Genomic DNA, 72,089 nt, shown 5'->3' with positions numbered 1-72,089 from the left:
TGCGATTGTTGGATTTATTTGTTTTCAAAGAAATGTTTAAAAAAATTAGGGCTGCAACTAACGATTATTTTAATAATCGATTAATCGGCCGATTATTTTTTCGATTAATCGATTAATCGGATAAAAAAAAACAATATGCAAATTTTTCGTTTATTTAAAAGAATTTAATGAACTGGATGTTAAAAAACAACTTAAAATTTACATTAACATTCTTATTTTGTTATGATGTAATAAAAAACAATATTTTCAAAGTACAAGAACCCAAACACAATATTTATGAAACAAAATAACCCCAAACATTCTGAAAAGAGGTGGACTATTACTGTTCAAGAAACTTTGCCCCAGCACTTTGCACTTTGCACCCAGCACTTTGCACCCAGCACTTTGCACCCAGCCCTGGCACTTTGCACCCAGCACTTTGCACCCAGCACTTTGCATCCAGCACTTTGCACCCAGCATTCAGCACTTTGCACCAGCACTTTGCACTTTGCACCCAGCCCTGGCACTTTGCACCCAGCACTTTGCACCCAGCCCTGGCACTTTGCACCCAGCACTGGCACTTTGCACCCAGCACTTTGCACTGTGCCCCTGCACCCAGTCTCTAACTCTGCCCTGCACCCAGCCCTGCCCCCACATTCTGCCCTGCCCCCACACTCACACTCTGCCCTGCACCCACTCTGCCCTGCACCCACACTCACACCCTGCCCTGCATCCCCACCCCCACTCTGCCCTGCACCCAGTCTCCCACTCTGCTCTGCACCCACACTCACACCCTGCATCCCCACCCCCACTCTGCCCTGCACCCAGTCTCCTGCCCTGCACCCCCCACCCCCACTCTGCCCTGCACCCCCACCCCCACTCTGCCCTGCACCCCCACCCCCACTCTGCCCTGCACCCACACTCACGAACCGCTCTGTGCGAATGGAGCCACTCGCACAGAGCGAACCGCTCTGTGCGAATGGAGCCACTCGCACAGAGCGAACCGCTCTGTGCGAATGGAGCCACTCGCACAGAGCGAACCGCTCTGTGCGAATGGAGCCACTCGCACAGAGCGAACCGCTCTGTGCGAGTGGCTCCATTCGCACAGAGCGATTCGCTCTGTGCGATCCGTGCACATAGACATGAAGAATACTTACCTCCGGAACGCGTCACATCCGTCACGTAGCTAAAAGAAGGCGGAGACTGCAGAGCGTGTAGCAGAAGCGGGGAACGCTCGCGGAGGTAAGTAAAAGGAGCCGAGTGCTCCAACAACGAATTGATCACTCGATTAATCGATAACGGAAATCGTTATCGATGATTTCCGTTATCGATTATTATCGATTTTATCGATTCGTTGTTTCAGCTCTAAAAAAAATAAAATAAAGGTACAGCAAAAGGGAAGATACTTCAAGGAAGCCAAAGCAAATAACTGAAGAATGCTGAAAATGCAGTAGTGTAGTTTTTTAAATTTTATATATATATATATATATATATATATATATATAGTGCTGCAACCATGTACAGGAAGAATGTGCATAGGGTAGAGTCACTTGATTGTTTGGTATATATGTGTATAGAGTACCGTGACTTTGTATGGTATAGTATGCATGGGTATAGCATTGTGTAGCATGCGGTGGAAATGGTTTAGAATGCATGGGTATAGGCTATTGTCAACATGTATTGTTTAGCATGCTAGTGTTTATTGGACCTCAATGCAAAATCTGTAGTGAAGCAAGCCCATAAAGTGCAGTCACACTGTAGGCAGGCCAGTAGTCATTCAAACAACCTGCATCAATCTCAGCCACAGGGGTTGTTGCAATTTGAGCATCTTGTGAAAAAATCGGGACAATGGGGAGGCAAGTTCACAAAGGTGATCTGAAATTAAGTATAATTAAAACCAGACAAAATAAAGAAGTGGAATGAAAGTAGAGTAACAGTCGATCTTGGTTTTGTAACCCCCAGGAATGTTGTCTATTTTCTTGCCTGGGGATCTTGTGTAAGGGAGGAGAGACCAAGCAACAAGAGGCTGCAGGCCAACTCCCCTTCATTTTTTCCTTTTGAAAAATGTCGGTAGCTCTGCTGTGAAATAAAACAAAACATGATCTGTGTCAGAAGGCTATGGTAGACACCAAGTCCCCTACTGTGTTTCTTCAGGGGTCATACTCCCTAAAAGGCATATGTACCCCTTCCTTTCCTCACCGACCACAAGGCCTGCAGGAGAGCCAAATCTTCTTGGCCCCTCCACGCAAAGGTTAGGGCCGCTGAAATAACATTGAGAGGGAGCTTTTTCGGGGACCCTGTGGCATTTTTTCAGTGAGACAAAAATCAGTGTTTTTTTTTTTTTAAGTGCTTCATAAGAAATCCCAGCTTCTACAGCCGCATCAAGCTAGTGAGATATAACGCCCTGACTGCAGAGCCTTGTGAAACCTCAGGGTCACTGGTTCAAATCCCGACAGAGTCAGCGCTTCATCCTTCGGAGGTCAATAAAATGAGTACCATATCTATTAGTCAGTTGTCGATTTGGTTAACTCTTGAGAGCATGTTGTAAAAGCACTTGAGTACCGCTACGAGAAAGGGGATATGTAAATACTAGTTATTATCGAGCCTAAAAGATTGGGGCTAGTGTGTACAAAAATGTTTTTAAAGTTCATGGATGGGTCCAAAGTTACTCAGTGCACTTACCAACAGTGCTCAAAATAAAAAGTGGTGTGCTAGCCTCACATTCCCAATTAGTGAACATGTGTACTGGCTAAGACCATAGCAGCCTTTAGGGATTTGTAAACTATGATCACTTTTTGCCTCTGTATCCACTTTATACATGGATCCCTTTAGGACAAATGTCTGCTGTACCAGATAGCTTTTAAACTAAGATAATATACAAAAAAGGTGCACACAACCTAAAATTTTCCCCAGGTTGCTGCTAGAATATAATGACCAATAAGTACACAAAATAATTATTGGGGATTCTGGCCAATAAATGGTCATCCAGTGTGACAGAATCCCCGATATTTATAACTTAGATGGGTGTTTTTTTGGTAGCCTTGCTTTGTTTCGTGAACTTTTAAACAAAGTCAAGGACAGAGATGCAATAGCCAGATCAATCATCATGGACAATTGTTTTGTCTGTAATAGTCCCCTTCAGGATGAGGTTAGATACTGGCTTATTGCTTGGGCTACTATGTGGTTCACACATATAATAAAAGTTATGTTAAGGAAAACCACTCCTACATTTAAATGCTAGACTTTTTTCACAATACACCATGTGACTGAAACCTCTTAAGGGATAGAATTTTTTTCAAGAAATCACAACATAAAACAGAAGTCTCTGGTAACAACACGTCGTCAGACTTCTTCCACCATGAGGGCAGGAATGCAGATACTTGGAGCAGTGCTTCTCATTCTAGCAACAGCACATGGGAAAGTTTTTGAGAGATGTGAACTGGCAAAGGCAATGAAAATGATGGGTCTGGATGGTTTCAAGGGGTACAGCCTTCCAAATTGTAAGTGCCATATAATATAGAAATCCAATTGTTTATTAAATGTATTCTATGTGTCATGCTGTTAAGTGAATCTGTTGTGTCGTAACCACCGTAGAGGTTAAGCAAAGTGGCTATTTTTTATATTTAAGGGAAATCCGCAAAAATCATAATGTCAGAATGTGTTTTTAGACCCTGAATGGCTACTGCAAAATCTAGACACTTAGAGAATGGGCAAGTATCATACATGTGCAACATAATATGAATAGCATGTAAAATTGTCCTCTAGCTTTAATACTAAATACAGCATGTGTAATACAAGCATGATCTTAGTAAAATAAATACACACTACTGTTACCTGCATAATTTAATATATTAAAACATTTCAGTAGTAAGTGTTAACATACCCTGTAGCAGTTCATACATTACACAGACAGGGTTGCGTAAGTGAGTTACTGCCACCCTAGTAGGGAGAATAAAGTGACAGGTGCACCAACACTGTGGACGTATACTTAAAATGAATAAATAAAAAGGTGTTACTGCTAAGCAAATAATTAACCCTCCCCTACCAACATTATTATAGAGAGCTGACCAGGTTGGCTAAGTAGAAACTGCATCCTTGTACAAACATCTTCTTGTCAAAAATGTACTTGCAACTAAACCTGTTGAGTATAACACGGTTCAGACATATAACTTTGGGGGGGGGGGGGTGACAGTAGCACCCTAAATGTGTTAAAACAGTTATGCCTTTGCCAGTGACTGAACTAAATAATCAATGACAGGATAGAAAAAAGGCAGTATTTTATTCCATTACAACGTTTCTCAAGAAGTTATTAAGTTAAAAAATAAATTCAGTCTGTATTGGTTTTCCTGTTCTCCAGCGGAGAGATCCTTTGCAGTCTGTTTTTGCAGAATGTTTTTATACTATTGTGCACACCTTGTGATGCATATTAAAGAAACACTTTAGGTCAGACCTGATTCTTCAGGTCTCTAGAGATGCAGATCCTAAGATAACCACATGCCTCAGACAACACAGGACACCGTCTTAACACAACTAAGTACTTATAACACAGACAACGCTACTTCCAAGCTTTAAAACTGTTCAACATCATTCAAATTCTCACTCCTCGTTTGATTGTAAAATGATATGCAATGAGATGTACACCTAATTTCCACAGGGGTGTGTACAGCCTACTATGAGAGTTCCTTTAACACCAGGAGCACAAATTTCAACAGGGGAAATAACAGCACTGACTACGGCATTCTCCAAATCAACAGCCGTTGGTGGTGTTTGGATGGGAAGACCCCAAGCCCTCACAATGCTTGCAACATTAATTGCAATGGTAAGTTTAATTGTGATCTTGTCTTAATACAGGGCTGTAAACAAACTCTTTACTCTACAACATCTCAGCACACCAACTTCACTATTACTGGGGATGATCCTGACAATCTTCACTAAGATTTATTTCACAAATCCCCCTACATTGCCACACCTGGGAACTCAGTAGATTAGACCCAGAGTCTCCAGGTGAAACACTTCTATGGGTCTCTGGGTCACTTTCTTCATTCTTTGGGGCAGGGGGTGGTGTTTGCCTCTCCCACCCACTTTCAATCTTATCCCCACCCAGTTTCTGTCCTATTCCCAGCATTCACTTCTCCAGAATGAGTAGTAGCCTCGAGGTAGCCTACCCCGGGACGTTCGCAAGATTAGCACAGCTGATCTTACAACAGAAATCCACTGTAGTTGCCCCCTCCTCATATAATGAAGCAACATAAAATGTACAGCCATTTATAGAGGGGAAATAGAGGTTAGTCCAGGAAAATTGAAATATACAAATTTACCTGCAAACTCCCACTACAGTGAACATAATCCATGTGTTATTGTTAATATCTGACTTTCTAAAAAAAAAAAATACACCCTGTACCTTTTTAATGGTGTACTTTGTGTCACAGGCATTTATTGAAGAACAAAGTTATACATAAATGTTTTTCAACATAAAATATTTATTCACTTATACTGTGAATTCATTTTCATAGCTTCAGTTGTCACTGTTCATATACTAGTTCTGTAGTGTAAGGCTTTGTTTATTTTATTGATATCATATCGTGCATAGGATGACAATATGTTTTGGTGAAAAATATTAGGATAATGATCTGCGCTAGAAATTAGCAACATAATAATACAATTCTACAATCATATTTAATATTTTCAGCTCTGCTGAGTGATGACATCTCTGCGTCTGTTCAATGCGCCAAACGCGTTGTAAGTGATCCTAATGGCATGGCTGCATGGTATGTATGCAATTCTATATGCAGAATCTGCATTATCATATCCCAAAGATTCAAAATGTCACTATTAACGGTGTTAAAAAGTATTGTTCCACCTGCTCTTTTAAAGATTACTGATGAATCACACTTCTCAAAAGTCCCTCTTTAGGAGGAACAGTACCTCCTTTGCACCTGAATCCCTTTATCCTTCTATCCTGGTGTATGGAGCCTTCAAACTCACATTGATATGTATATAACATGGAAAATGTGTATATGCATAATACATTGCGTGAGTAAAACACATTATTCTTATTAGGAGTGCTTTATAAGTAGCTGTCAACAGGTCTCAGTTGCTAATAAATCACCCCACTTCTTAAACAAGTGCCCCTCTTGGGGCATCTTTAGGTATAGTTTACTGTGAATGTCTTTCCCAAAAATATTTTTGATACATTCCTATTTTTCAGGGAATTATCATACGGCACAAATTCAGTCACTGAATTGTTACCATACAAAGTGAAAATACGTTTCTTAAATGTTTTCAGTGTCATTTAAACCTTTTGAGGAATGAAGTAAATTACATTATACATTTCTAAGGTTTATTTGCTTCACATATTTGAGAGCTCAATTTAATTAATGTGTCTAAGTGGAACAACAACTTTTACTCAAAAAACACCACACACATAAAACTAAAACATGTGTTTCTGAGCTGGCATCTCCCTCTTATGAAAACAAGTGTTTCTCAATTATTGAAAAGATTGTAGTCGATGAGGAAGTCCAGCCACTTAAGAAAGCTTTCCATATAAAATGTATTTTTTAATCCCGCTCCCGCGAATTTTAATCCCGCTCCCGCCCGCTCCCGCAATGTGAGTGTTCCGCTCCCGCCACATTTGTGGCCAATCCCGCCCGCTCCCGCCACATTTGTGGCCAATCATGCCCGCCTCCTTACCTGATTTCCCGCGCAGTCCCGCGCGGCTGCCCTCGAGTTGTTCCCTCACGGCGTCTCTTCTCTTGCTCCGCCCAGGAACAAGGAGGAGTCACAGGAAGTGACGTCACATCACGTGACTCCGTTTTGTTCCTGGGCGGAGCAAGCTAGGAAACACTGTGAGGGAGCAGCAAGAAGGCAGCCTTGCGGGACTGCGCGGGATTACCGGGACCCGCAGGTACAGTGCCTGACCGCCCGCTCCCGCCCGCAGCCCCAGCAAGACCGCCCGCGCCCGCAAGTTTTTTGGCGGGTCCCGCGGGACCCGCCTCCCAGTGCAGTCCTCTACTGCAGAGTTCTTGGCACTTTTCAGTTCCATGTACTGGATAATGACCTTGTAGGCATATAGACAAAACTGATCATGCCTACATATGTGATGATGTCACATAGAAGTTTAATGGTGGAAACAATAATACTGATATCCCAATGAATGTTGTTTATAATGTATATGGATCGCATTCTCTGCTACTAATGAAGGGTTTTTGCTTCTTATATAGGGTTGCCTGGAGGAACCACTGCAAAGGAAAAGACCTCTCTGGATGGATCCAGGGATGTGGGCTTTAACAACAGATGCCCAGTAATGCAGCATAAAAAACACTTTCTATCATGCTTTCATTGTGTAAACCTTTGCCATGTAATACACTGTAATTCTTTTTGAGACAAGTAAAACAGGTATGGTTAGCAGAAACCTAAATCAGTCAATTTTTCAGGAATATATTGTGTTTACAGGGAAAAGAAAAGATGTCGGTGCGCTAAGCTAGTCTCAGGCTCAAATAATACAAATGTATTATATGAGGCCTACCAAACAGTGTGAGCATGCTGCAAATACAGTGTGTTGGCAGTACAATGTATACAAAAAACAAAATACTGTCTGCGCTTCTCACCCTAATAAAGTTGGCAACAAATATATAAACATAATATAAATGAGAGGTTTTGGTTATATGAATTGGCCAAAGCATAATTAAGCTCTCCCGCCACGTCAAGGCACACTCTCAATAGGGTGAGATCCTACTCTCACCTCCTACATAGTGGGCACACAAAGCAGTTTATATATATATTGTGTTTAGCCTAATTTGAATAGAGTGAATGTCAGCAATAAAAAAATGATTAACAATAATGTGGCATAAAGTATTTGTCACTGTAATTTTGCGCCCAATAAATCTGCTTTTGCTTGTTGGGTGTTATGTATACACAATCATGCACTCTATACAGAAACTCAAGCACACCATGTTTAAAAAGAACACTAAAAGACAAAGACAGAAAATGGCCCACTGGCTTAACATGCTCCACTGACTGGAGCTTTCATATCTGCAAACAAGACAATACTGCCAGCTCCTACACCCAGCTAGAACCACATTTCTACCACATTCTGCAAATTCTGAACCAGGTCAAAGAGCTGCTCCTCATGTCATGACACTTGAGAAGTTAATTCCAAAGCAATATAATATTGCAATCTAGCACAGCAGGCCACCTACTCTGGGTCAAAAGCACAGTCCCTTTTATTCAACAATGTCAAGCTGATTTCTTTGCAGACAATAGCCATCGGCTAATACAGTTTATGGAACATTCACTGGTTTCGCAGGTTGTAGTAATCGGCAATCTTTCACAAAACCTCCCTAAGCAAAACCCTAATTCCATCTGAGCACTGATTAAACTAAAAAATAAACAATATGAACAGTCTCTAACCTGTGATTTAAAGTAGTTAACTAATTCATTGCAGGTGATGGGTTAAAGACTGAGGAGGACCTTGGCTCCTAAATACCAGCCTTCTACCCTTCCGTGTCACATACATGGAGTGAGCAACCTTTGTCTTTCTTTAAGTAATACATTCGGGAGAAATCATCTGAATTTCCATTATCTTTATTGGCTCTGTACTCCTTGGAAAAGTTGAAACGCCGGTTACCCTGGCATCTTTTCCTCCAAATCCATATTAAGGAAGTTGCATCAATATTTACCTTAATATTCATCTTAATCTTTCCACCTGAACAGGTAATACTTTAAGACCCTCTTCTAATTGTGTAACCAAAATACTTCGCTTCTAACCGCTTGAAGCAGTTAGTTGCATGAAATGGAGGCAGGTTTGTTTCCCATATAGTAATATCTTATGATGAAATAAACCCTCGGTAGCAGTTTGTGTTTTGTCCTCACACACTCTCTGTCAAAGGAAAGTTGCCGGTAATCTGTGGTTAACCCTACTGAAGTGAGATATCTGAATCTTCATAACAGAAATGTTCTCTATTTGCTTTCTCTGGATGTCTATCACTTCCTAACACCACATCATAGGACAATACAGGAACTACACTGTGTATCTAGGAGTTCCAATATCTGAGACAATTTCTAATTCCACTGTGATGTATGAGAGAGTGTCTCCCATGTATACATACAATTCCTAGTATTTGTTCAGAATTTTCTGGATGGAACAAAATATTAGATCTATCTTTTATCCCTCACATCAAATCACTCTCTAAATCCCACCATAACCAACTACGCAACATGTCCTTAATGTGTCCATTCCTGACTGCCAGCACCGCAAAACAACTAATCCACTCCATTGTAATCTCCCGTCTAGACTACTGTAACAACCTACTTACTGGCCTCCCTCTCTCCCGACTATCCCCCCCTCCAGTCTGCCCTTAATGCCTCTGCCAGACTAATCTATCTCACCCGACACTCTGCGTCTGCCGCACCTCTCTGCGAGTCCCTCCACTGGCTCCCCATCCATAGCAGAATTAAATTCAAAATACTCACTCTATCCTACAAAGCTCTCACTAACACCGCTCCCCTCTACCTATCCTCCCTCATCAGCAAATATACTCCAGCCTGCCCTCTAAGTTCCAAAATGACCTGCTCCTTGCATCTTCACTCATCACCCCCTCCCATGCCCGCCTACAGGACTTCTTGTATGTCAATTGCTGTATTGTACTTGTTGTTATCTGTAAACTTTTCATCTTGTACAGCGCTGTGGAATCTGTCGGTGCTTTATAAATAAAGTATAATAATAATAGATCTATAGGGGTGTAGAACAGGAAATGAGGAAGACCATGTGTGAATGTTACAATGCATTCTCTTCTTATTCCTGGAATAGTGTTGTAGTAACAAGAAGTTACAGAAGTGCAAGAGAGAATAGGGAAGTGTTACAGCTAAAAAGAGGAAGCGTCACAACTAATCATAATAATAAAAATAATTTAATCAGCACTGAGAAACAGCAATAAACTGTACATTTCCCAGATCTGTCATCCATCAAAGACATACTTGTGACACCTCATGTACTTTCCTTCAGTCAAGATTACATTGCAGTCTTACTGTCACCCCATGCACTTTTCCCAGACTCTTCGTATATTGTTTTTGCAGATTGTGTCTGAACATCTAACACATTTAGCGCTTACAGAGAATTCCCCAGTAAGGATATTCTCACTAATTCCTTAAGGGAAGTTTGCAGTTTAAAATGTAATGCTGCAGCAAAATGGTCCTTCTCCTATATAAAACACAGAGGAAAATAACAAGTGAGTTTTACATTCATTTTTAAGAGGAAAGGGAACAAAATAGTATTTTTTATGTACAGATGATCTGTTTTGTGCCAGGTACTTTTTAAAAACTCAATTGGCATCTAAAAAATAAGTTTTAACAGTAGGTGGTAGACCCAGCTGCTGTCAAATTCTATGTAGGTGGGAGGTTGTGAGAGGTGCCACGAATGCCCTATGCATTTCAAATGACCATCCCTGTCTCATTTCCCTACAGAAATAAATAAGCTGGCCCTGCATAAGGCATAGTTCGAACAGTGAGGTAACTGAAGAAATCTCGCTGATATATGTTATACAGGGCCAGCTTATCCATTCCTGCAGAGAAATAAGACAGTATGGCCCTTTATAATGCATAGTAGAACTGTTCAGAATACTGTGATTTGTACTTACAAGGAGAAGTTATTGGGAATGCTTGAAAACTGGAACATTGTGGGGAACAGTGCCACCTGCCCCAGAGCCTGAAGTGCAGCTAAAAGTACTGTGCATACGACCCATACACCCACATTCATGGTGGTCATCAAGTGTGATCCCTTGTGAAGGTATTTATTTCTAGATTACACTTCATTACATAGATCTTTTTCTATCCCCGATAAATGGGGTTTTGACTCATTAATCTACCTGTGCGAACAAACCTCGGGAATTTCATCTGATAATAACAATACACTTGCAGAATGAAAGGTGATCCCTAGGTATATAATGATACAATGCATCTGTAAGACTAAAAGTATTTTGGTAATGGTAAAACTCATTAGGAAAAATCATTAAACAAATCACAATCATCTTGGGGGTGTCTGTGATGACCAATGCGCTCCCAGGATAAAGTGACTGATTCCATATAAAAACTGGCAGTGTTGTCTGGCTCGGTTCACTTGATGAAGCTAACATTTAGCTAATATTGCATCCTCTCTTTGTTTTTATGCTAGCTCAGAATATTAACAATTGCATGTTATCTTTGCTGTTTCAGCCGGTTTGAACTTTGACCCTCACTCTGTGCTCCCTGCCCGAGGTGCTCCTGCTATTCAGAGTGCCTGGGTGCACCTGCCCGGTCAACTGTAAGTGCTATTATGGGCTAAGGCTCTCCTCCTCGCTTATGTGTATATGTGTGTGTAAGGGCAGTGTACATGTATGTGTGTGTGTGTAAGGGGAGTGTACATGTATATGTATGTGTGCAAGGGCAGTGTACATGTATATGTGTGTGTAAGGGCAGTGTACGTGTATATGTGTGTGTGAGGGCAGTGTATGTGTATATGTGTGTAAGGGCAGTGTACGTGTATATGTATGTGTGTGTGTAAGGGCAGTGTATATGTGTGTGTGTGTAAGGGCAGTGTATGTGTATATGTGTGTGTAAAGGCAGTGAATGTGTATATGTGTGTTTATGGGCAGGTGTGTGTAAGTGCAGTGTATATGTGTGTGTTTATGGGCAGGTGTGTAAAAGTCCTGGAAGAGAGGCTAACATTAGCCTTTTTTATTTAATGGTGGACACTTGGCTGGCTGAGAATCATAGGAATTTCATCATGGAAGTAGTGCATCTGGCTTTATAGGAATTCAATTCAATGTGTTGGTTATTTTTAATATGCATTACTGTACTGACAAAAATGAAGCACGTTTTATGTGGCGATGCAAGCAGGACATTTTAAAGTGCAATTGCTTGTGTTGGTGAGTTCCGCGAGATTTTTTTTAAAAATGTGTCCCTCTTTCACATTTTGAAATGTTTGAGAGGTATGGTGTAGTGCTTTGCTGGGGATTGCTGAGGCATTGTACGTCTGCACATGGTTGTGCTGGGCTCTGTACAGCTACCAAAGCATTGTAGAGAAATGACTATTATTCTTCAAATACGCCTAAGAAGTGTTTCCTGTAAAAGTTGCTATTAGGCTTTGATGTAAATAGGAGACGCCAATGGTGGCTGAGATTTTCCATCACAAACAGGGAATTACACACTTCAAAAGAAAAGCACTAGTAGCTCTGTGTCTAATGATTGGTGTTCCAAAAAACCTGAACCCCCTTGGTTAACATTGCAAAACGTGGATCAAAACCAAATGCTAGAGTAAGTTTGAGCCGACCATTTCCCCGGAGACCATATTGCACTGATTAATTCTACAGAAAAATGGAAGCTAGCGTTTAAGACTCCGTTGTGCTTCTCGTTTGTTTAGAACTCTCTCTCTTGTAGTAAGCGCAGGTGCCTTTTGTGTCGCAGAATGATCCCGCCCTAATTTCGCTATCTCGGTGCGCGTTTAGTCGCTCTGACAAAGGGGGAGTGTGCGTTGTTGGACCGTACCATTATAAACAAACAAATAGGAGGCATCAGTGTGTGGAAAACTGCTTGCAGCCGAGCCCAGTTAACGTCCTGAGGCAGGGAAATCTAAGTAGCGGTTGCTGGTTTGCTTGTAATACCGTTAGGGGTGCGTATTTGCTTTCTGCAGTGAGCGGTGCTGGGCGGGCTGTGAGCTGCTCTTGCCCCTCCCACCTCGCCTCCCGCTACAATATGTTCAAGAGGATGGCTGAATTCGGCCCCGACTCTGGAGGGAGAGTAAAGGTGAGGGCCCCGGGGGACCCCGCGCAATGTCTGTACGGTGAGGGGGTCACTAGTGAGTGACTGGCTACTAATGCACCTCAGTAGTGATTCGGCTTTGTGCATTTACTTTGGATATGGCAGATAAACACTTGTGAACAATAAACCCTCGCGCAACCCCGTGGAAAAGCCACGTCCCTTGCGTTTTGTGTCAGAATCCATGTGCAATATTCTGTGGCGCTCAATACACGCGAGTATGTCCCTGTCTCGGTGTTTTCATTGATAAGGCCAATACTGGGGTGCCTATGGGACCGGGTACAAATTATCCATGATGTCATAACGCGATTATATCTGGAAGCTGCACCATATGTCCTTAAATGCCTATGGTAACCTATCTGCGTTTACCCAAAACTGCTTGTGTGTATAAGAATGTGTCTAGATTCATTTAGTCTAATGAATTAGCATATCGAAATGTGCCACTAAAACACAAACTTATACAGATTAGGCTAACCGTACAGCTGGCAAATGTATAGAGAAAATGTTATTAAGTACAGTTTGCAGGGCCCTCTCTACCTAATGTAGTTTGTCTTAGTGTGTCAATGCTAGTCTATATGAATATATATGAATTGTAAGAAGCGCTGCGTAAGTTGTTGGGACTATATAAATTGGGTAATAATAATAAATTGGTAGTTTGACAAAAAGGAAACCATGCAAGCATCTGATGAATGTAGATGGGACTAATGAGGCAAAATATCATATGCCTACCACAAATTCTAATGTCTACTTATAAAACAAAACAGGAAAGTCATTTTCAATTATTATTCTTTTCTAGGGAGTAACAATCGTGAAACCCATTGTTTATGGAAATGTGGCACGGTATTTTGGGAAGAAGAGGGAAGAAGACGGGCATACTCATCAGTGGACCGTTTATGTGAAGCCGTATCGCAATGAGGTACTTCAGGAGGGGTAGCAAACAGTTTGTTACATTAAACCGTTCGCTAGACCTTTCTTTGCTTATTCTATTAGTGCATTTTCTTGAATATGCTTTTTAATTTTAAATGCTGTATTTCCAGTTAATTTAATTATTTTAAAATAAAGACTATTTACAATGTAGGCTAAAAGAACAAAGTCGTTTCTGCACTTGAAAGATGGAGATAAAAATGTGCATAAATAGAATAAGATCCATTAGACTAATTGAGAAATGTAATTCTTACTTTTTTTTTTCTTTAAAATCACTTAATTTTAGGACATGTCTGCTTATGTGAAAAAGATCCAGTTTAAGTTGCATGAAAGTTATGGAAATCCATTAAGGGGTAAGATTTTGACTTTTAAAATACATTAAATATTAATGTATTTGTATAAATGTTTGTCAGTTTTAACCCCTAAAGGACAATGGGCGGTCCCTAAACCCATTGAAAACAATGCATTTTGAGCCTGTACAGGTATGGGCTTTGTCATTAAGGGGTTAAGTAATCCTTAGACTAAAAATTACTTTCCCATGCAAATTGTTTATTTAGTAAACCTTGAGTTTCAACAGACAGAATGTAACTCACTGAGTTGAAACATTTAATTCGAATCTGCCCTATATAATATGCGTTCAAGTTCGTGAATTAAAGAAAAAAGTTACTTTGCGTTATGCATGCCAATGTTGGCCCTTGGTAATATGCTTTGAAGTTTGGGGGTTAATATATCAAGTCACCTGCAAACCCCTACTTTTTCATTGAGGACATGCAGGGGCCTGTCACTGATGTAAAGAAATCCAAAATACATGTGTAAAACAACCAGAAGTAATACAGTGTGTATATTTATAACAAGGCAGTCATTGGGATGTTTAGACATTATATCTGTGAGCTGTATTAGCATGTTGTTTTGTTGAAATATTATAGAGCGGAAATACTCTAAATATTGCTATCTATCTTTGTATATTTTAGTTGTTACCAAGCCCCCTTATGAAATTACTGAGACAGGTTGGGGTGAATTTGAGATCATCATAAAAATATTTTTTATTGATCCAAATGAGCGACCAGTAAGTATTTTATATTTATCTTAAGAAAATATGAATGCGGTTTTGTCATATGTGGCTTAAAGTGGATGTATCAGCAGAACATAATTTGCAGTATAATTTGTTCTTACATTTATTTTGAATATAGTACTAGGCACAGCTTTAATAAATACAAAAAAAAACCCTATTCCTTTCTTTGAACCTCTGTAGGTTACACTGTACCATTTGCTGAAGCTTTTTCAATCAGATGCAAATGCAATGTTAGGAAAGAAGACGGTGGTGTCAGAGTTCTATGATGAAATGGTAAGAATGCTTGCTGCTCTACCCAGACGGTTAAAAGTTTAAATATCTTAAATTCTGTCTTGTTTTGTGTAATGTATTTATATATACTGTATGTAAGAGGATGGGCTGCTTGCCTTTCTGTTGGGTTCCCATTGTGACTGCGCCAATGGCACTTTTCCCCCAGGTCTGCCTTTAATAATGGTGTGTTGTATGGTTTGGTTATCTTGGCCCAATCTATGAGGCAAACACCCTGACTAATTATACTTTATGTGGTAAACAGTATTCACCCAGCAAGACACTAATAAGCATCTTAAGTCTTACTCAGTGTGGTGATTGTATAGAGAGAGACTCAAGGTACCGCATGACTGGCCTGTGGATAAAGGAGTGAGATGGGTAATCTATATTACCATATACAGAACCGTGTTTTATGCTCAAACCAATTTCTAAGACTTTTTTTCTCCCGTTTGTAGATTTTCCAGGATCCTACAGCTATGATGCAGCAACTCCTTACAACATCTCGTCAGTTAACTCTTGGAGCTTATAAACATGAAACAGAATGTAAGTAATGTATTTACAACTTGGAAGCAGTAATTAGCTGTTTTAAGTGAAGGTTATGAAAGCGTTTTTTTTTTTTTTTTTTTTTTACTTGACTTTCTCCTTTACATTAAAATCCCTCATGATACCCTGTCTGGACTACTGCATTTCCCTAGTAACTGGCAAATATTTCCTTTCACCATGCCAGCCTATGATTAACACATTAACACATTAACATGATTAACAGACTCCTTACCATTAACACCACAACAAGCCTATGCCTTTGCTCTTACCTCTAAATACTCTGCCTATGCTTTACTCTAGGGCTGCAACTAACGATTATTTTAATAATCGATTAGTTGGCCGATTATTTTGTCGATTAATCGATTAATCGGATAAAAAAATACATTATTTTAAATTGAAGAAAAATTGCAATAAAAAACGTGCAATTTACACTTTCATCTCTTTATTGCAATGGCCTCTCTCTATTCACCTTCTTATTTTACCGACATAATAATAAAAGCTACAAGAACCCAAACACAGTGTTTCTCAAACTAGGTTTTAATAATGTTATTAGTAAATATGAATTCATATGTTAACTATTTTTTATATTTAATAAAAACTGAGAAAAAAGCCTTGTTTAAATTTTTTTATTTACCAAACTGCCCCCAGTTATGCACATCTGACCCCCAGCTTGCCACTCTGCCCCCATATATGCCTTATACCTCTTATATGCCAGATTCCACTGTGCCCCCTGATATGCCACTGTGCCCCTGATATGCCTTATACTCCTTATATGCCAGTGATATGCAACTGAGCCCCCTGATATACCTTTTAGCCCCAGATTTTTTATGCCCCCCTGATATGCCTAATATCGATGTCTTATACCCCCTATATGCCACTGAGCCCCCTGATATACTTTTTACCCCAGATATTATGCCCCCCTGATATGCCTAATATCCATATGCCTTATACCCCCTATATGCCCTAAAAATTCATAATACCCCCCATACACCACTATAACTCACCCATACACCACTCTGGCTCCTCCCCCTCCCATACACCACTCTGGCTCCTCCCCCTCCCAAACACCACTCTGGCTCCTCCCCCTCCCATACTCCACTCTGCTTCCTCCCCCGCCCATCTATCACTTTGGCTCCTCCCCTCCCATATACCACTCTGCCTCCTCCCCTCCCATACATCACTTTGGCTCCTCCCCCTCCAATACTCCACTCTGCCTCCTCCCATACACCACTCTGGCTCCTCCCCCTCCCATACTCCACTCTGGCTCCTCCCATACCCACTCTGCCTCCTCCCATACATCACGTTGGCTCCTCCCCCTCCCATACATCACTTTGCCTCCTCCCCCCCCCTCCCATACTCCACTCTGCCTCCTGTGAACCTCCGTTTCTGACAAGACACCAGGGAGCCGGGTAGAGAGGCAGAGTGGCGTATGAGGGGGAGGAGCCAGAGTGGTGTATTGGAGGGTGGCTCCCATACACCGCTCTGCCTCTCTACCCGGCTCAGTTACTGAAGGCACTTTCACTGCAGCTTCATAGAAGCCACAGTGTAAGTGAAGGGCAGTAACAGAGTCTGTCTGTGCGATGCAGACCCTCACCGGATGACAGAGAGGATGATTCTCTGTCAGCCGGTGGGGGTTTGCATCGCACAGACAGACTCCATTACTCACCTTCACTTACACGGAGGCTTCTATGAAGCTGCAGTGAAAGTCCCTGTCAGTAACGGTGCCGGGTAGAGAGGCAGAGTTATGTATGGGAGGGGGGAGGAGGCAGATGGGAGGGGGAGAGAGACAGAAGTGAGAGACCGGCCGACAGTGAGGGGAATCCAGGTCCCCTGCAGCGTAGCGGGGGATCTGGATTCTAGTGTTATAATCCGATCTCTGTTTGAGGTCGGATTATATAAGGAGAGGGGTTTTTCAGAGCATTTGCTCTGAAAAAAAACTTTTTATAATCGATGAAATTCGTTGACAACGATTTTCATTATCGATTTTATCGATTAGTTGTTTCAGCCCTACTTTACTCAAATTGTTTTTGTAATCCCCCCGCATTGCAATAGCCCAAAGAAAACATGTGACAGTATGTTAGGTTCATGTGCTCAGTAACCATGTAAATATTTTCTTCTTTCTTCATATTGGATCCCTTCCAGTCACAGAACTGGAAACAAAAACAAAAGAGAAAGTAGAAGCTGCCAAAAAGAAGACAAGTTTTGAAATTTCTGATCTGAAAGAGAGATTAAAAGCAAGCCGAGAAACCATTAATTGTTTGAAGAATGAAATCAAGAAACTTGAAGAAGACGATCAGTCTAAAGATATTTGACTCAAAGGGGTTTTGTGGAGAATGAGGACTCTCGTACAGGGTTATAAACTAATCTTTTTCAGAATGTGATCACTTTTTTTTTTAGGCTGCTGTTTCTTACTTACATGTAAATACATTTTTATATACATATTGTTTGGTGTAATGTCTATTGTGAATGGTAGCCAGATACTGGGTTTGTTGATAGGTCCCATGTTAAATTACTGTTTATGGATAGCAGTAGGTTTCTCTCCACGCTCCTAATATAGCTGCTTGGTTTTCTGCTTGCCAATTCTCACAGTTTTGGAATGCAAGAGATTATTCATCTAACACTTTATACTACTACTATCCCATTAACGGTTTGGGAAATAGCAATGTTTCATTAGCATACAGAACAGCAAAAGACTATAGGAAGGCAAAAAAGTTGATGCAATAATTGAGGTTACCTACACATCCAGACAGTTTAAAACAAAATGTTCAGAGAAATTGTACAAAGACTGGTCATGGAAGAAAAAAAGTTTAACTCCATGAGGAAGGCTTTGTATACGATATTGCCATTTTGTAAATTGGGCACATGTCCCTGTTACTGCAACCAATCCCCGCATCAGGAGTTTTACTTCTACCTTTTTCTTCTATCAGTATTTTGTCCTATCACCTTGTCAAAGGCTGCGGACCTTTAGAGTAATGAAAAAGCAAACATCTGGCGGTTGGAAGCTGCTCACATGGAGATAAAGAAGCTTTTCTAGAAAAAAATGCCACCTCCGTTTTATGGCAATGCATAAGAATAAAGCAAAAGGAAAAAAATTCCAAGTCTAATTAGTTGTTTCAGTGGTACAACTATGAAGCAGTTTGTGTTATTTATCCCTGGAAAAGAGACCTGGCCGGTTATATAAAATACAAGAGAGAAAATACACACATTCATGTACTTTATTACTTAACATTACCAAGTTTTTTTCATGAATAAAAAAGCTTTTACTTTACATATCTGGAAACAGCATTTATTTATCCAACATGTCCAGTGTGTTGTAATCATGGTTGGATTTCATATCCCAAGGGATCAAGCTGTTGATCCAACAGCATAAGAGATGATTCTCTCAGCTTTTGCAGAAGATTCCTCAGTTCTGTCTTTGAAAACACCTAGAGGTATATAACAAGAAAAAGTCAAGAGGGCCCAAGACATTTGTAAATAGACACCATTAACCCCTCTTGAGGAGTGATAAATTATACATGTAACCCCCTGGTTCCAAAACGAAACTTAATATAATGTCTAAGCGGATAACTGATACCCCCAATTCTTAACTACAAGTGAATCGGTTAACAAAGCTCCTCCCTATGCACACTACCTTATAGAGCTTCTGGTGTTCAGAAGAAACCATATCAGCCAGTCTGAGGCACTCCTTGTACTGGCTGGTATTGTGTAATACTGTGTGCAGGAGAAAGCACATCATTGGCAAACACAGACTCCTCAGTAATAGCATTTGTTGTGCCCTCTCAGGATCATCTTCTGCATCCTAACAAAATATAAACAAAAAATATATACCAGGGAGAATACCGAACACTGAAAACGAAGAGAGGAAGGAAGAAAAAAGGGTATGCTTTTAAACCCCAATATTACTTATAATACCCACAAATAAAACTGGAGTTTTATTCTTTTTTAACATTAACATACGGTTCACATTAACCATTATTAAAGGAGCATTTTAAAATGTATTTTAAAGAAACAAGAAAGGGTTAACATTTCAAAGGAGAAAAAAAAATGCCCGTTGGCAAGATCACTGTACATATATATCACTTACCTCTCTGACATCAACCATCCAGCCTCCATCAACAAACAACAAGACATTGTAAATCTTCTCTTTTACATCAGTTGTTAAAGCATCTAGATGTCCCTTCCAGATACCATAATCCATCTGGTAAATAAAATCCATCAAAACATGACTTTTTAGACAATAGACTTACTTGCAGACAAATATTTTATCACCCGATATTCCATCACCATAGCATACATAGAAACAAGCTTACCTCATATTTCTTTTCCTTATGTTCATGCGCAACTTTCTCTGTGAATGATGCATGCCCAAGCAACGCTGGTTTTTGAGGGGGTGAATTCATATGCTTAAACCACTCATTGAAAGCTTCGTGGGCCTCCTAAAAACAGGTCAAACAAAATCACATTTAATTCATATAACCTAAGCGTCTGGAGGCTTCAAAATTGGTTGGGTAACATTTAAGATCACCCTTAAAAGATAAACACTTAAATCCTGACCTGTGATTTGTCAAATATAGATGTTTAACCAAAAAAGGAAACCCTTTATATTGTTAAGACTGTTTATCATAAAATATAATCATTTAAAGCACTCAATGCTACAAATGGTGGAAGAGCCAGGGACGTGATATGAACCATGTTCCCAGTAGAACATATGAAGGGTTCCTGCTATTAGAAAAGTTAAGATGTATAAAACTTGTTAAGGAATAATATCTATTGCTTCCTATTACCGGTTCTGATAGTTTTAGCAGAGAAATACATTTATTAGCTTTAATATGACAGAGGGTTGGAGATCCTGCTTTTAGGAGAAGCCAGACAAACTCTCAGCCTTAACAGGGTGTTATAGAAATCTGTGATACCTTTGGAGTCTTTAATGCCACAAGTCTAGTCCAATGATGGAGGAAATACATACCAAGAGGATATTTTCCAAACCACAAGAGCTACCAGAGGTGGTGCCAGTAATTTATTTAGGGAGCAATGAAATACCCTTTACTTTCTCAACGATAGTTTTTTTTCTACCGCCACTTGATAACGGCAAATTACCACTCGCACTTGATCTTGGAAAATGACAAGTAAGAAAAACTAAATCTCTATTTTAGTTGCAGGTCTTTGCAAACTCACCAGATAAGCTCGAATGCACAAGTGCTCCCGGATAGCATTGTCATCCTCAGCAGGGAGCACACAGTCCATCCCCTGCTCCTCCCACTGATTATAGATCTCCGCAATGGAATCCTGGGGAATTTTGCCAAATACTTCTTTAGCAGCTTCGTGTTTTTTTGATGCTAAAGGAAAAACACCATGATTAAGCATTATATTTAGAAATGTATAGAAGATTCACAATTGAGTTTCCTTGTAACTTCAGGGCCATAAAGAATAACAATAATAATAATGGCTGGGAAAATAACCAACTGTACCTAGGAAGTTCCTCATTATGGCATTGCTTTGCTTTAGAGCTTCGGCTCTCTGTGCAGGATCAAAGACCAGCCAGTCTATCACGTCAATTTTTTTGCGATCATCCTGTTAGAAGATTATCAAATACATAAGAGCATTGGTGTAAATGTAAAAGCAAAAATTTTTTTATTTAGCGGATGTTTTAAAAGTTTAAACCAGTGTCTAAAATATAGACAATCGAATAGAAAACATTGATTTTTGTCTGATAACGAGGAAATACAAGATGACTAAAACACTAGTGTTTGTTTCACTAGTCAACCCTGGATTGAGAATCATCTGAATTATAGTTGGGTATTACATAGTAGCCCTACAGACAGTAGTCCACCATTCTCCACAGTCCCTCCATGCCTGGTACATACAGAGAACCACCCACCAGCAAAGTTTGTGCTTCATCAAAAAAACAAATATTTTAACATTTTTTTCTTGCTACAGAAACATAGCATGCTTATGTCTCCCATAAACGCTATCCTGAAACAGAAATGATAAACAGGCTCTATCCCACTTCCTACGGCACATTATTACACTCTGTTATAGATCAGAAAAGCTCAAAATCCAGGCCAGTGGGAACAAACTGCAATACACTTTGGGACCACTTGTCCCGAATCTGTCAAAATAAACCCAAAAAGGTAACTTCTGTGGATTCTTAAAACTGGAATTAGTTGTAGAGCTCACTTTGCCCAACACTGAGAAGAAATATACTAGGGGTCCCTAAGGTTTATGGAAAGCTGTAAATATGCTTATAATCAAGGATAACACACAGGCTCAGTTAAATAGTCCAATCTTATCCCTTGACAACCATCAACAAGGACTTACATTGTGAAAACTATTCAAGTTGACTTAGTAAATTAGCAAGCAGGAGAGAGTTGCCGCTAGTTAAAGTGGTTTGTAAACCTCCTTATTGAAACCTTTTTACTTCCAAGTTAAGCCTGCAGAGTACATGTCATTCTACAATTGTAAGAAGTTATCGGTTCTCATTCTAAACTTATACAAGCAAAAGCTTCACTAAAGCAGGAAAACATGGCTTGAATGAAAAAAAGACAGACAAGTTTCCTGGGATTTCCGGATAAATATTTTGTTACATTTCCTTTGTGTAAGAATGTGTTGTCCTCTCTTTTTTATCATATAATTAAATACTCTTATATGTTTTAGGCCAATGAGGTTTATTTAGGTTTCCAGCATCTGTTGCATTCCCTTATGCAGTTTTCCATTTAATGGCATTCCGTATCTTCCCATGCGTTCTTACCTCGCTGGTCCCTGAATCAAGTGCCGGAACGAGATCGTGGTGAGTAAACTCGCCAGCATCTCTCTTACGAGTGTTTTCAACAACTGTCTTTGTTATTGATGCAACATCCAATCCTTAATAATAATTGCAAAAAAAAAAAAAAAAGTTACAGCAAGATATATCAGTCAACCGTTTGAATTGGCAATAAATTTCTCAAAATGTAAAATATGGTTGCCACCATGTCAGCTCTGTGAGTCATGAAACTGAAATAGTATACCGAAGCCAATTATTATTAAGGTTAACAAAATGACAAACAGAGCAATGCATGTCTGGATTCAACCCCCACTGGTATCCCGCTCTGATAAAAAAATAATTCATCAACAAAGGGTAGCGGCACTGTTTTTTTGTCTTTATTTGTTTATCGTGGTGTCTCTTGGTTTACCTGCTTCCTTGGCAAGCTTCAGACAGTGCTGTCGTTGATCTGGCTCTGTAACATTCTCCAGGAATGCCGCATACTGAGCTATAGCCAAATCTTGAGGTAAGTGACTGACATAGAAAGCAATCAGATCAATGTGATTCTCGTTCACAAGCCTCTGAAATCAGAAAAATACACGGTCAGCCGCGAGATCTACAACACGGTGGAGCAAGAACAACAATAATGTCCTCCCTCAACCCCTATATGCATTAGATATCTGTAGGGTATAATTGTTACTTAAATTAAAATCAACTTTTTAAATTTGTGTTTTTTTGTCCTAATTGCAAATGGTAGTATTAAAAAAGTCACAATTCCCCAATATTAAAGTTCTGAAAAGGGTGGTGTTACATCACCCTGTTTATTAGGAGGGTTTTGGCAAAAACTGATGAATAATCATCTCACCTGTATGTAGGTCTTTAAGACTTCCTCACAGACTTCCTCCTAAAAACAGCGTATGATTAAAAATTAAACAAAAGAAAAAAAAAAAAATTACCAAACCATTTTGTCAAGAAAAAAAAAAAGAGAAATGGTTAACACGTGAGAATTGTGTTGATCCACAAGTCATGTTAAAAACACAGATATGTGGATCCCGAAAATGGAAGAGCAATCTCTTCCATCTCTTCTGGTTATTTGATGAGAAATTGTGACTGTCCAGTCATTAAAGATTAAAAACCTACACTGTACCTTAGTTTGGAATCCCAAGGTTCGGAAAAATAAGATCAGATGCGTCATAAAGCGCAGAAGATGACCAAGCAGTGAAGACTTTCCTTTTGAGAGCCAGTCGCCAAACTCTTCCATTAGTCCTGCAGTGAAAACACCTGTGAACATTACTGTCTCACGATGATGCAGCTAAACCATACAGTATATCCCAGGCCAGGCTGCTGCCAGACACACATTGACAGTTTGCTAAATACATTTTATATAATGCCGCCTGCAATGCTTATCACTGGATTTATCACTGGATTCTATGATTTTGGAGTTGCAAAGTTCAAACAGTTATGCACTTTTAATCCCATTCTATATCCCAGTAACCAAGAATGAGTTCAGGTTTGTAACAGTCCAGTGAAATACACTATTTGCATGAACTGACCATCAACATCTGCAAGGATAATGAACTTCTGGATTACATGGTAGTGTTCTTTATTCTCCTCCAACACCCTCTGAAAAGGAACAGTACACATTTAGGTCTTCTATAAAACATCCAGCTAAGATTAGACTTTGTGCAATAAAAGTATACCTTTTTGTCTGTAGCTTGAAGCTCTTCAAAAACAGCTTCCAGAGACCAGCTTCATGTATCAAAACACAAAAAAGTAAAGTGTGTATCAATGAAAAAGATTGTAAGCAAAATGATGGCTACTCGAGTGGCAAACAGCATGACCTTACTTTGCTTCCAAGTATTCCCTGGGTAGCTCGTCTTCCTCGGATGAGGATATAACTGAAGCTCTGATCTCCTGTTGCACCAAACTGTCCACCATCACCCTAAAATATGCCCAAACAGTATCTTCCCAGGAGTCACATACAGGAAGAAGCTAGAAATATAGACAAAAATACTGCATGAAAAGCCTTAAACTATTTAACTACAGCTTAAAGGAGCCTAACTAGGTGGTTGCTGTAAAGAGTAACATAAACAAAGGTTGTGTATAGGGCAAATGTCTTGCAAATCATCAAAGCAATCTATGGAACGCTGACTGCCCAAATTTCACTGATTTTAATAGATTGGAGGGGAAAAAACATTAAAGTTGTACCTGTTTTAGATTTCCACTAAGTGTAGCGTAGATAGCTCTTTCGTATTTATTGAATTGGTCCTGGGAGAAAAAGGAAAAAAATAGATTGTAAAAAAAAAAAAAAAAAAGATAAAAAGGTACATCTGTATATAAATGTGTATTTTAAATACCTTTGTTAACATAAACTGCAAGCCACAAAAGATATAAAATACACGTTACAAAATCCTACAGTGTTAAACTTACATCATCTGCCATACGCCAGCAGCATGCTTTCCAGACACATCGGTATGGATTGCCTTCCACTGGCTGCAACTCTGTCCCTGCAAAATCCATGAACGCGTTTAATCATAATTTAGGTGGAAAATATTAGCTTTGATTGAGAAGCACAGGTTCCTTTGCTGGTACAGCTAAACGAACCAACATGTCATTGATGGACAATCTTACATTGTGAACAAATGGCTATGCAGCTCAAATTAAGGACTGCCAACATTTAATTTTAAGCAAGGGATGTTTTACATAACCCTTTCGTTTGGAGGGGCAATAGTAATGGTAAAATCATGGTTGACCCTGGTAAGAAATAAAAGATTTATTGTAAAGTAAGGGAAATTTGCTAGACTGACCATTGGACTAGCTGTAACAATTGGACTATCCATCAAGCTCATAAAGATCTTTATAACCCAAGCAAGAAAATCTATTTAGTGCTGAAAATCATGTTTCTCAAGGACAATTTTTTTTTCTTTTTTAGTTGGCAGTTATATCCAATAATGGTCAAAACTAGCCATGTCATGAAAATTGAATATCACCCAGCATTTCATTGTGGCAAAATTACTTACTGACAAAATTATTCTGGCTTAAAACAGACTTTATCATTGGTTTTTCTAAACTCAGAAGTTAGCATCTTGTGCTTGGATAAGCACAAGGACTCAGATGACCCTGCATAATGCATAGTTAAATCAGTGAAATGTCTAACTATTGCATCATGCAGGGCCACCTTGGCTCCCCCTTGTAGAAGCAGCCCACCGGAGTTGGCCCTTCCCAGAGCATAGTTGTTGAAAAAATCTCTCTACAACTCATGCTTAAATAAACCTAAGTGTGTTTCCCAATAAGAACAAAACATAATAAGCTACTGCTGACCCAGACTTCTAATCTAGACTCACTAAACACTTGAAAAGAAATTACCTCCATTTATATTCGGATCATGGTACAATTTCCATCCTTCTAGAGTTGCTGCTCTCCAGGCCTGACCACATCGTTTACATAAGCGCTGTGCCTGAGTAACGAGAGCACAAGTATTTATGAGCTTATAGCACAATTTGCTCTTTAAGGATACTTAGATGATCACACCTAATGCAAGTTTATAAACATTAAATATGGGCCTAAAAATGTATTCTCGAGGAATATGATGGTATATTTATATGTCTACCCTTTACACTCACATTTCAAATTCACAAGGCCATTAATGGGATAAAATTACCTCTTCAGTCATGCCAGCTCTGATAAGTGTAAATAAATATTTTAGAAGTCTAATGTCATCTTCCCGATCTAAATCATCTAGTGGTAGCCTCTGCCTTATTGGGGCATCAGGATCCTACCAGAAAGAAAACAAGCATTGAAATCAAGATCACAGAGTAACGGTTCAACGCACATATCATTTTTCAACAAGGGGTATATCAAATTATATGCTTCGCAAACACTCAGTATTGCCTTATAGAGTCTATTAGTTAGCAGATTTAAACCTACATAAAAATAAGAAGCAGAGAATTATGACAAAATAAACACATTCCAAACTGTATTTATTTTAATAGTCGCATTTTTAATACCACGTACCAATTCAGAAACAATGGGACGACTCATCCCAAAGGACGAGGCATTCTTCTGTTTTAGCGTGTGCAGCGTATTTTCCCTAATAATAAAGCACAAAATTTAGGAAACCTCACCATAAAAATAGTTTTGGTGACCAATTCACGCAAACATTAATGAAAAAAGAATACTGCTTGTCTTTTTACACCATCAAGATTTTAAGTTTGCAAGCAAAGCCTCTTCATATTATGCATCAGTTTGTCTTAGTCTGTCAATTCTAGATTTGTTATAAACTTTGAATGCATGTATTGTTAGAAGCTCTGTCTAAATTGTTGGTGCTATATAAATAAAATAATAATAATAATAATAATAAAAGGAGTAGTTGTGCATTTATTTTGTAAGCTCCCTAACCTCCCTTCTGATCTGGTCTAACTGCACATTCTAAGTAAAGTGCTTTAACATACATAGTACCCCAGGACCTGTGTACCGATGGTAGGGCACCACTGACTCTAGGATAGTAAACTGCATAGGATACTCAGTGCTATGGACTGTGCAAGGTCAAGAGGCAGCAGCCAGCAGGTTTACAACCAAAGTTTCTCAGGAAAATCAGTGACACAATGTTTACATGGTATAGCTGTCCTTTTGATGCTATAAACCTGTAATACCTTAACACTGTAACACATTAATATTTAGGTTATGTGTCTCCTATTGTGTCTAAGCTAATCATATATAAACTGCTGAACTCTCAACTTACCAGTAGACAGATTTTGCATAAAACTCAATGTTATCAGAAAAATCTCCAACTTCATCTTTGGCTATACTTTCCAGCCAGTCAACCACCAGCTACAAAAAAATAGTTTATATTAAAATATGATTTCATTTAAAACTGTACACAAAAAGGAGTCCAATCCCCACACCTAAACTGCAACCAGTCTCTTAATAATGAAGTAATAATCATATAAACATGGGTCGGGTTTGAAAATTGACCTATTATAAGCACACTTACATGTGTTTATTTAGTGCTGTAAAATGTGGCAGACCATTTAAAACTTAAATATAATAATATTTCATACCCTTATTTAAAAAAAGACAAAAAAAAATAAATAAATAAAAAAAACTTACCTGGCTTTGACGAACAAGTGCATCCCTCTGGAACAGTCTGTCAATGATGGTCTTCTCACTGGCATTTGGTTCCTTAAGATTTTGCAATGCATTGTTATTTTCACGTTTGGTGAACATTATATACCTTTAAATTCAAAGTGCTATTCCACCAAACTCAACTGAATTTTAACACTTTCAGAACTAAATGCAGCATTAGAGACAACACCCATAGTAGATTTAAATGCCCTAAACCTTCCCAGAAAAGAAGAAAAAAAAAACCCATCACGTAAAATTATGTCTCGTTCATAATTTTTGCTGGGAACACTTATTTGTCACATGATACAAAAGAGGCACTTATAGGGTGTCACAGAAACGGTGAAAGGTTCTTAATCCCTTCGAGACACAGGATGTACTATTATGTCCTCTAAAACATGCTCTAGGAAGTAATAGCATGTCCAATGGTCTTTGCACCCGCAGGGAGATTTCCTGCCAGTACATAGAAAATAAGGCTGTCAGATTTAATGAGAATCACGAGTGAACAGATATGCTAAAAATGGCAAAAACCTCCTGTCAGAGGAGTAAAACCTTGTGTCACAAAAGGGTTAAACACGCATATGTGTTGGTTTAATGTGATTAAACCTTTAAGAAGAATAATAAAATTGCAAACTTTCTAAGTTTTATTTGCGTAACATACAGCTTTCAATTTAAGTTTTGTCCAGGTGGAACAGCACTGTTAATATAAGCTCTGTGGACAGGGTCTCCTTTTGTATACATAACATATAGCGTGACTGTTTACAATGCTATGTATAAAATAAACAAACATTTACAAGCCATCAGAGAATCAGAAGTTAATCTTAACGATTGTATTTCCCACTCATCCAAAACATAAGAGGTTATGGGGGTTACAGTCTATATTGTATCAATCACACAACTGCAAGTACTAGTTCAAAGTTATTTGGCAGTAGAGAAAAACTTACAACAATATCAAACATGTTCTCATCTTCTATGGCAGACTGTATCCGGTCTCTAAAAAAAGTTGTTGAAAATGGAATAAAAAAATGGGCATTAAACAATTACTCTAGAAAAAAAGAAAAAAAAAGAAACTGGTATGTCGATTTCAATATTTCCTTTTAAAGCAGCCATGGTAGCTTTGGATTTTTTACATATTATAAAATGTTATCCCCTGCCAGTCTACCAGCCCTGTTCTGTGTAGTATTCAGGGGGACCCTAAGCTACACTTTATTTTCACTTTCTTGCCATGAAATCCTCCATACTGTAAGAGAAAAAATATTTATAGGACTACAGACTTTTCAGTGCAAATTTCCCATCTCAACCCATATTTAGTACAGTGTCAGTGTGTACTATTTTGCCTAATTTGGATTTAGATTATGTGTGTTTTAGACTTGACAGTATACGAATAAAAATGCAGACTATGGGTTCCATTGTATTACCTTCGAACACATGAATTCAGAACAGCAGATGTGTCCACTATTTAGCGCATATAGTGAATTTGGTAACTACTCATGACAAACCCAATCCATTAATGACAGCCACCACTGACAGAATAAATGGGCTAAACGAGTGTCACAAACCTATAGAGTGACGCAATAAGTCTCCAGGTGACCATTTCTTGCTGGAGCAGCCACAGGATGCTAGCTGTTTTGGAAAACTTTTGCTGGCTAGGAGTTACACGCTTGACAATCCTTCTTAGTAAGTCTACCTGGAATAGAATACGTTGTGCTTACGATAAAGCGCCACATTAGTTATCATATTATATTCTATTATCTTCACTTGAAAGGAAATTCTGCATATATATATAAAAAAAGTTTAATACGATGTTTATAGCAAACATGGTAGTTTCAATGAAAATATCAAAATATTTCCTAAGCACGTCTTGTAGCAAGTGCAAACATTAAGCATTCACAGTCTAAATGCTGTCTGTTCTTGGATACCCAGTACTAAAGGCAAGGCATCTAGGTAGCTCTTCCACATATTCATCCTTAGACAATTTCAGAACAATGTCATAGACATTGCTGATTTGGACCATTTAGTCTTTAGAGAATTGTACTAAAATCTCAACTCTTTGGTGAGACCACAGATTTGAGACCAACACCATGTTTGTGGATCCAGTAAACTTACCTGTTCTATACATAGGTCTTCATAAAGTTTTATCAGCTCAAACACTTCACTGGATGGATGGTTCAGGAACGAATGCAGGAACTCACGATACATGCTCATGGTTGCTGAAAATTTACAGGTGTGGGAAACAAACTAAACGGTAAGTTTTATAAACAAAATAGAGATGTAATAAAATGTCAGATAACAGCTAACACCAGACCCATGCTGCCAGTGTTGCTGCATGTATACAATACCCTAAACATTAAGATGATAAACCAGTCCTAAATGACTTAAGTCAAATTATTCAGCTTGCTGATAACCACAAAGAAAAGGAAACAGCGTTTTTAGGTATAAATTTAGCCAGTTTTAAGCCCCACTTAAAACTTCTGTGTTGTATTTTATGAAACGGAACAAACAGAGGCACAATTGTGGCTTTTTTTCTTAAACTGGATTTCTAAAAAAAAAAAATCTTATTTACATCTCTTCTTAGTATAGGATAGTATACAAATGTATGGTAAGGAATTCCTCAGATTACCTGCTTCTCCCGGATCTTCCTCCTGTAGCATCACTGCACTGAGAGTAACATCTTCGGTGAAACTGGGAGAGTCCACTGTGGTAAACATTGCTGATTTCTGAGGGGAATATGTGGTCCATGCAGTGTCATCCAGATTTGACATCTAAAAGCAAAATGCATTGAGAGTAAATCAGAGCAGGACAGAAAAGTTGGAACAAACTGTTCATGCTTGCACGTGAAGGTTATCATACCACAGATACGTTTCCCAGGCGCGCAGGAGTCTGCACAACACGAGGTGACCTCCCTCCTGTTCCTAGAATTACAGACAAATCCGGTGGACGGGTAGCACTCCGAGCCTGTGGGGTCACTTAAAGAGCCAGAGAGAGAGTGCAAGAGAGTGTGAGATGCTGCATAATGATCAATAGTTGTATCATAACCATTAAATGGAGAGTCAACTGGCAGATGAACGTGTTGCAGAACAATAACGCCCCAATAATTCTCAGTCAGCCACTACTTGGTTAAAGTCTGGCTACACCTAATTAAAAGTAACTTTGCACTGAACCCGAACTTTCTTAAGGATTAGGGGAAGTATATGGAACATGGGAATTCTATTACTGCAGTAGCAGCAAAATTCCTTTCAAAATGGTAGGGGTATTTTTATTATTCAGTTCAGGAAATAATTTTGGTTTGGACTTAAGTATGTTTATTTCCATACCCACACTAAATACATTTTATATAATTTTTAATAAAAGCTCACATGCCAACTGTGCTCCATGAAGTTATTTCTGTATTTTGTTTAAAAAGTAGTAAGACGGAATAAAAAAATGTCTTACTGTGCTGTCGTAATAGAGTTCCAGGTGTCCAAGATGCACTTTGACTTCTCGATGGATTAGCGCCACTCCAGGTTTCATCAGCTAGGGTACGGGCAAGTAGTTAAGCACAAAAACATGCTTCCTATTCACCACCCTTATAAAAGAACCCCAAATATCTACTGTATGTTCTCCCCAGCTTATAAACCATCCCAGAAGCACGGTTTTCATAATAAAAAACTGGATAGGATAGGATATCTGCTAGGAAGTGTTTTGCCAATTGCTACATGGAAATGAATGTATAAATATATTAAAAAGTAAATGAATAGAATAAAGGAATCAGAGCAAGTGAAATAAACAATTGCATACACATTTACTCTAACAAACCTACTGCATGAATTGCTTTTTGGTAAAATGTGAAATATTATGTAGTACAAAATTCAAACATTGAACACAGACAAGTCACTGTTTTCATGGTTGTAATGTATATGCTAAAGGGGGTCGAAGCAGGCGTAAACTGCAGACTATAGTAACGGTACGTAGGCTCCTTTTAAAAAGATGGACAACACTCTACAAGAGAGAATGGAGAAGGATACCAGAAGGCCTTTGGCTGGAACTTTGTCGACGGGCTGCCCTTGAAATCTCTGCCTCCCGAACTACAGGAGAAGACATGTCTGCAAGGGCCCTCCTAGAAGACAAAAAAATCATATTAAAATGCATCTCATACTCACTTCTTTAAGCTACAGGACAAGAAACAACACAAAGTAAAATTTGATTTTTGTCTACTAAGGGATCAAAAGTGTTTCATACTAATACTAATTATAATTTACTTCCAGTTACCCAAAGCGCTATACACAATAGATACTGGATTTTATAATGATAAAGAAGGCTTTAAAAGAGAACTGGCTATTGCTTTATATTTAATGACACAAGACTTAGTGGGCATGGGAGACTTTTTTATATTTTAGATTTTAATGTGTACACATGCTAAACCTAACCCATCTGCATTTGCTGTTGTTTTTAATTCTAGCTGATACCAAAACATTTATTCAAAACACCAGTGAGCAAACAGCAAATCCCATGCAATTATGGCTACAGCAAAAGAAAAAATATATATACACCGTATTTGCTCGATTATAAGACGACCCTGATTATAAGACGAATAAGACGACCCTGATTATAAGACGAATAGAATCTGAATATTAATTTAGCAAAAAAAGAAAAAGCCGGAATATAAGATGACCCTATAGGAAAAAAGTTTTACCAGTAAATGTTAATTCATCTAAACTATTTTTTTTTAATTAAAGCTAAGATTGAGAAAAATATTTAGGTTTTATTTCCTTCTATTTTCGAACCTGCCCCAAAAATGCCTTATGCCCCATGATATGCCTTTTAACCCTCTAAATGCCACTGTGCCCCATGATATGCCTTTTAACCCTATATGCCACTGTGCCCCATGATATGCCTTTTGGCCACCTATGTGCCACTCTGCCTCCAGAAATGCCTTATACCCCTATATGACACTCTGGCATTTAGAGGGTTAAAAGGCATATTATGGGGAAGAGTGGCATATAGGGAGGTTTCAGGAGGCAGAGTGGCGTATAGAGGGTTAAAAAGGCATTTCTGGAGGCAGAGTGGCATTAAGGGGGTTAAAAGGCATTTCACAGAGCACTCTGCCAGTGCGGGGAACTCTGATCTCTGACAGCCGGGGAAGGTCTGCACGATGGACGCAGACAACCCCCGCTGCTAGCCACGCCTCCTTCCTGCTGCAGCGGAAGTTGTCTATGCGAATTGCGTAGACATCTACACGCTGCCCCAGCTACACACCGGGGACTCAGAAGTACCAGTAAGTGGGGCGACAGGAGGATCCAGGCCCCCTGTAGCTGCGGGGGATCTGGATCTTAGTCGTCTCATAGTCAGACCAATTTGAGGTCTGATTATAAGACGAGCCCGATTATAAGACGAGGGGTATTTTTCAGAGCATTTGCTCTGAAAAAAACCTTGTCTTATAATTGAGCAAATACGGTATATATATAATATATATACAAATTTACAGAAAAATACATTGAGTGAAACTGCTAAGAAGTAACAAATGGAATATTGCTCCAAATGTAGTAGTACGTACCTGAAATTAAGTTTTTAAATACGAACTATAGAGCATGTGGAAGAACATGGATCAGTCAATGGACTACTAGCCTGTTTCTGGAGTGTAAAGCTGCACTGACCCGTGTGGAGCTGTGTAAGCTCATGGTGTTGGAAAGTTCATGGAGGAGCAATGAAGGTAGGACATTTCCACAGTGTACGGTCTAGTGGATCAGGGGGCATAATGTACATTATTTCTCATATGTGAATACATACGCTCCCCTCTACATATTCTCCCTCATCAGCAAATATACTCCAGCCCTCTAAGATCCAATAATGACCTGCTCCTTGCATCTTCACTTATCATCTCCTCCCACGCCCGCCTGCAGGACTTCTCTCGCGCAGCACCAACCCTCTGGAACTCTCTTCCCCGTGCTGTCCGACTCTCACTAACTCTTTCAAACGCTCCCTAAAAACTTTTCTTTTCAGGGAAGCCTACAACTGACACAAACTCCCCCTACATTAACATCATTCACTACAACGCAGTCCTCACCTCCTGGTTCTCACCCCTTATCCACCTAGAATGTAAGTTCCTGCAGGAACAAGGCCCTCCATTCCTCTTGTATCTGTATGTCAATTGCTTGTCATTTTGTACTTGTCGTTATCTCTAAAATTTGCGCTGCGGAATCTATCGGCACTTTATAAATAAAGTATAATAATTAAGTTACCTGGGTGTTACTTAATCATATACTCTGAGGACTGCAAAGACAATATCCTCAACTAATCTTCAGTCTCCCTTCATGTTCAACATGACTCGGGAACACAGGACATTGCAATGTCAATGTCAGCGGACATATACATTTTACATGTGAATCTTATACAATTCTGTAAATACCTAGAGGTACCGCTGTACATAATTTCCTTTCTAGGGCATCATCCCCCAAATTATTTAGAACTTTAGAAGTATTCCTATTTGAATTATGCATATGCATTAATTTGCTAATTAATTGTGCTAATACATTGCAATTATGCCATTTGTTACTAACTAGACCCTTTAGAGGATAAAAGGGGGGGAAATTGTCCTTTCATTAGCGTTGTTTAACATGAAAAGTGTATGCATTAGCTAAGGAACGCTATTTACGGCCTCAGATTTTTAAAGAATAACATATGAGGGTGATCAAGCCTAGAAGTGTCAGATCTATACCCGCTATATTATAAAGGGGGCTCCTTGGATTATCGGGGGGGGGGTCTTGGGCGGCTAATTAATCTGCTTCCTCAAATGTCTGTCTCTATTACAGAATCACAATTAGGTCTCTGGACCAACACCTTATGCATTCAGATTAATTCAATTAAAATGTAAAGTTGCTACAATGTAACATAGCAATTTATTGAGGGAATCCTATCTCAGTTGTCAGATACAATAGCTTTCACATATTCCTCTACTTGTTAAATTCAGGAAATTAAAATAATTAACACATTGAGGTGCCCCGTTGGGCATAAACATGGCACTGCACTACTTCATCACACGTGAGGAACGGGACTTGAACACATAGGAGGCAACGTGGAGCACTCAGTGCCGGTTTCCCTTGCAATACACATGCAGCTACACATATATTAACACTTCCCACCCTCACCTGTCCATGGTGGCAACAAAATACCAGCACTCTCAGGCTTCCCGCCCAGCAAACGATGACAATCAGTGACCGGGGCCAGTGGAAAACGTAAACCCGCGGATAGTATCAAACAAATCACTTCCGGATACATCAGGCCCGCCTACTGACCCCGGGAAGCTAGTGCAGCCATGTTTAGTGAGGGCATTTTGCAGGCAATGGTAAATAGCTATTAAACATGTTCCCGGTTTCTCGTGTGTACTCAAGCAAAGACAAATCACTGTTTTTTTTTTTCAAAGACAAATATGTGTCTTATGATCGAATATACATAAAAATGTAATATGATTGTAAGATTGCAACAGCAGGGCCCTCTTCTCCTTTTGTACCAATATCTCTTAACGTGAGTTAACTTCACTAGGAATTTGTCTTTGTTATATATTTTCACTGCCTCCTATTATGACAGAGCTACATCATCTGCTGCTAGGTTAATATAAAACCTTTGTAAGGAGAATCACAGACATTTGTGTATTATATATGGTTGAGAGTTAATTTAAACATGAAGTTGCTGATGAATTGAACATTTAAAGTCACCTACAAGGCCAAACTGAGCATGATTAAGTGGCATTATAATACCTGCAGCAGCAGGCTTGATGTGAGCTGCCACTCGTTACGTTTTTACACGCCCGATACGCTGTTGAAGCAGCAGTATCAATAGGTCCGATGTGCCGCCCAATCCTGGTCACTCACTTTATTGTACAATCTCCACTGAGGCTCCTGCAGAAGGCTTGACCTGGACCTGCTCACCAATTATTCATTACACGGGGTCAGCTCAGCCCTTCTTGAGAACCTGCAGAGGCGGTTCTTCTTCCATTTTCAACTCAATTGCCAAACTCCTGTTTAGTGAGTAGACTCCTGTGCCTCTGTACACCAAATGTATGTGGACACCCCAAAAATTACCGAGATAGACAGACAATGGCAGTAGAATGGGTCGGACTGAAGAGCTCAGTGACGTTAAACATAGTACTGTCCTAGGATATCACCTTTGTCACAAGTCAGTTTGTGAAAGTGGGGCTGCCGAGTGCCGAACATATAAAAAACACCTGTCATCTGCAGCATCAGAGAGTTCCAAACAGCGTCTGCAAGCAACATCCGTAGACGAACTGTGTCGGCAGCTTTATGAAATAGATTTCCATGACCGAGCAGCTGCACACAATCTGAAGATCACTATGTGCAATGCCAAGTGTCGGCCGAAGTGGCTGTGTGCCACTGGACTCTGGAGCACTGGAAACGTTCTCTGGAGTGATGAATCACACTTCTCTATCTAGAAGTCTGATGGACAAATCTCAATGTAGCTGGTGACAGGAGAACACCATTTATCAGCATGCAAAGTGCGTACTAGTATAAAGTTTGGTGGTGGAGACAGAATGATCTGGGGTTGTTTTTCAGGGTTTGGGCTAGACCTATGAGTTCCAGGGAAGATAACGTATGCTATAGCATGAACACATTTTGGACATTTAAATGCTTATAATTTTGTAACAGCAGTTTGGGGAAGACCCTTTCCCGTTCCAGCATGACTGTACCCCAGGCACAAAGCAAGGTCCATAAATACATTGATGAGTTTGGTGTTAAAGAACTTAAGTGGCCTACACACAGCCCTTATCTTAACACCGCCGAATAACATTGAGGTGAATTGGAACGGGGATTGCAAGCCGGGCCTTCTAATCAAATATCAGTGGTTGACTTCACGAATGCCTTTTGACTGAATGGGTGCGACTTCATATTAATGCCCATGGTTGTGGAATGGTATGTCCAACAAGCTCATATAGGTGTGATGGCCAGCTGTCCACATAGTTTTGGTCATACAATGTATGTTATAAGTTTCCGGAATAGGTTTGTTAGCCACCAACCCACATACAGTGGATATAAAAAGTCCACACCCGTTAAAATGTCAGGTTCTTGTGATGTTAAAGAACGAAACAAAGATAAATCATGTCGGAACTTTTTTCACCTTTAATGAGACCTATAACCTGAACAATTCAATAGAAAACAGATTAAAATCTTGGAGGGGGCAGGAAAAACTTCCCACAATAACCTGGTTGCATAAGTGTGCACACCCTCTTATAACTGGGTCTGTGGCTGTGTTCAGAATTAACCAATCACATTCAAACTCATTTTAAATAGAAGTCATTACACACCTGCCATCATTTAAAGTGACTGATTAATCACAAATAAAGTTCAGCTATTCTAGTAGGATTTACCTGACATTTGCTTATTTGCATCTCAGAGCAAAAGCCATGGTCCGCAGAGAGCTTCCAAAGCATCAGAGGGATCTCATTGTTGAAAGATATCAGTCAGGAGAAGGGTACAAAAGAATTTTCAAAGCATTAGATATACCATGGAACACAGTGAAGAAGTCATCATTAAGTGGAGAAAATATGACACAACAGAGACATTATCAAGAATTGGACGTCCCTCCAAAATTGATGAAAAGACGAGAAGACGACTGGTCAGGGAGGCCTACTGCAACATTAAAGGAACTGCAGGAATTTCTGGCAAGTACGGGCTGTGTGATACATGTGACAACAGTCTCCCGTATTCTTCATATGAATGGGCTATGTGGTAGGGTGGCAAGACGGAAGCCTTTTCTTACAAAGAAAAACATCCAAGCCCGGGTGAAGTTTGCAAAAACAAACATCGAGTCCCCCCCAAAGCATGTGGGAAAATGTGTTATGGTCTGATGAAACCAAGGTTGAACTTTTTGGCCAGAATTCCAAAAGGTATGTTTGGCGCAAAAACAACACTGCACATCACCCAAAGAACATCATACATACAGTGAACCATGGTGGTGGCAGCATCATGCTTTGGGGCTGTTTTTCTTCAGCTAGAACCGGGTGGAGGGAATTATGAGCAGTTCCAAATACCAGGAAATTTTGGCACAAAACCTTCAGGCGTCCGTTAAGCTGAAGTTCACCTTTCAGCACGACAACGACCCAAAGCACACATCTAAATCCACAAAAGCATAGCTTCACCAGAAGATGATTAATGTTTTTGGAATGGTCCAGCCAGAGCCAAGACCTGAATCCAGTTGAACATCTGTGGGGTGATCTGAAGAGGGCCGTGCACAGGAGATGTCCTCGCAATCTGACAGATTTGAAGCGCTTTTGTAAAGAAGAGTGGGCAAATATTGCCATGCTAATAGACTCCTACCCAAAAAGACTGATTGCTGTAATAAAATCAAAAGGTGCTTCAACAAAGTATTAGTTTAAGGGTGTGCACACTTATGCAACCAGGTTATTGTTTTGTTTTAATTTTCCCTCAAAGATTTATTTTGCAATGGAATTGTTCACTTTATAGGTCATATAAAAAGTGGAAAAAGTTCAGACATGATTTATCTTTGTCTCATTCTTTAACATCACAAGAACCTGGCATTTTAACAGGGGTGTGTACTTTTTATATCCACTGTAGATATCTTTGTAAAAAGTGTTGTTGGTGCTAATGTGTTCCCTGAAACTATTGTAGCCAGTTGTTACTTCTGAGACATAGAATCATGTTTTTGCACACGATAAAACAGTTAAAATACTTTTATAGTAAATCATTTTAAAGTAAAGGAATTTTAACGATAAAGAAATATTAAGGACCACCTTCTAGATTTAAATGACAAAATAACTTTTGTAAGTAAATAATTTAACACACTGAGAACCAAGTTGTTAAAATTCCTTATTTTAATACTCATTGAATAAAATATTACTACAAATACATTTATTTTCCCATATAGGTCAAATGAAACTTACCCTGGAAAAATGCCATGCGATTTAGCAGTTCCAGTATTTACTAAACTGTCATGTAATTTAAGTTTTAGCAACCAGACTTCTTGGTGCTTTTTTGTTAATGTTTTGCCATAATAACTAAAGATGACATCTGTGGGCTAAGGTCATAATTTTGTCATGGATGTTCATAATTCCCTAAATATTACTATCTTATCAGGTTTACTGGATTTTATTTTAAGGACTTTCGCACAAGTATCAAGTCCGATTATCCCTTTTCCATATTGTAAAAATAACGAACGCAGAGGCAGAATTCCTCAACACTTGAAAGGCTGCGTATTTTCAATTATTTTGAAGATTTATGTTAAATTTACCAGTAACCAAACTTTGAATGCGTGTTGAACGTGGCAGTCTAGCTTAAAAGGAAGTTCCGCATTTTATGCTTTAAATATTTTCTTTATGTGGTCCAACGCTCAATTGATCTCAGAAGCCAGTGACAAATTTGCACCTGGAAACCAGCTTTGTATTGTGTCGTTATATCATGGTGGATCTCTTATGCCAATTATGGGTGCCAGCTACTCTTAAAAATGTGTTTATCAGTGTATGTATCGACACAACATCAAGAAATAAAGGTATATTATACAAAAAAAAAAAAAAAAAAGCTGGAGACCCCTATCCTAGATTATACTAAATTGCACACCTTATACACAGATGCCAAGAAATCTGTAAACTCAAGCATATGACTTATGTTAGCCTCCAGGTTTGACTCATTTCAATACATGTTAGAATAAGGATGCTCTGTGGAACCGATTCTGATAATGCAGTCAGCCTCATGGTGATGAGTAACATGACTATGAGTGGTCACATTGGGGGAAAAATAGGACCTTGGAGCAGAAGTTATCAGTTTAAGGATGTGTGTTAAAATCAAAACTATTACTAGGCTAGCTTGATTTCTTTTGCCCAGCTTTGGCGATTATCAAATCGATGAGGTGGTCTATGGGGGCAAGATGCCTCTAAAAGTGCTCTCCAGATGTATTAAGGTTAAGAACCAGATGGGCTAGAGAAAAGAATGGCGATAATTGGTATCAGGTTATGTAATAAGATAAGAACCATGTACTACTAACAAGTGAGAGATGAAAATGTAAGATCTATGTTACACAGATAAGATATATTGCACTGAAATATAATAGCCATGTTTGCTATAGCACAATATCTTTTTGAAATATACCTGTTTAGATATTACAACCAGTACAAGCTACATTTTCCATTAATCAATAGAGATGGGATCTGTAACTACAAATGTCATGTGTTGAGGCTTATTGTAAAAAGCAAGCTTTATGTGTACCAACAACCAGAGGTGTATTCACTACATATGGCTTACCTTACAAACATTTACACTAAAAACACACTTAATCCAATTTTTTTTTCTTGTTTTTTATTTTGGTTAATAGTAGAACCTTTGCTTATAACAGACACAACATATTTTCGAAAATGTGTGGCTAGGGGTGGAAAGAGCCAGTAAAATACCTGAACTAAACATGCCACAGCCGTCAGGATACAAGGTAGAGTGGTATTTTATATGTGTCTCTGTATAAGCAGGGTTCCGATTTCTTAAATGAACATAAACAGAAGGAAAACAGTATCTGTATAATAAAGGGAAATTGGGGAAGCACAATAAGGGATTCCCAGCAAAGGTTCCACTAATCCGAAACGTTGTCTCTGTAGCAAGTCAAATAAAAAGACATATTAGGGCCTTATCACAGTTAAGCTTCAGCCCAGTGCATCCTTTGGAGAGGGAAACGATGGTTTGTTCATCCACCGGCCAAAAGAAAGATGGATAAACATAACTGACCTTTAATACACAACATGAAAACAAAGATTTGCAACTCACTTTATAATTTGCTACCAAATTGGTTCTTTTCAGATCTAATCCTAATGTTTGCCAGAAATTCCCAAATAACGCACAAACATATACCTTTGAGAATAGCTGATAAACTTGACACTGATGAAGAGTGTTGGCAAAACCAAAAGCAGTACAGAAGGGTCCTTCCAAATGTTTCTTGCTAAAAGTCTACGAGTATCTGGTGGCACAGAGGGCACACTCCCCACATACATAAACAAGCACTTTTATTATATGGAACAGTGGCAGATTGAGAGAGCCCTTTCACGTAAATCCAATTTTACTGAACCAATCCTAATTTATACAAAATTGCACCAATTTATTTAAGGCTTTTAAGTACATTTGGCCACCTAAAAGGAGTTATAGCATCAGGATGGTCAACTGAATTACCATGGTTCCCTGCTAGATATATACACAATCTTTACACTTAAACGCTAATGCAAAAAAGCAAGGTGGTATTGATAAATAAATCAGCAAAAAAGGGTTAGTTGCTGCAAATTAGGCCTGGTGATCAAGAACACATGATTTAAACAATACACATCCCACATTCACATCCACTGGACTCTTTCACCATTTAACATCTCAACCAAAACAGCTACTGAAAGTACTAAACCTGTATATTTGGTATTGCAATACACGTATGCATGAGCAAGCAAGGAGTTTGAGGACAATGGCTCACAGTGGAAACCTACAGCTGCGGGAAGCCTGCTAATGATTTACAAAACGCTGATAAATCATTAAAAAAAAAAGTCTTAAAATAAACACTTCCGGTTGTAGATCCCCACTGTACAAACAATTTCCTGTGTAAACAAAAGAATTGTGGGGAAATGGAAACGTGGTTGATGTATGTCCTTCAGAATAGATAAAGGCAAAGTGTTCTACAGAGACATAATACAAGAAACAGATTTATTTGTCATGGACCCTTTCTATGCAGAAAGAGTACAACACTATTCTCCACAGGATTCCCTAAAATTTAATAATGGAAAAGAAACAATAGTTGTGATGTTTATGAGAAGCACTTTGTACAATACAATGGATGTTGCTCTTGTATTTCTTTAAAGGAAGGAAAAAAATAGTTACAAGAAGCTACGAATATCAAAGATGCAAGGTCATCAGGAGTAGTCTATTATGGAGCTCTTTGGACTTCCTTGTTTTGTAAGCTAAAACAGTGGTGCTTTTCATTGTACACTCCGATAGAAAGGAGGGGCTTGTGAAAGTACAGTACACGCCGTTAAAACATTGTCGTTACAACAATGTCTCTGTTAGCAGTAATACTGGATGTGAGCTTCGTTGTTCCCAGTTGCATACGTGAAGAGCATTTCAAAGTGGGATCTTTCTCGTGATTTTGGGAAAGGATCTGATGGTGGACAATCTGAGCTTGTAACTTTCATCCAGGAAGTGTACCACCACAAGAAAGTCCATTGAAGTTGTTGATAGGGTAAATTTTAAGTTGGAATGCTGGCACTGCTGTCCGACAACAGTTCTTCAGACCTGTAAAAAGATCACAAGAAAATATAAAAGGCAATTGTGTCACATTAAAATATCAAATACTTTGTAAAATGGTACTACAATTAGCAACTTCCAATCTTCTGGAACTAGTTCGACTAAACGAGTCGGCTTACTGTTTTGGCCAGGACGTTCCCTCTTAATAACTTTGGATGTATCCCTTTGAGTCCCATGGATTTGTTGGTTTTTACTTTGGAGACTTCCTCTGTAAATACACTTGTTTTACAGGTTTCCATGTTCCTTTTTTGTGAGGTCCCTTCCCTTTACTGTCCGCAGTGAAAACCGATTAGATGTATTCGTTTAGGCAGTCGGCTATATCCTTATCCTCATTTATACAACTCCCATCATTTGTTTGAGTATTCATTGTTTACTTTTTTCTTTCACTTAAATATCCAAAAAATATTTTATCCTTTTTTGTTTACCTGTTAATTTCCTTCTCCATGTGTGATTTACTGCCCGTTTTGACTCTGCCTACAGTTCCGAAAAGCTACCTTGTTCTCCTTCAACATTTGTGCCACATCTACAGGATGGTGCAAGGCGGTTTCCCTTTCTTCTGGTCTTACCAACAAGCTTAATGCAATGCTCTACTGTGTTTAGCAGAACATCTCTTAAATAATGCAATTTCTCCTGTACCCCATCTAAATATTTACAGGCAACTAAAGAGTCACCTACATATCTTTTACATCTGATGTGACTTTCAATTAGGGTAGCTGTTTTGGAGATATATGGATTGCAAGTTTCTGGCAAGGGACTACACCTCTATAAAACTTGAGTAGTAGATTGTGTCAAAACCTGCATAGCCAATGCTTGCCTCTCCTAACTTCACCCCATCTCCTTCTCATAACCAGATAACAATATGGAACATAAATCCTGCAGACAGGAAGTTAAAATCACTGGTCCCCCTGGACCCACAAGGCGGACTTATTTCACAAACATTTCATATTTTAAAACGTAAACACTGTTACATACAGATCTGTCTTAAATTATGATTTTTTTTTCACACCAGTTAAATATATGTCACTCAACATAGGTTACCTGGCTCAGAGCTACAGCGTATCTGTGTATTAAAGCAGCCGACATGTTGACTTTTTACGTGCCTTGCCTGGTACGGGAGTTTTTCTGTTAATTTGTCGCACAAGGTCATAAAAAATCTGCAAATCAAACAAATATGATTAGGTTTTCAGGAGACATACACCCACTCACAAATAATCAGCGCTTAATTATTGCAGGACTGCACCAACAACCTTACTTACCTCATTGACATTAATCTTGGACTTGGCAGAAGACTCCAAGAATGCACAGTTGTTCCACTGTCTTGCTAGGTTCTGCCCCTGTTCTTTTCCCACCACTCTTTCATCTTCCAAGTCACACTTGTTCCCCACCAAAATCATTGGCACCTAAAACAAATAGAAAGTTGGAAAAAAAAAAAAAGTTTATGTATTAGATTTTAATAATATGTTTATGGAGATTTAGATTAACGTCCGTGTTGTACACACGGACGTTAGACCCCCCAATTTTTCCCACTTTTACAATCCATATCGTGTGAGTAAATTCTCTTAAATATAATACTACTTCTATCACCATAGAAGATTCACAACCTCTTCGCTTCGCACTGGACTTCGAAATAGAACAGAATTTTCAAGTTTCCCCATTATAAATGCTCTATAGTGGTCTTAAATAAAAATATAAGTGTTGACACTCCTAAAACATGAAAGCCACATTCACATTATCTGTTTCTAAAAGGATGTGGTCAGTCAGAGGATATATGCACATCGTATGTATTCTTGCAGCGGCACAGGTAAAAAGCTGAATGCATATGCAAACACTAGGGTTTAATCAGTAAATCCAACACACACCTGAGAAACCACATTACAGTTTCTACTACAATTAAATTCTAAAGAAAGGTTCTTTGGATGGTTTAGTATACAAAAGACTTGTCTTAAAATCATGGTAATCTAGAATGCATAATCTTTATATCTAGCAAAGAGTCCATTAGTCCATTCTAATGTAAATGCGGTACTTTGATAATGATAATGTCTTCATAGAATTCTGATTGATTTCAGATTGGGAGTGCTTTGTACAAGGAATGTATACCAACATACAAACAGGTAACATATTTTGCTAATCGTAAACTATCTAATCTAAATGGTTTAAATAGGAAGTCAAAAAGACAAAAGCTTGCCTTGATGAATACAAAAGAAAAACACTACATTACTGCTTAGAGTTCCTTGCAGGTCACACCGACAATTTAAAGGGAAAGCCATGAAGAATCATTTATTCGTGACTTTGTACTTGCTGGGCCATAAGTATATTCTTAACTTATGCATTCATTCTTAAAAATGCTTACATCATCAGTGTCTTTGACTCGAAGTATCTGTTCCCGGAGATCCTGCAAGTCATTAAAGGTAGACTGTGCGGTTATGGAGTACACTAATGCAAATCCTTGCCCGTTTTTCATATAAAGATCCCGCATTGCTGTAAATTGTTCCTGAAATATATAAAAAAAAGACATTGTATCATGTACTACATACAAATCCCTAGATACAAAGATAACATCACAAGACAAACTCTTTCTGGCAAGTTATGATATTCTCACAAGCAAAGTATTTATGTGGACATCATCCATTTCTTGACCAGGGAAAGCGGTCCATTGCCTTCTTTAGCTGCACATTAGGACATAATGTCACATCTTGATGCTCCACCTCAAAAGACAGTGTAGCATAGTTATTTTCTTTAACTATGTATTATCTAGGACCAGCTAAGCCCTCCCCTGCACATCACCAGGGTCAGTCCTACACAGAGCAAAGTGAAGTTGGATGTTTGACCTCTCTACAACTCACCATTTCATAAATCCCAAATTTGAGGGAGTATTTATTATGATTATTAGGATGGTTTTCAAATTCACAATGCCCATCACTACAGTGAAGGGTCTTTGTATCCTCATGAAAGTCTCAATGCAATGGATGGAATACATACAAACTTTTGAGCAAGCACAAAACTAGTTATATTTCCTTCACCCTCTTAGACAAAACATCACTTGCCACAATGCAGAAAACAAGCAAAAACTAGATTGCTTGTGCATGTTCTGCATTAGGTCTGACCCCACACAATATGGTGGTAATGTCATGCGCTTCCTATATAGTAAATTGGCTACATACCGTCCCTGCAGTGTCTAAGATTTCAAGCATACACTGTTGGCCATCAACTTCAACTTGCTGAGAAGAGAAACAAAAAAAATTACAAAACAGTAATTTGACATGCTTAGCATACAACCACATCACATAATTTTAGCACACGCTAATAAATCACTACACAATAAAATACACAGTTCCTGATAATGTTGAATACATGGTTTAGCATACAAGAAATCTGGTACTAGTCAGCCATATATATATATATATCCGGATAGTCCTAATGACAGCACCAGCCACCTATATTCTTATACTGCCATATGAGACATGTTAGTGTTAACTGCATTTAAGGAGGGAAAAGGGAATCGATCACTGTCTGCATGAATATAAACGTTTTCAAAGTATATGAAAAAAACCCCAACTATTTCTCGTTGAACATTATTTCCATCTTCTGTTAGCATGATTCGGATGAGCCGAAGCCCAGAAACAGCTATTCGTGCTTATGCTGAGCCCTCATAAAATGTCACTTGCACTCAGTGTGATGTGTAAGCACCGTCCTCCCTGCCAGAGCTCGAGGCTACAGCAAGCCACGGGTACACGCTGCAGGAAGTGCTGACAGCCTTGTTTCAGGACTGTCTATGTATCTGCTCCGTGGAGCTTAAATGAAAAAGATCACACCACACATGGGGAGATTTGACAATCTAGCAAGATTTTTTGTTTTGCAAAACGTTTCATCCCAAACACAGGATGGATCCTTACGGTTGATTAAAAACACCATTATGCATAATATAATAATCACTATTTTCACTATTACTTTGTGTCATAGATCTCCTGATGCCTCTTGCGTTTCTGTATAATTTTGTTTCACAGTGGCACAGCAGCCACTGTACCACTCATTTGGTGATAGTTGGGACATACTGTATATACATTGCAAAAAAAGTATAAAATTCCTAAGGGGACCAAAAGAGCTTCTTGAATGGTTACAAAAAATGTCTAATCTATTAACATCCAGAAAAATATTTTTTAAATAATTGAAATAACACTTTTTCTTATATTTTCGCATGGCTACATATTCGTTGACCAGAATAGAATAGAATACAAACCTTTCTGTATGAATCTTCTATTGTTGGGTCATATTTTTCTACAAATATACCCTGGACAAACTGGACAGTCTGTAAAAAAAACAAACAAAAAAAATAAAAATTAACATATAGTAAGGGTCGTATAATGTAAGCTGCCAAAACAGTAATGAATGAATAAGGAACAAACATCATTACACCCAAATATGCTTTAATGGCTTTGAGAAATGTTAAAAGTACCATGATACAGTTTAATTATGACATACATTTTAAACGGCAACTGTTTCGAAATTATATTTCCATAATTACATGAAATAATTTTGATGACTTTTTGCATAGTTTCCATTTGCTACATTATTTTACTAGTAACTTGTGCTGGAGGGCAGAACATTTCTATCAGTATTTCATAAAATTATATACACATACACTTATTCAATAGATGGGAGGGATAAGATATGTTGCCCATATCTGAAGAACAGCCTTCTCAGCAACTGTCCTATTCTATTAAAAGGGCGCCATTGCTAATAAAACATACCATATAATGACTCCCCAGCACAAACAAACCAAGTCATGTATTGGAAAGGCTTTATGAACAAATGTCAATGCGCAATAATTATTTGAACACAAAATGAGGCAGGTAGAAGTCTGCACTACTAAAACCTCAGATTCCACTACGGACTGTACTGGTGCAATGCACCCTACAACAATGCACCCCAGTTAGCTACCATTACACGTCTGGCACATTTCATCAACCAATACTGTTCTTATATTTCAGGAATACTTAAAAAGTGTAACACTGTATACAGTAAGGTAGTTTAGCACTGAGAAAAAACCTTATAGGCATTTTTGTTCCAATAAACTTGATAACAGTCATGGGATTATTTAGGGTCACTCTCCACACTGACAAGCCAGAGTGTCAAACTGGGTAATTAAGACTGAACCTTTCTATTGTTAACCACAAATAACTAATATATAGCTGCATGAAAAGATTATGCAAAAAAAAAAATGGAAAATAACACTATTTTTGAAAGCCATTTTCATCTGTAACTAGAAGTAAAAAATAAAAGGTAGGAGTTTCCCTTTAAACGTCTTCACTTCCAGTTGCCAGAGTCATGGGAACTATATTAGTACATTATTGTATTTGGCAGAGAGAGGATAAACCCTTTGCAGAAAAGAATGGCATATTTTACCAACAAAAGCAAATCAGAACAAAAAATATAAAGAGAAACAAATTAACCAATCCAGGACAATTCTGATAGTACATTAAAGCCAGTAGATCAAACAAACATACTAGCATTAGTGCCCTGCATCTAGCGTAAAACATTGATCTGAAGATGGTGCAGTTTGTTTCCCTGATGCCTGGTATAAACAAAGTGTATGCATGTCCAAGAGCAAACACCTTTATACCACTAATGGGTTTTAAACATTTGGTATTTCAAAGCACCCAACTATTTTAAGCCACATCCTGCTATGAAGACATATCTATAAATAACAGAAAATAACGCTGTGGGAAAATGAAACAAATTCCCAAGAGATGGAATCCAGGGAAAGAGGCACAGAAAATGTGGTTTGCAATGTGCCACTAATTAATCTACATGTAAAATGACTTCAATAATCTACAAATCATGCCCCATGTGTCATCAATGGGAGACGGCATGTCTCTTACAGATATAATTTACATATAATACAGAGTACAAAGTGCCTTGTTCTCCAATATTACATTTGCAGTAAACTCCAGAATTAAACAGTGCTTGTAAACATTGTGGAGGTTCTAAAATGTTTTAACATTAAACCGGACCGCTACTCTAATTCTCTGCCATTTGCCATCCACCCGACTCTTCCTTTCCATACAAGTACAAACATCTTTAATAAAGGCACTTTATCTCTGTCACAAGTTATACATCATCCTTAGGAGAACATACATCCAATATTTCAGACGGCCCAAAAGGGACACTTGCACTTTTGAGAGTGAAGCTGGAAGCATTTCTAAAGGGACAGAGTTTCCAAGGCTTTTTGTGTCTTCATGATATATGGGTATATGTGATAAATGGCCAAAATTATCATTGGAATAATTTAAAATAACTGCCATAATCTACCAGCAAACTTCATTAACATTAATTTAAACTGAATGGGTAACTGGCCTTGTAACTATTTCCATAATTCAGTTTGTTTTAAACAGGGGATAGATTTTGTGCAGGGTGTTCATTCACCCCTATAGTAGTACTTGTTCACACAAAACATTACCTTTGGTGCCATGGGGTGCTATTGTAACCCAAACTTTATTGGCTTGCTTTCTTAATTCGAATTTGAAAGAAATGTTTGAGAACTAATATATTCCACAATTCCATTTTGCTGAAACTAGCACCTAAAAAGTGTTAGAACACCATTATAATGAGCAGGCTGCATCTCCAGGCTTCTGCTTTTCATGTCCAGCAGGAAGCCAACGGCACTGTCTGTGTCGTTTCAGCTGTTGCAGGTACTTTATTCTCCAAAAGCCTAACTGTAGTAGCAGGCCAGAGATACAAGATAATCCTTAGTTGCTTGTTTCCTATTATCTTTTCTTGCAGTGTCGCACCAAATACATTTAGAATAAATGCCTGCTTGAAGTGAAGCCAATGGAAGGAACATATGCACTGTTTCTTCTTTTAAAGGGTTAAGCCAAAGAAGCTTTGTGCAATTAGATGCCAAGGAAGCATATTAAAGCACACCAGCGTTCTAAAGGAAAACCATGCAGCTTCATTTATTAACACCATCTTACTGTATTTGCTTCATTATAAAGACGAAAAAAATCTTCCTCTTTTCATTGTGGTGATCACATGCAATAAATGACAATTCAGTGTTCTGTTCTGCGTTGTTAAAATCCTCCCTCTCTCTCTCTTACCCACACACTTTGATCTTGCATCAAAGAGAGGAGAGAGCAAGAGATACTGTGTCCCAGAAAATAAAGTAATAGAAACAAAATATTTTTTCACCCCCTTTATTGTAAACAAGGGTTTAGTTTCTAAAAAATGGTCTCAAAAGATAGTCCTATCTGTCCTTAATAACTCACTTTATTACCCCCACTCCAGCACATGCACACACCCCTGCAGAGTGTAAGTGTGCATACAGTATGGAGTGCATTACAGAGGGTAAATGTGCATATGAGTGAGCATATTTTTTTCCCCAATATGGCTGTCTTTCAGTTTTTTTCTTCTCTCATTTAGACCCAAAGTTTGGGGTGGGGGGGTCATCTTATAATTGAGCAAATACAGTAATTGAAATGTTTGTGTAGTTCATTTGGCTCCATGCAGCAGAATATGCGTGGAAGGCACATGATTCACTAAAGAAAGACTCACCAAAGCTGACTTCCCGACACCACCTGACCCAAGGACGACCAGCTTGTACTCACGCATGGTGTAGGCTTGGATTCAAACAACTCCACACCTGAAACAGAAGGATGAAATAGCAGATACATTTAGGCTTCGTTTAGCACAGATTTCACAGTTCTAAAAAAGGGAAGTTTGTGTTTTCATGATTTAAAGATACACCAATAAAATGTATATTCCTAATATTTAATTCTTAGAATTAAAACAGCTTGAAGATTAGTTTTATTTGAAAATGTACTGTACTTAGATCTTAGTCAACCTATTTTAAACATCTGATGCCAGTAAACAAGGAATCTGTCTACATTATTATTATTATTTATTGTTTTATATAGCGCCATCAAAATATGTAGCGCTGTACAATGGGTAGACTGGAGGTTACAAGTAGCATGTAATATAACAAATTGACTAACAGAGACAACAGGCGAGGAGGGCCCTGCTCAAACAAGTTTACAATCTACATATTTCGTTTTATCATCCAGGGCCCAATTACAACTCCGAAAACGAAACTTTAATGTATTACGTGAGTTTAGAGGTATGTGCACGCATTGCACATGTACTAGAATATCATAATGCTAAACATCTCCACTCCAATTGCTAAAACAATTAAAAGTGCATGAACTAGAAATGTTAGTCTACCACAGAAATTTGTACTCACCCCAGGGTGGGTGGACTGATGTCTTAGAAGTAAAAGGAAAAAAACGAAGAACAAGAAATGAGAAGGCAAGATTGCTAGGAAACAAAGCATTGTCGGCAATTATCTAATACCAATGGCTTTGCATCCATCTGCTTCTTGTTGAAACTCAGAAGCACATCATTGCTACAATTATATTGGTCAGACTGAGGCAGCGTGCAGATAAAGTCTGTGGCATTACAAGGGACTTACCCAGGGATGTTAAAAATAAGCCGTTTTTAAGATGTCCATAAATTACTAACAAACACAAATGTTTCCTCCATTGGAGCAGAACAACTCCACGTGTCTTACTGGCACGGTGCAGTTGGTTTCTAACTGAATAGAATTACTATTATCATAAATTACTTGCTTTACATACGATGACATACTCCAAGAGACAAACTTATACACAAGGCAACGTGTGGGAGTCTTGGGAGTAATTGGTAGTTACTTAGGAGTAACTATTTATGAGTACTTAAAGGTAAGGAAACAATACAATAAGGCATCAGAAAAAGCAAGTAGGGTGCTGGGTTGTATAGCTGGAGGCATCAGCAGCTCACCTACAGTATTGTGTACAGTTCTGGAGACCCCATCCCCAGAAGCATACTGACATTTTGCAGAATGTTCAGAGTATGGCTTCTAAAGTGACAGTTTGCTGGGTAAAGAAATAGCAGGAAAATACAAGGGAGCTTAATATGTATACCATGGAGGAGAGAAGGGAGATGTGGAACAAAAAAGTAAAACATAAAACTGACTTGAAGTACAAGAGGGAAGTTTAGTTCAAAGGTGGAGAGGAGTTCATAACCAAAAACTAGAGGGTCAGAAGTTTAGATATAATTGAAGGAAGTTTTAGTTTGTTGATCTCGTTGTAGATAAGTGGAACAGCCTCCCATTAGAAGTAGTGGCGGCTAATATAGCGAGGGAATTTAAACATGCTAGGGATAGGCCTAAAGCTCTATCCGATATCCAAGACAAGACCGATGAATGATTAAGGTGTGGGAAAAATGGGAAGACTAGATTGGCTCTTATCTGCTGTCAAATTCTATGCGAACTTAGTTTTCAGGTTTAAAAGCTTACCATGTACTGACCCATGACCTCTAGAAAATTAAAGTTTGCATTTGCAAAGTTTAGAGTGTAAATCATAACTCCTCCAATGTAATTGTATTTCAGCATCTGAAAAGTGTCACAGAGGCCAAATTCAACCAACTACTTAAGAGAACTAATAAAAGGCTTATTAATGTATATGTTGGCTCAGCTTCTCAAGCACAGTCTGAAAAGAGGTTGTGAGAACCACTGACAGTCGTTAAATCCAATCCTAAGGAATTATAAAGATGGCAGAAAATCATAAGTAATCATGGTCACCTTGGTTTGGTCGCACGGTTCTATATATCACAGTTCAGGGCAGTAAACCCTAGTGCACATATACGTTGGGCAGACTAGATGGGTCGAATGGTTCCTATCTGCCGTCACTTTCCATTATATTATGTACTATGTAGTTATTAGGAAAAGCAGTGTCAATTTAATTTATTTGTGATTAAATGTCTTCCATAGGGCTGCATCGTTTGGAACCACGATACGTAAGGTGATACCTTCCAAACACCACCAAAGACCCAGACTAGATTCTTCGATACGATGCGTTAAATAAACGTGTAAGGAGAACCACTCCCATAAGTTAGAGAGTTTGAGGGAAATGGTGGGATTTTATTTTGTTTATAGATTTAAACCAATATAAAATAAGCAGCCAATACGAGAGAGGGAAATGGTAACATTATCAAGTAGGCCTCAGACAGGAAATATAAATACAACTGTTCTGTTAACAATAACTGCAGTCACGTTCAGGTTTATGTGAGAAGAAACAGAGCAATGGACACGTATATGTGCGTGTAATTACCAGCCGAACAGACTGGGGAGTGCCGCATAAATGTACTTTATGTGCATGCACCTATAGAAGAAACGAGCAGCTTGATTTATTGAACCATTTCAATGTATCTCACTTTGCCCAGGGCTGGGGCAGACACAGTATGTGGAAGGAACTACCCTTTTAAAAACTGGGAGCTAGTAATAGCACATTTATACATCCGTCTCTATTTAGAGATGATTTTCTTATGCAAATTAGTAATAACTAGAGAACAAATAACATAATTCTTCGGATATCATAATTTAATTTAAAAATTAAAGTTAATAGAAAATACCGTAATCCTCATACAGTTTTTGTGCTAACTAAACCACTTTTTTAAGGCTGTGCACAAACCAATTTCCAAACATCCCTTCCAATTGAAATGTAATCTTAGCATGAAATGCATGACTTCCAGAGTACACTATGTTAAGTGAAGCTATGTTTTACCAAATTAACACTTTCTTAAATTGTTAAGATATTTTTACCAGATGTTTTACACCTCACCATCCAGGGGTGCAAACCTCATCTTTATTATTATTTTTATTTTACTTTTTACTAGATTTTAATTAAAAATAGTTTTTCAAATATGGTGTATGGATTTCTTATTTTTAGAACAGTTCTAGTTTTTGCATACTGTAATGTTTTCATGCAGCGGCATTATAGCCATTATGTATGTGTTCTAACTTTGCCGTTTTACTCTAATGTACTAGACAAACACCATAACTCCTTACTGGCTATGGTAAACAATTGAGTGGCTCAATCTTAATCTACAAAACACAGATACTGACTAATTAGCATCGCCATAAAGAATCAGCTTCTCCAAATCAAAAATATATATATATATATTTATCTAATTATTCTAATATATTATAGTGAAAATGGCTTTTCAACCAAACGTCACCTTTCAGTTTGTTCTATTTCAGGGCTGCTCATTCAGAAATGCGTTTAGTCCCTTGCTGCATTTCATTACAAACTCTTGAAGAAATATCTAATTAGTAAATGCGGGATGTGTAATTACAGGCAACAGAAAGGTTGAAAAGGAAATTTGTGAATGCATGTCTAATCAGCATCGATAGACATATCTAATGTCTTTATCTAAACAGCTACAGTATTTTGAGAATGGTAAGTGAATACTTGATATATGTGTGACACACTAAGAACTTAAAAAGGATTGACCTAATAACTTGCCAGGTAGGAAACAAAACCTAAAAGATACTCGTGTACCATTTCTGGGTGTTTTTATTTTTTGTTGTTGTTTTCATTCTGCCTAACTAACACAGATGCCCATTCAACCTCCTCTGTATGGCACAATCACAAACACACACATATATATATATATATATATATATATATATATATATATATATATATATATATATATATATATATATATATATATATATATATATATATATATATATAAACACACACTCTCTACTGGTACTTTAGGTACTTTTCAAGCAAGCTCCATAGGCATTTCAACGAACCATATAAAAGATTCCACAAGTAGCTCAAGAATGTGCTGACCATTGAGCAACCCACGTGTTACAACACATTCATAGAAAACCACATATACCAGGCTAATTAAGGAGTTTTTATTTAGTCATTATGGCTGAAAAGCATTAGTCTCAATGAAGAATACAATGCAGGTATCCTCAATATGTGCCCAGTTAGCACAGATCATTCATATTATTGATGAAAGAAAAGTTAATAGAGAAATGCAATTCTTATTGTTTGGGAATCACACAACAAATAGCATTTGCAGTTCAATTAATTTCAAAATAGATAAATTTCTGAAACCGAGAACATATTGTGTCCTGGAAATTAATTATTCTTAATTATACTTCTTACAAACAGCTCTGCCGTTTAATGGCATGGTCACGTTTGACGCACAGAAAGCATTAGGAATATCAGGTCACACAAGAGGGAGTTAGCAGGAGTGTCTGTATGAGAGTGGCAATTTCAACAATAATCACTTAAGCGTGAAGGACAAACCCTAGTAGGAGCTGGCCCTAAAACATGAATAGTTCAACCAGCAAGGCGATTTTCAAGAATTCCCGATTTGACTGTACACTATACAGAGCCAACCAATCACTTTATGCCAGAGAAGAACAATTAGGCTGGTCCTTCATCACACATAGTACCATGAGGAAGTTTGAACGCTCGGTTCTTCTGCGAACATTTGCTTTCGTGAATAGATCACAAAATCACTGCAGAGGGCAGAGAAATTATATATTCATATATTTAGTTTTCTACTACCTGGATTGATGTGATCCAGGGGTCTTGATAAATAAAATAGGAAACTGAAACAGATTGGTAAGTAAAAAAACAAAAAAAAAAAAAAAAAAAACTACTCATCTAAGAACTATACAATAGTTACAGACATCCTTCTATAAGTAGGCATGTAACATAAGTCATGATAAATGGTAAACAAATATGAGGCTCTCTGCATCTTACAATATACAACCTTGCAGTTTTTATTTACAGCACTCTATGGACAATAAATTATCTCAACAATGAGACTTAGCACAAAGTATGAGAAATGTCCAATTCAAAGAAGAAAACCATTGCATTCATGAGCCCTGAGAATTTAATGCAAACACATCCTCAAGTGGCATTCCAACACACAAAAACGGATACCTGGCAATAAATTATAGGAAAACCCCCCAAAACATTGGGTTACGCTCTGAACCACTCACACATCCCCAGCAACCCTTAGGAGCTGGAGGGGTGGATATGAATTATCTGCAGAATCTCATTGCATTTGCCAGGGGGCCAAATTGATAATTTTAAAAGTATAACTTTAAAACTACTCACCTATCACATGCATTACAATGCATTTGATGGACGGAGTGCCCTCTAAACAACTATTTTGGTGGGTTGTAATAAACTGGATGGCGTCAAAATTGTATTTTTGTTTTTAACTTAAAAATATGGTTTACTGTATCATTACATATTTATAGCCAACACCCAAGTTTTACAGGAAACCACACAAGAATAAATATACCGCATTTCTTTCTCAAATGCTTATTTCAGGCTTTAGTTCTGTTTTCTTCTTCTGTTGAGGCTGCACATAGTATACAAAGTCACATAGGGAACTAATCATTGAGATACCAGCAAAACATTGGCAACGATTTACCAATAGAGTCATGTACACAGATCCATATAAAATCATCACACTGTAAAAGTAAACAGAGGTTAAACACTGCATTTACCCAAAATCTGTAAAGCAACTGTAAATAACTGCATTATTTTTCCCCAGCAAAGGGAGTAACTTAAAAATGCAAAACTACAAAAAAAACACCCCAAAAAACAGCAGAGTATTTTTAAGAACATGTTTTTAATCCGATACTAACAATAACAAAATGGTGAGAGCTCCCCTTTATGCTGCTGATTGATGTTGTGTGGTTCAGACAGCCTTGGGAAGGAGGAGAGAAGGCAGGTGAGAATTTCAAGAAAGGAAATGTATTAGATACTAATTGTGACAGCCACGTCACAGCTTCCCGAGGGAATTTTTATGTATGTTGGAACCGTAGTTTTGATAAATTCACTTTAGCTAAAAACAGCAATAATTTTTTTCATTCTGTTTTTTTTTAAAAAATATACATAAAATATAATTCCTTAAAGATTCCCTACTTTCTTCTCCAAATACAGATTAATAACTATTCAAAAAATAATATTAACACCTAATTACTTGCCTAGTTGACAGTAGAATTGTAATAATCCTATGTTAGCATTTTTATTGCAACCAAAACAAATGGAAATCTTGTGTTCGGACAAAATTTAACAGGATGGCCCTGCTGGTTATAGTAGATTCTAGGAGATCATGTGACATTTCAACACAAACGGTATTTGGCAACATCAATTCACACCTAAAATTTCACAAGATCACAACAACTTCCTTCTAAACTAAAAAACAAATATACGTTCAGATTGCTAGTGTACATGGCTTCAATATATATATATATATATATATATATATATATATATATATATATATATATATATATATATATATACATACATACACACACACACACACACACACACGTTTTTTCTCTGTTATGTATTTATCAATTTATTTAGCAATAATGTATTTTTTACTTGATTTACCAATAATTTCATGTATTAACATGGCAGTCTATTAAAGTAATTCATGTTTTCACTGATTTAGCAATTCTTATCAACCCCTTAAGGAGAGAGCTTTCTTTTGTACTCTTCGTGACAAAAGCTGTAATACTCTTCTCTTTCACACAAGTTATATATTGTTTTCAGGAAAAGAATGGTTTTCTTTAGATACCATATCTAATTTACTAAAAAACATAAAATAAAAATAGAAAAAACCCGACTTTTACTTGAAAAATATTTTACTCATTTACAAAAGCTAATGAAAAAAGCTACTAAACAGATTCTAATATTTGTCCTAAGTTTAGAAATACCAAATGATTTTATGTTTTTTGCAAGTTATTGGGCAATAGGTACAAGTTTATTGCCATTTCAAAACAATTTCTTTAAAAAAAAAAAATATGTTCATCTTGCGCTCATGTCCTATTTTGTACATCTTTGAAGCTGGTCAGTTCAGTTTACTCCCATGGAACCATAGATGACACTCCCCAATTCAAAATCAAAAGGATGTTTAGATTCCAAATCCTGGTCCATGGCAAGAAAGTTCACAGATCAGCAGAAATGTACACAGTCTTGACTGCCATAAATCAGGACAATAACACTTCCTCCCAAATACCTCAATTTACACATATACAATCAGAACTACTCTAAACTCAGTTTTTTTTTTTTTTTTTTTTTTTTTTTTACATATGTTGAACCTTGAAGCATTACTCTCTTGAAATATGTATTTAATTGGACTTGTGCACACATAAACCTGAGGAATAGGTACATTTCAATATCCATTTAATCAGAGGGATAAGCATATCTGTTTAATTATGCATGTCTTCTCCCATTGGCATGCAGATGCCAAATTAAGGATTTCCTACAAAGCTAGAAAATAGGCTAAAATGGCTAATATAAAATATGCCTTTCCGAGTAAGGACAAATGCAATGGGTTAATTTAGAACACAGAGCTGACACACATTAAATGCAGAAATCACTGTGCGCACCTTTTTTTTCCTCAACCAGGTGGAATCTGCAATGCTGGCAAAGCAGAGCACTGAACCAGTTTCCTCCCCCAATGTCCTGAAGTACATTATCTCATTAATCGTGTATAGAAAAAAAAAAACCTTAAATCACAAACAGATATAAATTAGCCTTAGAACTACACCATGGACAGGGAGATATGGTAGTCATTGGTCATCCCCAAGGATGGAAGCGTATTTCAGGGATTGAAAAGAAATGCTAGCGTAAGTCCAAAGGCAGCTACACTTTAAATGATTTTTTTAAAAAGCTTTCAAATGCACTTTTTGAAACTAAAAATCTAACTAGCAAACATATATATATATATAATAGCAATTAAGTAACGTTTATTTATATAAAGCAATGCTGGTAAAAAGTAATATCATCACTGATGACTATTTTTAATTACTGACCAACTTGTATTATAGATGGTTCCCCCTTCGGCCTATGACTAAATGACCACTTGGACAATACCCTTAGAGCAGATCTCATTCACAATGTGTCAAAAGTATTAGTTTGCTATACCCAAAACTCTAACCGTTTGTACGCTAAGAAACGGTCGTACGGTACGCGCTATTCCGCAGCTGAACCGTCAACTGTAAGAGATGGTGGCTTCAGCTGTTCATAAGTTAAGTCTGGAGACTCCAGACACCTAAATGTGCAACATCAGCTATTCGTGGTACAAACATGACGGAAACCTTCCCAGAAAAGGTGGTAATCTGGAACAGAAGCTTATAAAAAGCACTGTAACATGTGGCTTCACTTCCAGGAAGTTGAAAGGAGCCCCAATGATTTCTGTATTTTTATCTTTTTCAAGGTAAGCTTTCTGATTTTATGCTTTCAGTGGTTAGGCCTGCTGGGGGTATATAGAACATTGATTAATACTTTTGCCAATATGTGCGAGAGCAGCTTTGGTACTGCAAGTTCTCCCTCTGCAACAGGTTTGTAGGAACGTTTGTCTTATAAACTACCAATTTAATAAACGTTATCCTATTTGAAGTCACACCGAAGAACCGTCATTTTGTTCAGATGATTCACATCATACATACGGCTAAATCTGTCTCCTTGCCAGCTTGCTTGAAACAGACAGACATGACTGGGGAACACAGTAAATATAGTAGGCCAAGGGTATCCACCATATTATTCATTATATATTTAGAAAATGGCAAAACATGGCTCGAGGAAATCTAGCTTGGGAGCAGCGAGACTAAAGAGAACCTGAGATAGGCAGCCAATACAAATAGAATGTTTTTCTAAATGTTAGAGAAACACACCCAGAAACAGTGAGTAATTCAAGTTAATTACCCCCTACATCATCCCAGACTCTAAATTAATCTTGCTGCCAACATTTGTACTAGATGATGTTCTCGTAGCGATAAAGTATGTTAAACATAGAGAGCATTCCTGTGAAAAAGTAACATATTAACAGTTTTCTATATTTTTAATTGTGTTTGCACACAGCCACATGTTGTGAAGTATATTATCTGTTATCTTCTCCATGTGACAAACTTACAAGTCTTGTGTCTTCACCTTATAGTAACATTTTGGCTGAAACCAATGTGAACGGAGAATGTTAACCTCTTTTAGTGTTCCCGCACAAAAATTATATGGCTTTCCAGTCATTCCTGTAATGAGAACTATTACTACAAATTTAAAAAAGTCAAGACCTATAACAAATATGTAACTAGGCTACACTGGTTACCCACTGAAAATTCTCTGGGCACTAAAATCAACTTTGGCTTATTTTTGATGCTTATTTGTCATATTTAAATGTTTCGCAAAATGATAATTTATTTAAAGTTAAGAGTTCATCAAAACCTATTTCACCAATGTGAAAAAGTAATTGCCCCTAAACCTAATAACTGGTTGTGCCACCTTTGGCGGCAACAACTACAATCAAACATTTGCAATTGGCAAACAATGTGGAGGATCTTTGGCCCAATTGTTTTAATTCAGCCACATTGGAGGGTTTTGGAGCATGAACTGCCTTCTTAAAGTTATGCCACAAAATCTCAATCGTATCCAAGTCAGGACTTTGACCAGGCCACCCAAAAAACATTTTTGTTTCTTTTGAGCCAGAGGTGGACTTGCTTATGTGCTTCGGATCATTGTCTTGCTGCATAACCCAACTGCCCTTGAGGTTTAGGTCACAAACTGATGGTCGGACACTCTCCTTCAGGTTCTTTTTTTTGGTACAGAGCAGAATTCATGATTCCATCAATTATTGCAAGTTGCCCAGATCCCGAAGCAGGCCCAGACCAACACACCACCACCTCTGTTGGTATGATATGCTTATAGTAGAACGCAGTGTTAGCTTTATGCCAGATGTAACAGAACCTATTACTTCCAAAAAGTTCCGCTCATCAGTTTGACTCATCAGTCCACAGAACATTATCACAAAACTCTTGGGGTCATCCAGATGTTTTTTGGCAATTACAAGATGAGCCTTTGTGTTTGTGTCTACTTGCAATTGATATTTAGATTTAGATTGCCAGTAATCATGCCTGGTGTATCTGGTGAATTTGAACCCAATTATAAATGAAATTTAGTTCATTGGTTGAATTAGTAACTAAGTGGACAATTACTTTCGCATAAGGCCAGGTAGGGTTGGATAGCCTCTTTCTTTCTATACATGAAATCCTCATTTATATGTATATATACAGTATGTGTGTATATAATATACACAAATACTTAAGTATTATAAAACTACTAGAATTTCCAGCTTGGTGGGCTAGAAAATATAATTAGTCTAAAAAAAAAAAGGAAGGCAAAACATTTAGCAGGACAAAGTTTGACAGTCAATTTATTAAAACGGATTTTAAATCACATCCAGAAAGATGATAGTACAGAACAATTTTCTTAAAACAAGACCATAAAACGCTGAGTTAGAACTATCTAAAGGGATTACGATATAATGTGGCTATACCTCCCCCATTTCCTGTTCTTGTTCTTTCACTATGCATATTCCACTGACAGAACTAACAAATAAAGTGCAGATTGAAGCCGCTCTTAGGAGGATGGGAGGCTATGGGAACAAGCTAGCAATCGACAGAACTACACACTTAATACTTTCACCCTGACTATACATTTCTTTTTGCTTTTTTTCCAGACAAAATTAGACAGCTAGAAAAGGGGTCAACATGAAAATGTTATCTAGAAAACACAATTTAACTATATCTAACAAAGGGCGTTGTCAGCTACGATTTCATGTTTTGTTTTGTTTTTTTTACATTCAGCTGATAACTTCTGCTTAACAATCACCACTTGAACTACCACACAGAAATTGTAATCATTATAAAACTATGATACATTATAAAGATACATTATGTAAAGTTGTTGTGTTAAGTGGTTGGCCCTCAAGCCATACTGCATATTTATGTTTACAGATTATCTAAACAAATACAACTACATGATTATTAAAGAAATAGGTCAATACGGGAATGTGCAAATATATATATATATATATACACACATATACATACATACATATACACACACACTGAAGCATGAGTATCAAATATAGAAGCAGTTTATAAAAATAATATTTTGCTTCCCCAAACTAATGTATATGCCTTTGTCACAAATTGCATGCATATAATAATTGTGCTAGGATTAGGCATTAGAAAGAACTCCCCCACCCTAAGTAAAGAAGTCTGGAAAGGGGTGCACATTTGAAACATTTTATTTATGGCCTTGGCTTATTTGCTAATTTGTTAATATACAGATGTTTTAGGCTTACTGGGCATTCTGCAGCTATTTATAAGTATTAACAATGGCCCTTTAAAAAGTCTTTGAAGGTGAGAAAATATAGCAAGTGAAAGGGAAATACAATTAAAAAAAATGCAAATGCAATCTAAAATAGGAACAACTTTTCACAACTTTATGTACTATTTAGATGCAATCTGCCCAGAACGGCATGGCGTCTGCAATATTGTTAAGGTGTGTTGCCTAAACAGAAGAGATAAGCCATCAGTTTAAGACCATAAAACAATTACAATTTACAGTTAAATACACAATAAAGTTAAGATTACTGCAATTGCACAATAATTATTGCAGAGTGAGAGATAAACTTTTTGGAATATTTTCAAATAAAGTTTTTATACTTCCAGGGATCTTGGCATCTCAAAGTAAACATGCACCAGGCGAAAGAAAGGTTTTTCTTTTAATTCATTCTGCAGCCACACTCAGCTTGGAAATGACTCTAGAGGAAGTGCAAATGAAAACTGCTTCCTCTCAATTAACGGTAAGAGGTGACGGGGGCTCTTCATACAGTAATTGATTTTGCGCCTCAGTAAGAAGCCTTTGAGTTTCCTAGTGGCTTATAAAGAAGCTCAACAAACATAGGAGGCATCAAAAGGTTATCCAGTTGAGAATGAAGCTTTTTCAGTGATCTAGCTTCCTCTGCATCACGGGTAGTTTCTATAAAAAGTCAACCCCAATCCAGAATCTAGCAATCGGAAAACTGGTCAAGAGCTCAATATAAAACACATTTCCTAATGGAACAAAGCATTAGCTCTCCATGTCTACGCATAACACAACACATGAATGAGCACAAAAGATATGCTTTGAAACATGGAAAGCTCAATCCAATTTATAATAATAAATCATGTTTTCAGAGGATTAAAGCCCAACATAAACCATCACGTCACCACCCGTTAAGAGTGGCACACCCAGAAGGGCAGTTTGGGCAAAAGGATGACAGCAGGCAATGCAAGTTATACAGAATTATCTTGCACAATGGAAATAAATTGGTAAAAATATACTTCCTAGCTGCTACCTCCACATATTGTACGCATTACCAGGTGAACTAAATGCTGATTCAGCTTTACAGGAAATAGTCAGATTTCCTGTTTTAGAAAATCTAAGGCTAATGGTTGTAAAAACCCATTATGTAAAAAAATGTGTGCATAAATGTAATGATCTGCACACATTATGCATACAGAAACAGATATTACTACACCATGCTAGTTTGTGTGATTTTCCAAGCATGATCACCACACAGAGCTGATTCTTTCTGCCAATGCTAATGAGGTCTATCCCCATAAACTTTCATTAGTCTGAATGTCCAGCCGGGTGATTAACACTGAGCTATTCTATCATTTACCACAGGCAGTATGACAAGTCAAAGTACTTGGCTAATATGTTATGCTACGACAACAGAGCTAGAACACATACAAATGGCTAATATGCAACTGCCTGAAAATAGATCATGCACAAACTGGGTTTTAAATAAAACAATCCTTTTGAAAACCTATTTTTAATTTGACACTTAATACAAAATGGCGGTAACCCCCCTTTTTAATAAAGCATTACATATCTAATACATATTTTACATTGTAGCCTTAAGTGCCATAATTAACTTCACTAACCTAAATGTTTCACATGAGTACTCGCCAACCCGTGACCCTCTGATACTCTTCAAGCCTGTTGTCAGTACTGGGAAGCCTCTGGGAGACAGGATCTCAACAGCAATTAGGTCACTCTTAACATACCATGTGATGTAATCATGTACAGATGGCGCAAATGGCGTCTGACATCCCATAAGCAAGCAAGCCATGTTTTTGGCAATATGCAACTTCACGCATGGGGCATCTGACATTGACGGAGTCTAGCGCCACCATGTCTAGACTGAAGTCTGACTGGAAAAGGTGCCGCTGGAGAGCTGCGAAGAAGCTGGAAATGTAGGCTGTGCACACTGAGGGAGCCAGGAACTATGGACACCCACACAAAGCTTCAGGTTTTACAGCTCACTGCTTTATCCACCTACAAAGCACACATTGCTAGGTACCCTACCGATTAAAGATTCCACCAACGTGAAATAACTAGGCCAGATCACAATAATAACGCAAGGTGGTCTCAGATAGGCTAAAGCTCAATGAGCACCCTACAAGATAATAAATCTGTCAACACCAAAGTGAGTAATAGATTCACAACATCAGGACGCCCACCAATAGCCCTTCTTCCAGGACAAGCTCACTAGAGCTAGGCGTTGAAGTGTCTAACTCTCCTTCTAACCCTTAGGTTAGTGAATGTTTGTTTATGTAGCGATAAGAAGGTGCCTACAGTGGTCACTGACATTAGGAGAGTTGAAACATATGATAAGGCTTTTCAACATTCGGAAAGTGTGGGGCAGGGTAAAGAAGGAAATTTTAAATCAGTAACTGAATTAAATGACAATATTAGCAGCATGGCTGATGTAATAGGATACCTTAACCGAACCACAGGGTACAGTTTTTAAGATCTGAAAAAATCTCTGTAGGATATTTAAGAAAAACACAACAAAAATCCAAACTGTACAACTCCTGAGTAACTTACTTTCCGAGTCTGCCGGACATGCAGATCCTACATGTGACAATAGTCAACAGAACTTCTTCTACAAAGAAAAATGGAGCACTGAGAAGGAACACCTTATTGGTTGCCATGGTGTTGCACTAAAATTATTTTTTCTACATGTCCTAAAGACTTCTTAAACATGAGTATGGGCTACCAAAACTAAATGGTATGCTGATCAGACACCTGTCACATGCAATCCAAATCCAAAAAGGTACAGTGTGTGCGTGTACGTACAGAAAAACATCAATACGCAGTATAGAGACTCCACATAATAATACAGCATTTGAGTCAGGCGCTTAAAAACAAAGGGAATTTTGCCAAAATTGAAGCAAAAGAACCTGTCAGATTTTAATCTTAAAGAACATGCTTAACCCCTTCACACCCTAGGGTTTTTAATCCTAACTCTAGTCACAAGGGGCAATATCAACACAAACGGACAATGTGATCTGTGACCTATAAAAGGATGCTATTGGTTCCAATGGGACTGTTTTACTTTCAAAAAAAACCCTACTGTTTTCTGCAACGCCATGGGATGTCATGAAGGTGTGAAAAGATTAAACACGTTTTTGTTAATAACAGTCACAAAAAGCAGGCGCTTTACTGTATTGTTTTCAGCGTTTCACTAATAATATTGTTAAACAAGAGTGCAAAGAGCAAAAGTGTTTTTTGTTTCCCACTGTATTTGTTACATTTATAATAGTGTATGTTTAACAGCAACAGTTACACATCTATTTCAAAAAACATATCAATCTAGGTATGACAATTTGGTGACAGCGTGCGTTTCTGCAAGGTCTGACCTGCAGAGGGTGGTAGGCAATGACAGCAAAGTAACAACAGTTCTGGACAAGCCATTCCAGCTCCATCTCACAATGACAAAAGAGCTGGTTCTCCCCAACACCACCACTAGCAACGGAGAAAAGGCTCGCGTTAACTAGCACCGTAGAGATGTTACAAGAAAACGAAATGCCAAAATCCTTAGGCAATCTCCCTCTGAGAACAATCATCAATGAAACATGGCGAGTAAGATACCTCATCCTTTCTAATACAATCTGGCATTAATCAGCTTCCCTCCCTCTTCTGCTGCAAGCCAGCCCCATCGAGCTATCCCCAGCCAGTTTAACAGTTTCCTTGTCACAGCCATTTCTAGGAGTGAAAAACAGAACCTTTGTTGCTTATTTTAATACGACTATCAGCAGTGGATGCTTATGTGTTAGGCAAGTTGAAAAGGGTAGTATAAATGAAACTGCAATTCTCGCCAGCATGCAAGTATTCCTTCCCCATGCAAGTAACCTCTTCCTTTTCTAGGGATTAGGTGGGGCACATTTTTTCATATGATCCAAATTTACTTAACACACAAACAGCCTGAAGTAGAGTTAATCCTCTACTAATCTTTATTAAATACATTGCCCGTGCCACAATCTTATCAGGATGCATTGTTAACATTTTTTGTGATCTGAAAAATATTTGCACATCTTATTGTCTAATAAGTAGGAATTCCTTTAGTTGGCCCACAGGTTTGCGTATATGAATGAAACCATTTATGAAAAATATAAATATTTAAATGTTAAACAACCATCATCCCTGAAACCACTATAATGGCTACTCTCTGCACAGGGTCAACCACTGCCTGTGCCTTTCAGCTCTGCAGCAGAAGACATCTTACATTACAGCAACCCTGAGTGGCAACCATTAGGATTTTATACAAAAGAGGATACAAATATATTCTTGAATACCAGAGCATTGCATCTACAACCCATGAAAAGGTGAACCCCACAAATGTGGCACATTCTAAGTAACTTCAATAAGACACACCCATCTGGCACAGTATTGCACCCCAAGTCAATGAACAATTGCCCTACATGTCAAGAGTCAGGGGCCCCTTACAGCACCCTCCTTCCCAAAATGGGCTAATAGCACAAAGGCTTTTTGTGCAGCAATCCAGGTAGCCAGCATGTTGCAGGCACACAAGGGGCATGAGTTGCATGTGGTGGTGGTTGGGGGGCAGTGCCTGTCACACAGGGCTGCCTAAAGGTATCCAACACACAGCAGTGCATCCACTGGGCTTTACCATACCCCCATGCCTGTCCTCCAGCCCTAGTGCTGGCAATGCTTTGATGGCCATTAGCATTGCTATGTATCGCTTCTGATAAAAGGGCTGTCACACGTCCCCAGCTCCCACGCCCTGAAGAGTTGGGCTGAGGCTGCCCAAACAGGCAGGGCAGCCGCATCCAGCCTCTGTATTTCTCCTCCTGCCTGGGCCTCTCTCCCCTACCCCTCCCCGGTGCACCACAACAGCCACCGGAGATACCCACCCCCCATCTCTCATTACCGTTCTTCCCAGGAATGGCTCCCACCCCACCAAACACACATACCCGCTCCCTCCCTTACCACGCTGTGCTCCCTCTCCTGAATGGGCCCCGGCACTGCCTGGGATCCCCGTCGCCACCCGCTCAACCTCCTCCGCTCGGGACACACAGCGCCACCAGCCCAGCCTGGGTGAGGCTCCCAGCTCTTCCCGTGACGTCACCGCGCCGGGCTCGTCTCCCCGTGCTCGCTCCCGCAGAGCAAAGGGTGAGCCGTCCCTGCCCCGTACGCGCGCCGTGTTCAGGCGTGTTCTCGCGTTCTAACCGGAGGGGAGGAGGATATGCGCGCACCGGTTTGTGTAGATGATGCTCGGAGGCAGCCAGTCCACTCTGTCTCACAGCTAATTGTGTCACTGGTCCATAATGCTGCATAATACAATCAATTATACCGATGCGATTAATTATACACAATTTAGTATCGTCACCCCTATTAAAATCATAATCTGCTAACAAATCACACTCATAATGCTAACAGGCAAGCAGATTACATACGGCAGGATGTGGATAGAAGTCTGTGGAAAACAATATGATTTGTTCTATTAGAACAAGAAACAGCTATTAGGGATTTAATTTGATGATAGCAAATGGCTTCCTGGCATGGGCTCTAAAAGCTACTCTTGGACACCTTCCTGCATGAAAATGACCAACATTTTATTTTACTGTAAACAATTTTAGGCAAAAGAAAAAGCAGAAAAAAATAATGTACCTTAACGTGCCGAACTCAAGCATTCAATGTATTCTGCATTATTCTGGGGTTGCTGATCAACAGTAAATATAAATAAATTGGTAATTATGTGAGCCAAGTTGGATTTTTTTATATTACTAAAATACATTTAAATATTGGCTACAGTTTTTTTTATATATTACTAAAAACAGTATAATGTTTACTATTACTAAAAACTTTATATATTGGCTACAAGTTATTTTATAGCACTTTAAACATTGAAGATTGGCTATAAGTCAGGTGTGTTAAAATTATTAGTAGAATATAAGCTAGCTTTAAATACACGTGTCATAAATACTACATGCAATGGTTAAAAATACATGAAATTAAGATATCTGTGGGATGCTGTCACTATATTTATTATAGAAGTGCTATAAGCATTCATAAAAGATTATTTATGACTAGATGGACTGAATGGGTCTTACCCACCATCGAATTCTTTGTCTATATGATCTACCCCCACTGGCTGATCTCCAAGTAGTGATCTGAGAATCAAGATTATATGGCAAGGAAATACGAGTTATATTAATTTAACCTTTATTTAAGAGCCAACATTTTTCACAGCCATGTACCATTTAAAAATGGGGTACATAACAAAAAAGACATGCACAGATACATATGCAACAGGCATGAAGGACCCTCACATGAGCTTACAATATAGTCTTATTATGACACTTCATACAAAGATCCTATTGAGAATGGTGGGCTTATGATGGCCTTGCTGGCGAGCTAAAAGAAACATTTGCTATCACATTCACTTCTTATCCATCTATTATGCTTTAAATGGTTTTAAAACCCAACAGTTATATGTTTGAAGAACCACAATAGTTGCGAAGAAAATTAACCTTTGACATTACTCTCCGTGGCATGGCAGTTCCATCAAGTAATCCACTGTGGCAATGATTCTGACATAAGAGATCTTAAAAACTGCCTTCCACTGGCATAGATAAACCTGCTTCTTCTACTACTCTACGGAGCTTGGAAAAGATTCTTTCCTACAAAGACATGTTCTAAACAGATAGTCTACCCTTGACCAAGAAGACTGTGCTTCTTCCTACACACATAACTACATGCACTGCTAGGTAGCTCTATTCAGGGTCACCTTATCAAAAAGTTAATGCGGTCATGCAGTATAAAATGCATCTATTTAACAGGATTCCAGGGCATATTCAGATCCACACAAAGTGTTTGCTTTTACATATCGTAACAATATGGTGGCCAAATGTCTCTGATCTACTGGAGTCTACTAGGCAGGGCGAGACATTTGTGCACATAAACAACAACAGCCTAGCGGCTTACAAGGAAACTTGGCAACCATGGTTAGATTGGAGCCTCAGCATCTGCCGATGGAAACCTACACCACTTATAAGCCAAGCCAACTAATTCTAGATCCCTAGATCTAGATCTAGATTTAGGGCCTCAAAATAGCAGAGACGCTCCCTCTCATTCCCTTATCTGTCCTAAGCCTTTCCATACTTTCCACACCCTTTTCTAGTTATTATTACTACTATAAAAAGGCTCTCGCATATACAACTCTGTCAGCATTCATATATTTTTGACATGATATGTATTGGAAGTATGTATATTGCATGAGAGTAATTAATAGAAATGAAATCTCAAAAAAATATTTTTCCAGTTAGTAGCAATGGTGTATCACACAATCCTTCATCTAGAAATTGTGTTAAAGGGTCGCTCCTTATGTATGTATCATGTTTTGGCTCTATATAGCACTGTCTTGAACACTACAATATACTTCTTTGACAATGCTTGAGGAGGCCATCTTTGCTTATGGGGTATTTAGTTAAATGTCCTCCACAAAGAATGTTGCCTATCCATGGTCTTAAAATATGTTATTGAACATGTGACATTTATGGTCACTTAGATGCACTTGGTAGTGGCATATATCCCATATGTTATAATAATATAAATAACCTTAAAAGTAATAAAGTATCAGTGCAAACATGATTACCCGAAATATAAAGTACCGTAAGATAGATATACTTCCCAAAAATGTGCAGCTGCAACCCAAGAAGGACACTCTCCAATGTCTTCATAACAATCTCAACTCTGAAAAGAGATGCTCATACAATAGGAGAAAATAAAATATATAATGGTGTAAAATGGTATTAAAATATAGTAGATCTATTGCACTTACAAACAATATAAATAAATAATAAATATAAAAATAAAAGAATCCAAAGTATAGGTGCCAAGCAGGTCCTCAGAGGACAAGTGAGGACCCATTTGGCACCTGTAGTTTGGAACGTTGGACTCTTTTATTTTTAAATGTATTATGTTGTTATATTGATTATATATTAATTAATTTTTGCACGGGCTATATGCCCCAGAAGCACATCATGCCCACTTTATGATTGATCCAGCACTTTGAATATCTCTGCATGTTTGCACAATCTGCTTTTTTTTTTACACATTCTCATTGTGTGCCATTTATCCTGGAAGTGTTCTGGACTTTCTTTCTTGTTACTTCTTTGGGGACACTGTGCCATTGTTCTAACTCTTGTTTATCGTTTCAGATATTGTGAGATGCTCCTGTCTAAACTCGCTTGTTTGTGCAATAGATCTACTATAATACCATTTTACTGGACATTCTAGGCTATTATGGTTTTTTTTTCTTCTCCCATTGTGTAAGCACCCCTTTTCAGAGCACTGAAGGGTAGATATCTAGGATAGTTCATTAAATCCGTGGTAGGCAGTTGGTTAAAATGTGTTAAATCCATTAAACCTTTTTTATACCATGGCAAGTATGTTTTCCTCAGTATCCAAAAATGTATAGTATCTTTGTTGTATTTGCTAATAAGCAGAAAGCCTTATCTCTACTTATAAAATACTGACTAAGACAGGCACAATTACCATTTTTCTGTATGTTAAATACAATTGCATTATTCACAATGTGATCTTGGGCAGGAACTTTTTAAATAGTTTAAAAAATTGGTTAATAAACAGTAGTGCACTTGGGAAGTAAAAACATTTATACTGTATAAGATTAATTTTTTTCCAGAAGATGGATGAGAAGCATGAGTAAAAAAATGTACAGCAGTCATGTAGACATTGGGATCAGAATACATGAATACATTAGGAAAATAGGTTTCTGCCCTAAGTAGTTTACAGTCTAAACAGTAGTCGTTAAAGCAAAGATAATGTTATCATATATGAGAAAAGGTATTGACACAAAGCCAGGTAGTGTTATTTTGCCAAAATAAACCCACAAAGAACACATAATATCAATAATATCAAATCTAATTTGGGCTACAAATTTGTAAGGATGATTGGCAACAGAGGTTGTTTCTTCTACAATGACACAAAAAGGAAGTGTGTTGAAGGGATGAGCTTGGTTTACATGTCTTTTAACATTACAAAAATGTATAAATTAAAGAAAAAGAATATACATCTGCCTTTAGAGAAAAAAAGGCCTGTTTGTATGCAAACATTTAATGCAGACTGATATTCCCGAAATACAGTACTTCCCAGCTACTAATTATAATATCTTAACATGCATTCCTTTAATTTGAATGGACATGGACTGGAAGCTAGGAATAACTGTGCAAACATTTAGAAGTCACAGAAGGGTTAAATTCATTATACACACAGAGCTTGTGCTTAAAATCACTAACGTCTTTTATTACAGTAACAGAAACTGACTGCATTTTGGACAGTTTTATGTCATCAGTATTGAGGGTCACAAGTACCAAGTTATAAAAGCAAATATGGTTCATTCATGAGAAGCTTTTTGAAAGTATTGATACTTGCTAACTTTTTTGTGTTTTCAATTTCAGATAATTGACAACAACACTAGACAACCACTTCAGTGTCCAGTTTTCCTCTGGTTAACTTTGTTGGGTCATTCCATTGAAAAAAACCACATACATTACTTTAAAGGGAAACTGCAGCTCTTTTATGATGGAAATGTTTATTATTGCTAAAATCTTGACTGTGTCTAATAGTGTTTGATTTTCCTTTCATTTTCATTTTGTTCACTTGAAAGCATAGCCATTGTAGTTTCCCTTTTTTAAGTTCTATAATATTGTATTATTCATGGCACCAGTTACCTTACAAGGGGTGGTAGAGTCAGCAACTTGGTTTCAGAGCTATTCCTTAACCACCATATAGCACCTCAAATAAAAAGTCTTTCCATGAATAACATAGCAAGAACCCTTGCATGCATTTCCTATCCTTTGTAGAGGATTTAGTTATACCCCTGGCCAGTAATGTATCTTGGAATAAGTCTCTTGGATGGTCAGGACCCCTATGTCCCGCTGCTCAATGGGCTGGTTATAAGGGAGATCTTTGATCTCCCCAACTGACCCATTTACATTATGACTGCATTAAAAGGTACTGCGCACCTTTAAGACACAGAGTGTGTTTTAAAGGCACTATACACCTTTTAATGCAGTGAAGATGCTGGTCCTGGATGAGGTGAGGCTGGGTGCTTCCCTAAATCGAGCCTAGAGCAGTGCAACATATGCCAGACCTACTTCCACATACTGGGGTGACAGCCAGCACTCTGTCGCCATCTGGCATTAAGACTTGCCCTGCTTGGTTTGGGTGTTTTTAATTGAGAAGATCTTGTGTTATGTGCCACCCAGATTATTATTATTATTATTATGTTTTCTTTATATAGCACTTATAAGACTATCTCTCATTTTGTTTATTGCTCTCTCCAATTGCATGTGGTACTAGGTGTTTGCGTTCATTCACTTTTGTGAGTGGGCTATATATATAAATTGTTATATGTATTTTATATTAGCATACCAGGGTATTGTTACAAGTCTAGTATATTCCCTGTTTTCATTTTAATTTTTGTGTCCATATGCCTGTTTTGCTTTTTTGAGAAAACTCTACATAGAGGATTTCCAGAATACTGAAACAACAGATTCATAATCTAGTGTGCATTGTGCAATTTGTGAGATACTTTGTACATTGATATTGTATGCTTTTTATAAATTGTAGTGATACAAACCCTGAGGACTGACATAGGTGGCTCTGCCTCCGTTGGCTCTTAATGTGGTAGGGCAAGTTAATTACCATTCCCCCTGGGAAGAAGTTCCACCTGTCCAGGTATTCTTGTTTAAGGTTGTGACATCTTACCTGTTCAACATTTAAAACTGTGCAACATTTGAAACATTTTAAATCACTACATCTATAAATCCAAACCAATAATGACTTTAAAGGGTGCCATTTCATCTACTCTGCACTTTTGTATCTATGCGTAGTATCATAAGCACAATATGTGGTACTACTGCAAACCCACAAATTGTTGCTAGGAAAACTTAATTGCTGTGTGGCACAAAACCAAGGACTGATAGGATGTTGCCATGGAAACTGAAAACACGTTTTCTTAAAAGTTTTTGTCATTAAAACTTCTGAAGAATGAATAAAATGAAACATCTTCTAAGATTTACCATATTTGCCTTACGAATTAGAGAGAACACTTGTTGATTTATGTAAGTGAAACAATGACAGTAGAATATGAGAATATATAAGAGCTATATAACAAACTAGGTTACATATTTCCTACATAGTGGCATTGCTTGCGCTGTACTTAGTGATCATTGAAATTACTTTCCTCTAGTGTAATGGGACTGGCAACCAGACCTCCCAGTAGGAGTATTGCATGCTTTACTATACAGAACAATACTTCTGTAAAAGAGAAAACCTTGTGTTTACAGTTAAACACA

At 38.1% G+C, this 72,089-nt stretch overlaps 4 protein-coding genes across 4 annotated transcripts; 2 read left to right on the top strand and 2 right to left on the bottom strand.

Moving 5' to 3' along the window:
* Positions 1–3,299: 3,299 nt before the first annotated feature.
* LYZ (lysozyme) lies at positions 3,300–7,390 on the top strand. Its single transcript, XM_053464473.1, has 4 exons — positions 3,300–3,479; positions 4,634–4,798; positions 5,669–5,747; positions 7,200–7,390. The coding sequence occupies exons 1-4, from the start codon at positions 3,338–3,340 to the stop codon at positions 7,264–7,266; spliced, it is 453 nt and encodes a 150-aa protein (XP_053320448.1). The 5' UTR covers positions 3,300–3,337; the 3' UTR covers positions 7,267–7,390.
* Positions 7,391–12,547: 5,157 nt separating this feature from the next.
* On the top strand, positions 12,548–18,018 carry YEATS4 (YEATS domain containing 4). Its single transcript, XM_053464471.1, has 7 exons — positions 12,548–12,756; positions 13,565–13,684; positions 13,979–14,045; positions 14,664–14,758; positions 14,945–15,037; positions 15,487–15,574; positions 17,717–18,018. Exons 1-7 carry the CDS (start codon positions 12,706–12,708, stop codon positions 17,884–17,886), a joined length of 684 nt encoding a protein of 227 aa, XP_053320446.1. The 5' UTR covers positions 12,548–12,705; the 3' UTR covers positions 17,887–18,018.
* A 664-nt stretch (positions 18,019–18,682) lies between these two features.
* Positions 18,683–34,668, bottom strand: NUP107 (nucleoporin 107). The gene is made up of 28 exons (XM_053464461.1): positions 34,559–34,668; positions 31,439–31,530; positions 30,867–30,947; positions 30,285–30,400; positions 30,055–30,196; positions 29,541–29,644; positions 28,994–29,121; positions 28,379–28,427; positions 27,423–27,494; positions 27,055–27,143; positions 26,328–26,403; positions 25,975–26,088; positions 25,680–25,770; positions 24,744–24,820; positions 24,522–24,581; positions 24,160–24,305; positions 24,014–24,062; positions 23,867–23,936; positions 23,461–23,579; positions 23,179–23,217; positions 22,744–22,894; positions 22,323–22,435; positions 21,043–21,145; positions 20,750–20,910; positions 19,885–20,010; positions 19,659–19,772; positions 19,206–19,373; positions 18,683–18,999 (listed from the first exon to the last, which is right to left on the bottom strand). The coding sequence occupies exons 1-28, from the start codon at positions 34,564–34,566 to the stop codon at positions 18,892–18,894; spliced, it is 2,766 nt and encodes a 921-aa protein (XP_053320436.1). The 5' UTR covers positions 34,567–34,668; the 3' UTR covers positions 18,683–18,891.
* Positions 34,669–41,085: 6,417 nt separating this feature from the next.
* On the bottom strand, positions 41,086–65,847 carry RAP1B (RAP1B, member of RAS oncogene family). The gene is made up of 8 exons (XM_053464472.1): positions 65,695–65,847; positions 49,250–49,337; positions 45,939–46,007; positions 44,863–44,919; positions 44,052–44,192; positions 42,958–43,101; positions 42,740–42,855; positions 41,086–41,689 (listed from the first exon to the last, which is right to left on the bottom strand). Exons 2-7 carry the CDS (start codon positions 49,304–49,306, stop codon positions 42,769–42,771), a joined length of 555 nt encoding a protein of 184 aa, XP_053320447.1. The 5' UTR covers positions 49,307–49,337; positions 65,695–65,847; the 3' UTR covers positions 41,086–41,689; positions 42,740–42,768.
* Positions 65,848–72,089: the final 6,242 nt, after the last annotated feature.

This window comes from Spea bombifrons, chromosome 4, assembly GCF_027358695.1.
Source record: "Spea bombifrons isolate aSpeBom1 chromosome 4, aSpeBom1.2.pri, whole genome shotgun sequence".
Classification (NCBI taxonomy): domain Eukaryota; kingdom Metazoa; phylum Chordata; class Amphibia; order Anura; family Pelobatidae; genus Spea; species Spea bombifrons.
Note: the sequence above shows the minus strand (reverse complement) of the source record. Positions and strands in the feature narration are given on the sequence as shown.

What these genes read in the sequence shown, in the direction of transcription:
- YEATS4 (XM_053464471.1), top strand. Translation starts at nt 12,706, where the DNA reads ATGTTCAAGAGGATGGCTGAATTCGGCCCCGACTCTGGAGGGAGAGTA. An exon ending in TTATGGAAATCCATTAAGGG is followed by an intron (nt 14,046 to 14,663) that starts GTAAGATTTTGA and finishes TGTATATTTTAG; the next exon opens with TTGTTACCAAGCCCCCTTAT. An exon ending in TTGATCCAAATGAGCGACCA is followed by an intron (nt 14,759 to 14,944) that starts GTAAGTATTTTA and finishes GAACCTCTGTAG; the next exon opens with GTTACACTGTACCATTTGCT.
- NUP107 (XM_053464461.1), bottom strand. An exon ending in TTCCAGCCAAAGGCCTTCTG is followed by an intron (nt 30,948 to 31,438) that starts GTATCCTTCTCC and finishes CCCGTACCCTAG; the next exon opens with CTGATGAAACCTGGAGTGGC. An exon ending in AACTCTATTACGACAGCACA is followed by an intron (nt 30,401 to 30,866) that starts GTAAGACATTTT and finishes TGGCTCTTTAAG; the next exon opens with TGACCCCACAGGCTCGGAGT.
- LYZ (XM_053464473.1), top strand. Translation starts at nt 3,338, where the DNA reads ATGAGGGCAGGAATGCAGATACTTGGAGCAGTGCTTCTCATTCTAGCA. An exon ending in TTGCAACATTAATTGCAATG is followed by an intron (nt 4,799 to 5,668) that starts GTAAGTTTAATT and finishes TAATATTTTCAG; the next exon opens with CTCTGCTGAGTGATGACATC. An exon ending in CCTAATGGCATGGCTGCATG is followed by an intron (nt 5,748 to 7,199) that starts GTATGTATGCAA and finishes CTTCTTATATAG; the next exon opens with GGTTGCCTGGAGGAACCACT.
- RAP1B (XM_053464472.1), bottom strand. Translation starts at nt 49,306, where the DNA reads ATGCGTGAGTACAAGCTGGTCGTCCTTGGGTCAGGTGGTGTCGGGAAG. An exon ending in GAGTCAAAGACACTGATGAT is followed by an intron (nt 43,102 to 44,051) that starts GTAAGCATTTTT and finishes TATTTGTTTTAG; the next exon opens with GTGCCAATGATTTTGGTGGG. An exon ending in CCAAGATTAATGTCAATGAG is followed by an intron (nt 42,856 to 42,957) that starts GTAAGTAAGGTT and finishes TTTGATTTGCAG; the next exon opens with ATTTTTTATGACCTTGTGCG.